Genomic DNA, 72,089 nt, shown 5'->3' on the forward strand with positions numbered 1-72,089 from the left:
CATGCGTTAGAAAGTTCCATCCTAACACCAATGAATCCACTACCCCTGGTAGTACCAACAGGTTCATGGTCAGTCGCTTGTTCCCGAATGCGATTTCCACTTCCAGCTGTTCATCGATTCCGCCGCACCTTCCGTCTGACAAACCAACTTGCCGCTGTGTCCTCGTAATCCTTGCTTATAAAGCTCGCTGTTGCCCCGGTGTCGATCGTGGCCTTGTACGTGCCTCCCCCAATCGTCACCGCTGAGGACAACTGCTACTCCTCCTCGATTAGCTCGCCCGTAGCATCTTGCGACCCCCGCTCGCATCTCTGCGGCTGAGATCGCTGGGCACTTCCCGCCTGCTGGCAGCACTCGACGCTCCTGGCACCTACTCTCCCGCACAACCAGCAGAACACCAGTCGTTGGAGTCGACATCCTCGTGCCCAGTGTCCGTGGCCGCCACACCTTCGGCAGGCCTCATGGGGGTCTGTTATGTGTGTCGTTCCCCGCGGCCTCTGTGTTGTGTTTAGCGGTCTCCACACAGTTTTCGCTTGTTGCATCTGTTGCTGCTGTGGTGGTGTCCATTGGCCTACTCGTGGTGCTCCTGGTGCCCGTCCAGGGTGACATTAAGCCTTTGTGCGACCTGGGCGACGTCCTCCTTCTTAAGGCGGTAGATCCACTTCCTTCTCATTCTGTTAATGTTGCTTTCACCGCTGGGATAATCACGTTAGGCGCCAGATTTAATGAACCGATTTTGTTTACTTTTGCTAGCTACGAGATTTGTGTGTCTAGCTCAGTAGATTGTGTGTGTTCGTCCCACCAAATTTACATAGACGTGACCGCCCAGTAGTTCAGTGAGAAAGCACAGAATTCACGGGTTCGTAGTGGGTTTATTGCGGGTATAATCGCGCGGACAGTCAAGGCGAAACGCCGCGCTCTTCGCTTCGCTTCTACGCCTTGTGTGAATGAACATTCCACCCTAGCCTCACCCTCTCGCTTACTGTCAGTGCCGTTCCTACGAGCTCGATCTTCCATGCGTAGCTGTTGCGGTGTGGTGTCCTGCTTGCTGATGGCGGTGTCCTGCGAACTGCTTCTGACTGGGTGGCTGTACGTAGCGTGACTTCTGTAGTTCGGTTCTCTGGCATACGCCGATCCGAAACTTCTTTCCCTTCTAGCTCGTTACTCTCGGGGTTCGGTCGCGCCGCTCCGGGACTTCACAAATCGGAAACTTGGGCTCTCCTGGAAAATTCCACTCGAGACCGTATTGATCAACCCTCTCCCTTGTGGTTGATCTCGCCAGGACCTGCTCAATTCCACTTGGCGCACGGGGCTCACGCCGGACACTCCAAAGTAGTGCTTGGGGCAAGGTACACTGGGCTTAAACAGGCTTACCCCCGAGCTCACGATTTCTTGTCGCCGGCCTTCAGTACTCAACTTCTGACAGACCCTCCAGGCATAACGCCAGGACTTCGTTGGCAGGAATAAGCAGATAGCCCTGACTTAGCCGTGTGATGCCCCTTGGACCTCAGCCACCTGTGTCTCAGTTCGGAGATTCCTTGTAATCCCAATCCCGAACGTCTCGACGTAGCGATGTTGATCCCTGTAGGCTCCCACGACCTCGTTGTGGCTCCCTTGTAGTTTACTTGGTTGTTTCTCTGTTCACTTGATATCTGATCGACTGCTTGTCTTAACTCTTAACGACTTGACTCCTCGTGATTGACTGATTGTGATCGACCGATTGTGATCGACTGATCCTGCTGCCAGCGGCCAGTAGGGCCTCCGGGAACCGTTATTTTCCTTTTGCGCATGGCCCGCCGAACTCTCCACACCGGGTCCAAAGTTCATGGCTCCTATTTGACCCTCTTGTTCTTCATTCGCTGCTTCTCACCGACGACCTGCCTGATGCTGCCGTCCAGCTAGCTTCCGTGCCGCTGGAGAGATGTGCACCTTCTCTCTTGGTCCAAAGTTCACGGCGTCCAGTTACTTCCTTTTGCACAGGGCACTCTCGCTCTGCCCGGCAAGTCTCTTTCTCCATCTGCTCTGTATATACGGAGTGACATGTCAGCTTGCACGAGTGAAGAAGTGATTCCCAGTATATAAAGTTGTATAGGGTATCCGCTTTTTCACTAGCGAAAATTCAAGGGAAACTTTATTTGGACTTCACTTCTTCCTTATACTCATTTGTTGTATGGCCTATCACCTGCAAGTGACACTTTCGAAGTAAAATCACTTCAGATATTCACTTTGGAAATAGACTTTTCACCTATTAAAATATTGAATTTAAAATTCACTTATATTTATTTACATTTTACTAGATTTTATTTGAATTGGATTATTGACGTTTTCTGTTATATAACCGTTTTTGTTAGTTAGCCTAGATTTTTGTTTTGTTAATGTTTTATAAGGCCGTCATCGCTTTCCCTAAACATTGTCCTGGGTGCTCCAACGATTCTAAAAAAAATGTGTTTAAATAAAACAAGTGTACAGTTCTTCTTAGAACAGACAAGGGCCAATAAAAGAAAACAAAAAAATTATATTGAAATAAAATATCAAAAATACCTCAAAGTAAATTTGGCACTGGGATCAAATTTAAAATCACAAAAAAAGAGCGCGAGATCGCGAAAATTTATCAAATGTAAGAGCGACTGAGCGTGGATTGTGTGACGCTAACAACATTTAGCACGAACAAATACAATGTAAATCAAGCAAGAGAAAGTGAGTTACAGAAATAACCCCGAACAAGTCTACCAGAAATTCAGCAGGTTCATAGAGAACAGGTTACAGTTATAAAATAGAGCGAGGAAGATTGATAGGGAGTATATTGATAAAATTTAATTCGAAATTCACAACAAATTTAAAAATGTTATATCCCAGCTTAGAATGTTATATGTTAAAAAACACCAAAGATATATTTTTTTTAAATTTTTTCACCGATAGTTTCTATGGGAGCTATAAGATATAACTGTACTGGCTGGTTCCGACTTGTATACTACCTGCAATAGAAAGAAGACTTTTGGGAAAGTTTCAGCCCGATAGCTTCAAAACTGAGAGACTAGTTTGCGTAGAAACGGACAGACAGACGGACATGGCTAGATCGACTCGTTTAGAGACGCTGGTCAAGAATATATATACTTTATGGGGTCGGAAATGTTTCCTTCACTGCGTTGCAAACTTCTGACTGAAATCATTATACCGTCTGCAAGGGTAAAAAAAGACAAAAACTCAGAGCACAAAAGTAGACACAGCTGTTCACAATCGACGCTAAATCGATATGTTGTATACTTGCATATTTACGTTTTCAAACAGTGCAAAGCCCTTTGTGGGATTTTTATTAGCAGAAAACATTTTATCATGCCATCTTCGGGTAACGGAACAAGAATTTGTTATGTTATGTTTTAAAACCAATAAATCATCTTTAAAAGGCATGTACTTTAAACTTAAGGTAGAACTTACCTGACTTGTCGAAATGTGTCGAAACACTAGAGAAAAGGATCTGCACAAAGATTACATGTATCACAAGGGACTTTTTTTTTTTTTTTTTTTTGTTAGTGGTGGTTTAAAGCATCGAAAGCCAACTCGGAGCTGTGCTAGCTTACCGAAGTCTGGGACTCTAACCCAGTAAAAACTCCACCCCCTCCCCGCTTCCCCGGCGGTACTGCCGTTAGGTATTACTTCGCCGGGGGGGGGAATGCCCTAAGGGCTCTCTAGGATACTATCCTATTGGAATTTCGCAGCCTTTCTGCGATGCGCAGTTTTTTAAGAATTATTGTGGCCATGTTACATACAGCGGACCAATTTACTTCTGATTCAAGCATAATTTCCACCAGGTTACAAACGGCTGGCGTCCTCCCAACCCTTATGCTCAGATCTCGACGTTCACTATTAAATCTCGGACAGACAAAAAATACGTGCTCTGCGTCTTCATTATCCGACTCGCAGAGTGGGCAGTGCGGATAACGTTCATGCTTAAACCTATTCAAGTAGTATTTAAAGCATCCATGTCCTGTCAGCAGTTGCGTTAAGTAAAAGTCCACATGTCCATGCTTCCTTCCCAGCCATCTCTGCAGTTCTGGGATAAGCTTATGCGTCCATCGTCCTTTGCTGCTATTGCCCACCTCTCCTGACACTTTGCAATGGTGAGTTGTCTGCACCTTTTTCGTAGGGATTCGACAGTTTCGACCCCTGTGCTACCTGCGCGGATACCCACTGACTCCACTGCTAGCAGGTCCATCGGAATTACTCCTGAAATAACTAGTGCCGCGTCATGGGATACCGTGCGGAACGCACAGCAGACTCTCAGGGCACACAGTCTCTGTACGGAATCACCCTCCTGCAGATAACTCCCATTTTTTGTGGCTCGGGCCCATATGGGAGCAGCGTACATCAGCGTCGATGTGACAACGATAACCAGTAATCTACGTCCTGGTTGCCTCGGCCCACGAGTGTTCGCCATAATTCGCGAAATTGCTGCCGCGGTTCTGCCTGCCTTGCCACTAGAGTACGCTAGATGCTCTTTGAAAGAAAGCCGGTGGTCGATCATGACCCCCAAGTATTTTAAGCTTGGGCGAGATTTATGGTGGCTTCTCCAATTTTAATAGTGGCCGTTTCCACTTTCTGCCTGCTACTTATCAGGACTGCTTCGGTTTTATGAGCTGCCAAGGCGAGACCCTTAGAGTCGAGCCATGCGCTTTCTCGTTTCCCAGCTTCATTGCAGATTCTTTCCGCGTCTGGGAGTTTCTTGGCCGTAACTACTATGTCTACGTCATCCGCGAAACCAATGAGTCGTGACCCTTCGGGCATCGTGAGCCTAAGGATCTCGTCGTACATGACATTCCACAACAAAGGGCCTAGGACTGATCCTTGGGGGACTCCCCCGGTGACCCTGTGAGTAGATTGCCCTGTTTCTGTTTCGTACAGGAGCAGGCGACCTTCGAAGTAGCTCGCTATTACTCGCTGTATGTACACTGGGACATTAAGTTTGCTTAGTGCATTTAGTGTGTGGTGCCAGCTAGCGGAGTTGAATGCGTTTTTAACATCCAATGTTGCCGCTATGCAATACTGCTTAGTGCCGTACAACCACCTCTTTCCCTCAATGGCTTTGTCTGCGATCTCACACAGTTTACCAATGGCGTCGATTGTGGATAGTCCCTTTCGAAAACCATACTGCATCTCAGAGAGGCCGTTGGTCCCGACAAGGGCACTTTCTAGCCGGGAGTGGATAATTCTTTCAAGAATTTTGCCCACCGTATCCACCATACAGAGTGGCCTATACGAGGAAGGCTCCTCCGCTGCCTTATCCCCCTTTGGTATGAGTACCAACCGCTGAGTTTTCCAGCGACTAGGGAACACACCTTCTGTTAGGCATGCATTGTACATGTCAACATACTGTTTGGTGTTTGCTTTTATGGCTATTTTTAATACTTTATTCGGGATTCCATCAGGTCCCGGTGTCTTATCATCCTTTATTGTCTTAAGAACCTCAAGGACTTCCTCAGGACTTGTGAGCTTGATGCTTCTCGTGTCTACGATCTGTGCTATACGCGCCATACCCTCTTGCTCAGGGAATAGTGTTTCTACTACCCTTTTTAGGAAGACTGGGCATGTCGGCGACGGTCTACTAAATGCCCGAAGCCGTTTTGTGACGAGTTTATATGCGAAGCCCCAAGGGTTGGAGTCTATTTCTTCGCATATATTATTAAAACACCTGCGTTTGCTTTCTTTTATTAGTTTTTCCAGGGCTCGTCTTTTTTCCCTGTAATATATCTGAAGTGCCCTAAATTCGAGTCTTCCTCTTGCTCGTTGGTATGCGCGTCTTGCTCTATGGCATTCTTTCCTGGCTTCCGCAATGGATTGGTTCCACCAGTATGCCGGTCTTTTCCTTGATGGGAGTTTCCCCTTCCTCTGCATAGATGCATCACAGGCTACCTTGGTGTAATCTGCGATGCGGTTTGCCCTTTCGTCTGCTGATCCGTTTGTAGAGAGGTCCTCGAACAACATCTGCACCATCTCCATCACAAGGGACTTAGTGTGGGCTAAGTGGGATAATTAATCTCCAACCATACCTACCCCTCCTAACGTAAAGAAAAAGAAGTATTTTTCAACATCATAAATCGGCAACAGTTTTGCGCAACTTGGTCACTATACCGGTCCGCCAGTGACTCTTCACATCTTTTCTTTAATACAAACTTTTTTTCTTGCAGACGATCTAGTTTCGGTATTAAACTACTTCTCTGGTCCAAAGTCAAAATGGAGTCACTGGTCAAAATGGAGGTCAGGCAGGACCCATATCGTATTGGGTGCGATTAGAAGACAAATCGCATTATTATTAACATCAAAGTATCCACGACCCACTTAGTCAAATATACTGTTTTTCCTTTTGATATAAACATTTCTACGCCTACTTTGCAATATTAGCCATTTTGTAAATTTTCAAAAATAGTTTAGTTGCTAGAAGTTAAGTTATTGAATTACATCAAAATAGAGCTTAATTAATCTACTAGTTAATGCAAATAAAGCAATTTGTTTTGGAACATGTTTGTAAGCATTCCTTTTCTGGCAAGCAACACGCAGCTGATATACTATACATTTTATCGCTGACTCTCGCTTTGCAACATATTAAGGCAACACTGGACTATAAAAAAGTTTTTGTGCGTTTTTCATCAGAACTATGAATGGTCGGGTTTAATTTGTATATATCGTTACAAGAATATTTCCGAATACCGTTTGCGATTAAAAGTATAAATAAATTAAGTCTTATTAAATAAAAGCTTTTTAAGATACATAATACAAAAATTTATCCTGCACAAATACTATGGAGTGGAAGAGTAGCTTATATAAATGTTCTACACGGTCATAATTTATCTACTAGAATTTCTACATTCGTTTTTATCATTTTCCATCGTCCAATAGTGATCAAGGATGTCTTCGCTTGTGAAACGAACGTTCGGATCCGACTGCAGCATATTGGCGATCAAATCACGTACGCCGTCACCTACATCGGTCCAGTATGGATCTGGAAACTCGTAAATGCCCGTTATAATAGCGTCAAATAGAGGTTCCTGTTGATTATCGGGCGCCACAAACGGCGGGAACCCACACAGTAGTATGTACAAAATGATGCCAGCGGCCCAAACGTCAATCTTTTGAATTCAAAAAAAAAAAAATCAACAAACTTTACGACGTTTAAGTTCAGTTTCTCACCTTTAAACCATATCCGACTTCTAACAATATCTCTGGCGCGACATAAGTGGGTGTTCCACAAACGGCAAAAAGAAGTTCATTTACCTCACATGCTAATCCAAAATCGGCTAGCTTTAGTTCACGGACGTTTCCATGTTCATCTAGCTCGACCTGTAAGTATTAATGGTTTCCATTATTATTTGTATGACATATGATTAGTTTAAATAACAAGGCTCCTACCAGTAGGTTTTCAGGCTTGATATCTCTGTGCACAATGCGCATAGAATGCAGATAAGACATGGCTGACGCCAAATGCCTTATCATAATCCGTGTTTGACTTTCGGAGAAACGAGTAACGTGAGTTATTGCATCGAACAAATCGCCACCTAAAATAATATGTTTACGACATATTTTAGCTGGTATAAACTGTACAGAAGTCAACGCTTACCACTTACATACTCCAGTACCAGATACATATTGGTATGTTTGTCCACATTCATTATAAGTGAAATTATATTCGGATGATCCAACTTTTTCATGACTCGAACTTCAGCATCTATGTAGTGCTCCTTACCCTTACATTTGTTTTTATCTATTATTTTCAAGGCATAGGTATGTCCCGTTTGACGGTGAATGATCTTCAACACAATGGCAAAGTTCCCGTCGCCGATAATTGGTCCCAAAATGTAACTGTCCCGAATATCTGCAGGCAAATCATCAAGCTCTAAGATGGGGCTTTTAAGTAACGCCGCCTCTCTATGGTCATTGTGTGCGGGAGCGGCATTTAATTCCTCCGAATCCACCAACGGAAGATAAGCCTTTTTGCTCTTGATAGGCATCTTAGGCTTGGGTCCTTTGCAGGTGGTCCCAGCCGTTTTCAGAGTCTTACGTATGACATTAATAGCACGTTGCTCATCCGCATCTAACTTAAAATCCTCCGCAGCGTTGATTCGCTCAGTACCATATGCGAAGAAAATATCTTCTGGTCCGAAAAAATCAGCAAGTTGAACTACCGATATACCTGAAAGGGTAAATATCTTTCTCACATATCCCGTATCTAGACGAACCACATGCGTAATGGCGGTTAGTACGTGTTCGAAGCTTGGACTGTTACGCTTGTTCAACAACAAACGCATAATGTGGCGGGGTTTAGTTCCATTACGTATCAGTGTCACTATACGAGGATGAACCACAGTATCACGTTCGACAAAACGGGACGTGTTCGACAAAATCCTGTTGTCCGCACATACTGTAATTGGTACATTGCTACTAGCTAGTGACCCGTTTTTTAAGGGTGAGGCAGGTCTATAACTTTTAGCCACTCGAGGATTATTCGACCGGCTGTTGTTTGCCAACGTCAAATTAACTAACGGCTGAGAGGTAGTGTTATATTCAACCTTTTTAAATTGCTCGTTATTGCAGGAACACACGTAGCTCTGACCGTCTGCCAACTCGTCGAGATTGTTAATCTGAAAAAGCGAAAATCATAAGACTATTTATGTGTAAAGGCAACACCAAGGAGAACCCACCTTTTTCCCGCTCATGTTGTATATCGTACGAACAGCCCCTGGTATTTTTACACTCTCCTCCAGCAACCGGGTTAAGTCTTCAAAAAGACTGTCGAAGGATCGGTACCGTTCATTGGAGACGGGAATTGTTATGCCGGGATAGAAACGATCCCCGTTACGGTAAAATTTAATACGGTGCGCTTTGCGTGTCGGAGTTCGGCCGTTCGAGATACGCTTCTTGACTTGGACGGCTGGAACAATTGTCAAGGATGCCATTGCACTAGCAGAGCTCATCATAACTCCACCCTCGATTGTTTTGTTTCCGGGCGTGGCTGATGTGCTTGAGGAGTCCCCATTTAACGACCCATTTGATTTTTCAACTCTTACATTTCCTATTAAAGATCCGTGCAAATTTTGCAGTTTTTCATTATACTCCTTTTCCAGCTCATAGGTAGAACTAGCGAGACTGTGGCAGTCTCTATTGTGGCTATCAAAGTCCTCTTGCGTGTTTTGGTCATTGTTAAGATGTTCAATGAGAGTAGCCTCTGAGACATCATTGTTGGAAATGTTCTTCTTCAATGTCACCTTTGGCGAGACGGGCGCAGAAGCAGACGCTTTGAGAGAGGAAAGCTCCGTGGCAGTGCAATGAAGGCTGTTCACCTTCACTGTTTGAACTTCCATACTGAAGGAAGGCTGAAAAAATTGTTTATAAATCATCAAAGAATTGTTTCGAATGTTTTTTACGAAACAATGGTAATTTTAGTTTACTTGCGAGTTTAAGAAATGGTTTTCCTGTAGTGGCTATTAAAAGTGTTTTGATAACCGTTGCTTAGCTAAGAAGGTGCGGAGTGGGTAAGTTTCTTAGATTGCACACTACGGCAAAACGCCGCTTAGCTTATTTTCCTTTATTTGTCGCTTAATTTGCAATAAAAGGTCCCAGGTGAACATGCAGATAGGGGGAGATCACGGTTATAATCTGCCTGCTATGCAAATTTCTGACTGAAAACAATACCCTCAGCAAGGGTATAAAAATGTTTTATCGAAAATGTACCAAAAAGGATACCTTTGAAAATATAAAAGTGTTCAAAATAAACATGTGTACTTGTGTTCTCTTTAAATATAACTATATTATAAATATAACATATGACCAGGTCTGAGCTAGTGAGACCTTTCGGAAACCAGACGCTAGTTGCGGATAGCAAACGACCCTCTTTTTGAGGCCTACTGTGAATAATCAGATGGTGGATATCAATCATGGACGGAAACCCCAGCTCCGCGGAATGGCGAGTTTCTCAGGGGCAGTCTGCCACCAGGACCTGCCCTTTTTCCAACTATCCTTGAGGGGGACATAAATCAAAGAATCTTATGTGTCAGAACACAGCCGAAATTATAATCAATGGACGAATGAATTGCATACAAAGACTTAAGGAAAATAAATTGGTTTTGGAGAAAAGGTGGTGAAAGTGTTAATGTGAAATTTGATCTGTTGGCGGCTCAACTGTCAAAATCCGATGCTCCGTTGAAAAAAAAACGCAAAACAGTATTTTCAGGCTCTTCTCAAAATGAAGAAAGAAGAACGCTATATCCGATTGCCTCGACTATCAGATGCACAGAAAAATGAAAATGGAGATAATAACCAGCAAAACTAACTATATCTGCGGGCCTTTTCAATAGATTTTATGTGGGCGGCAGACAGATATAAGCGTTCTGGCCCTTGGGCGTTCGGGTGGCACCTTTTTTTTATTGATGAGACAAATACATTTGATGTAAAATTTTGTTTCTATTTTTTGTTTCTATTTTTGCGTATTGTGGGCGTGTCACCTTTTTATTATTGATGAAAAAAACTTGTGGGCGTTAGAGTGTTAGAGTTTGCGTAGATACGGACGGACAGACGGACATGGCTAGATCGATTCGTCTAGTGACGCTGATCAAGAATTATGGGGTCGGAAACGTCTTCTTCACAGCGTTGCAAACTTTTGAGTAAAATCATTATTCCCTCTGCAAGGTATACAAATTATATTTTTTGTGGTGTTTAACATATAACCTCCTAAACTCGGAAGTAACATTTTTTAATTAGTTCTGAACTTTGAATTTAATTTAATGAAAAATCGGGAAATTGTGGGAAAATAATATGAAACAAATTATAGCTTAAGTCTTTTTTGACATATTATTTCATAATATTGGGAAAACCATTCTTATATTTTTAAGAATTTCGAATTAAATTCACTAAATTAATATCACTGAAGCTAGCAACACTCCTTACAAATTTCACATAATGTTACAACGTTGATTATGACTTATAACTGAATACAAAATTCGGCTTGCCGAAGATAACTACCATTATTGTTTTTATTAAGATTTTTTTATCCTTTTTAAAATAATAAAATAAAATTTTAGGGTATATAGGCCTTGAGGTTCTTATTTAAATATCCGTGTCAAAGTTTTTAATCAACAACAAGGATGAACACTATAGTCGAGTGCATCGACTTAGCTTGAGGGAGAAATTAAATTAATGAAACAAATACATTTTAGCAAAAAGAAAATTTTTAACATGACAACTGTGGGCAGCAATTTTGGGCGGATTGTGGGCGTTAGAATGGGAGTGGTTTTTTTTTTCGATCAATCGATAGGTATATATGAGACAAATACGTTTTAGCAAAAAAAAAATTTTTAGCATCACAATTGTGACCACCATATTTTTTTTGGGTCAATCGATTTACCTAAAATTTTTTTTCGCGGATTGTGGGCGTTAGAGTGCGCGCTGCGTAAGAAGCCCAGGAATGTGCATGCCAAGTCTGACTGTCCTAGCTCTTATATTTATATAGAGATCTCAGCGTTCATACGGACAGACATGGCTAGATCAACTCGGCTAGTGATCCTGATCAAGAATATATATACTTTATGTCAGAAACGCCTCCATCTGCCTGTTAAGTACTTTCTGACGAATCTAGTATGCTCTTTTACTCTACGGGTAATAGGTATTAAAATGGCCACTTTTACCATTTCAGATCATCTTATACTGCCTGAGCATTTACCTTTTTTGTGTTTATTCTTGACATACAACAAAAACTTCTGATATCAAACAAATACACCCCGTACTTAATTTTCACTGCTCGCAATATTCAAATTGTCGACCGATCAATTCGGATTCAAAAACGGACTGCCTGACTTTGGTTCAATAATCCATAATTAAACCTCGGCTTAAGAGATTTATCACAAAAATCTGATTAAGAGAATCATCCAAGAGAGTCGAAAAATAGGATGCCGAAAATCGATGTTTACGCTAGCGGACTTGGGGCTCCCTTTTTGGGTGTTTACAATATCGGCTTGGATGTTTACAGGAGCCGTTTGAAGCGGAGAGTGTGAAACTGATCTGGGTGGGTATCAAGTGGAGGCTTTGTTTAAAATATGGAAAAAAGCTCTTGGCTCAAAGATGTTTATAAATTGGGCAAGGGCCCATAAGTAATGTGTCCCCACATTCCAAATTGAATCGTCCCGATTCATTGGAACTGATGGGTATAATGAATGTAGCTGATTAGTCAATTCGACAATGATATTTTCCTCTACAGTATTTTCATTGTCGGGGATATTAGTTTCTGGTTGTATTTCAATGTGAATTTGCCGTGGTTTGAGTATTAAGAATTTTCTGTATTTAATTAAAAGCATGATAATTAAATATAAAAATGCGATTATGATCTAAATTAATGTGATTGGTATTTGAGTTTGTTTAATTTCAATAAAAGGATTTACGTTAATATTATCGAATGAGAGTTCCGAATCATTTGAAATAATATATTAGGAAATTAAGAATTCAGTATATTGTCGTGCAGTGATGTATTCCAATATCTTATTGTCTACATTAGTGTAGTGTTTATTATTAATTTTTGTGGGGCCGTTAAAGGTTATTAAATATGAACCCTCAAAATGAGTGTCATTAACTGTATTAACTCCGTTTATAAAAATGGCTTACATCTACGTTTTTATTTTTTTCTCTTATTTTATTACATAAAGATTTTTCTCCGTTCAGTAATCTGGTAAAACAAGAATCTTCTGGGTTTTTTAAATTATTTCGTCTTAAAATTAGACATTACATAAAACTTATTTTTACATTTTGCGACATGATTATTGATTAACAATTTTCCACCAGTGTGCGAAATGGATCTCGAGTTGTAAACTTCACAACGATTAATAATTATAGGGTATTTATTATATATAATAACAAGATCTTGGTGCAAAGCGATTTCGAATTCAGATATCCAATAGATCAGTAATAATAACAGGTTTTTGTTCATGTTCATAAATTTCCTGTATGTCATCATTGTTTATAATTTTTGCGTTGAAAACATCAATTTTTGCTAATGTATTTGTGTCCATTAAATGCATAAGATCGTAAGTCAGCAAACGATGGCGGTATATTCTGAGTGGAATTTCTTGACCTTTAAAGGCGGTTTTAAAGTTGTCAGAAAGAGTTTTTATTTCTTTAAATATTTTTGGAATTGATAACGAAATGATCGTTACTGTTTTTTTTTATCAAATCATCAATTTTGCATTGTACTGTTTCCATTTCCAGATTGTGACTAATTCATGAATGCCTCTTTTTGCCCAAGTGGGTATTATTTGAGATATAAGTATTTTAATAATTTTTAAATCGTGAAATATATCCCATTGTGAATTCTGAACGTTATGACTGTTTTAAATTCTGTTTTAAGAGTTATAATATCTTTATAAAAACTTAAATTAGTTATATGAAATAAATCCGCGTATGATTCATAAATGAGCACTTCTTTTGTATCTTTGTAAAGAAAGAAGTCATGGTTTGTGTAATCCATAATTTCGGATTATGTTGTAGCTACCAGACACACAAACATTATTGAATTCATTATCTGGAATTTAAAATACGTAAATTTGTTTATAATTAAATATTATTTTTTTGAAACGTACGGTTTTTGTTATTAATAATAACTTTATCAGGATGATTTTCCTCAACTACCTGATTTTTTATATCTAGAGTCAAGCTTAATTCTTTTCCCGTGTTTCTTTTCGTTAATTACTTCTCCTACGTGAAAGTCCTTTTCTTAACTGTCTTTATTATGAAAATGTAACATTTTATCCTGTGCTTGCTTTAACAATTGGTGAATTTTATCGTGTTTGATTTTATTAAATAATATATCATACGTTCGGTGCTTGGTTATAAAGGGGATTGATAAGTTGTATTTCTGTGCTGCTCTAATTACTATTTCGGAATAATCAACTAAGTTGAGTTCATCTTTAATGCGATGTGTGACCTTTCAATTTGTCCGTTGGAAGTACTATGTGAAGGATCTGCATAAAATAAAGATATCCCGTTTCTTTGTGCAAAAGATTTAAATTGGGGTGAAGAAAAACTTGGTTCGTTATTTATCATAAAGGTTTTGGCTAATGGGAATTGTTGCAGAATCTCTGAAACTTTGTTTTCTATATTTAATTTATTATGGATTTCTATTACGACTAAAAATTTTGAATATGAATCAATATAAGTGATGAATATAAGATTTTGGGCGTAATAAATGTCAATATGCAAACTTTCACCTTCTGTATCCGGAATAGGTGCTTGACTGATAGGAATTTGCACTGGATGTCTGTTATATTTGTTCTGATTACATATTGTGCAATTCTTAACAAACTCTTTTAGTTTTTGATATAAGTTAGGCCAATAATATAGCCGGGTAATTTGTTTATAATTTTCATCAAGCCCTCTGTGTGCTCGACAATGCGATTCTCTTATTATTAGCGATCTGTCTTCCGCGTTTTCTACGTCTTGGACAAATATTCTGGTAAATAAAAATGTATTTAAGAAGTTATCCTTAAGTTGTTTTTGAAGTCTTCTAAGCTGCACTGAATTCCAATTCTTATATTAGGTGGAATGTATTCCTTTAAGAGAGTTATGAAGTTTTCCGGAGTGTCATACTCTTTTATATGTCTAGTATTTCCGAACACGTTAATCGACTCATGTATTGTATACGTCCCCGTTGCTATAAGCAATTGTTGTTTTCGGGTTTCTTGTATAACATTCTCAAAACTACTTTCTGCTGAATTGCTAAGTGTTTTGATCTGAGACCGACTCAATACTATCTGTTAAGTTATTATTTTGTATCCTAGATAGTGCATCTGCAACAACATTTGTTGCTCCTAGTTTATAAATAATTTTTGGAGAATAACTTTCAATGAAAGAATACCATCTTCTCATTTCGATATTAGGGTTCTTTTGAGAAATTGAAAATGAAAGAGGTTGATGATCTGTTGTTAGCTCCATATAAATAATTTCGTAAATTTTTAAAAGCCCAAACTATAGCTAAAAGTTCCTTCTTATTAGTAGCATATAATTGTTCAGTTTTTGTGAGAGTTTTTGATATAAAAGTAATTGGTTTTTCTTCCTGAGAAAAAACCGCACCAATAGGTAAATCTGACGCATCGGTGGTTAAAGTACATTTTTTTTAGTATAATCGTGTTGAACTAACTCTACTTGTGCGATTAAATTATATTTGAGCTCGCTGAAAGCTTTACAGATAGCTCATCCAACTATATATATTCAGCTTTCGATATGATTGTCCCGTCATTTCTCTTTGCTTAGAAGTCTCGTAAGCCCCCTTTATTCTCTCTTAAACTCTCTTTCCTGAAAAATTAAATGTCCAGACTGTTTAAGGCATTTAAGGGAACCAGGCTGCTAGCTGACCATTTGAGGCGTAATTTTGAACCAATTTTCTGTAGTATTCTGTAAGGCCTAGAAAGCTTCTAAGCTATCGAATATTTTTGGGGATTAGATACTTTACGAGTGTGGAAATTTTTTCGGCATCGGTTTTGATCACATTGTGAGAAACAACGTAACCGAGAAAGTTTGTTTCCAATTTGAAGAACTTTGATTTTTCAATCGAAATTTTCATGTTTGCGTTAAGCAAAATTTTAATTATAACAATTACATCTTTATAATGCTGTTAAATTGTTTTTGAGAAAATAAGAAATGTCATCCATATAGACATGAAACGTTTTTCCAACTTGTTCTCTCAATATATCATCCATCGGGGCGTTGTTAACCCAAATTGCATTCTCAGGAATTCGTATTTTTCATTATTTATAGAGAATGAGGTTTTTGAGTGTGTTTCATTCATGAGAATTTGGTGGAATCCTGATTCCAAATCAATTGTGGAAAAGTATTTAGCCTTCCCGAGGTTTGAAAAAATTACGGAAGGATCCTGCATTGGATATCTATCCGGTATGGTGTTCTTGTTAAGATTCTTATAATCTATTACTAGTCTAAGTTTGGGAGTTCCATCTTTGGTGCGACTAAGCAGAGGAATTATAAGGGCTTCTGCTTTGCCTTATAATTTCTTCTTTAAGCATTTTGGCGATCTCAGAAATTAAATCTGAAGCTGATAGACCATAAGGGTATTGGTTACTATAAATAGTCCTTTCATTTTGTAAGTCCTAAAAGGAATCTGCATGTTTACTTTTGAATGTTCTTTATTATTTATTTATTAATATTTAATATTTTGTCCTCCAAATCTTTTCTCCCATATGAGGATGAATTCTGTATATTGTTAATTTTTTGGTTGTCGGATACTTCTACGACGGCGCGTTCAGGATTTTTATATCTTAAACTTTTATTTTTTTCGGATAATTCAACGACGGCGTGTTCAGGATTTATGTTTCCCAAACTAAATTCACTTTGATTTCCCTCTTCAGACTAGGATCTGATTTGAGGCTTTTGATCAAAGTATTTTTTTATTATGAATTCTTTTAACGGAAAAATGGTGTTTTCTTCTGTCAAAGAATGTTGGTTTAAAATATTACCGTTATCGTAATTTAATTTTTCCTCCTTTCCATTACACTTTATTACCTCTTTTGCTGTATCAATTACAGCTCCGATTTTTAATAGGTTGTAGCCAACAAGTAAAAATGAGTCTAGCCCATCTATTTCATAAAAAGTATACCGCGTATCAAAAATAGTTATAATATGATAAAACTTATTTATTGAATATCCATTCACTGTGGATACTCTTTTATATATTGGTAGTTCATTTTTGTTCTAACAAGGTATAACAAGAAGTTTCCCCTGTATCAATTAATATCTTTAATTTTTTATTTATTTTATTATTCTGTCTTATTATGTAGGGTAGGCCTACTCCTGACTTTGCCCTAAAAAATGGTCCTCTTCGATGTTGTTCAACCTCATAGTCTTGTTAGCCGGTTGGTTAACAGTTCCTGTTTGTACTCTTTTATTTTGAGGTTGCTCATTTTGTGTGTTTTGTGTTTCGATTCTTTTAGTTTGATTCCATTTATTTTGATAATTATTATATCCCTGATTATTACTGTTATGGGGTCTATTTGGCATATGGATTGATTTATCAACATCCATTGGCTCTGGCTTACTTTTGTCTAAAAGAGTTCCACTGATTTTGTTGGTCATTTTTAAATCTTCGCTGATTCCAGGTATTGTTTCTATTTTGATTAAAATTGTTATAATTATTTCTGTTATGATTATTTGCTTGATTAAACCTTAAGTTATTAGTATACTTTGATTATTATTGTTATTGTTATACTGTCTTGGTTTATAATTTGAGTTTTGTTGCCCATATAAGCTTGACTTATTAGTCTTGCGTTGTGATGATATAAAATTGTTCGCGAATTGGGCGCTCAAATTGTTGCTATCAAGTTCTTGTACTATTAACACTGCGTTCGGTAAATCGGTGAATCGTGGATTCATTGAAAATATTACATCTGAGATATGACCTTAAGGCCAGTTATGAACACTCGTAGTGCTGTCTTTCTATGTTTTTCATTAAGTTAAGATGTAATTGGCTTACTCCTCCCATGTGTCATAATGGTTTTGTTAATCAAGAGAGTTAATTTTCTATTTAACAAATCATAAAATTCCATAATCGATAATTTTTGCAGACTTAATACACTTAAGTCCTGTTCTAAGAAGATAAGATAGTGCCGAAAAGTATTTTTCACTTCTCCTTTTGTACTGTCCGATTGCTACTTCCGACGATTCTCTCCAGCTAACATAACTATCTTCTTCGACTTTATATTATCGAACCGACTTACGTTCGGATCAACATCTTGAATTCCTCAACCTTCTTTATGTTGTGATTTAATTGTGTCTTTAAAATGGCCTCAAAGGCCTCGCTTACATTAACCATCTGGCTTGTAGAAGCCACTGCAGGTAAGGTTGAAGTCATGGTACGAATTTATTCAAAATCGTTGATTACTCTACCACCTAGTTTGTTTTTATTAAAAAAATTTTTTGAACTAAATTCTTATATATAAAACTATATTAGCTCACTAATTGTTCTTAGTTTCCTTGTATATGGGATGTATTTATTTTGCCCGATGATCCTGTTTGGGGTCTTCTTATAGCAAGGGATGGGTCTCAGCCCTTCATTCAATTTATTTCGTGTAGCGAAAGATGGTCCTCTTCATTCAATTTATTTCGGTGTAGCGAGGGATGGCCCTCAGCTCTTCCTTCAATTTATTTCTCGGCTCTTCCTTGTTATGTTGAATTTGTATTTGATTTGTAATTAATTTTTTTAGTTATCCGTTTGATTTTTCAATATCTGTTTTTTTTTATTTTTGTTTAATATTTGTTTTTGAGAGTAATAGTTTTTAAAGCAGTGTTTTTTTTTTGTTACGGTCACTAATTAAAAGATTGTTGTAAACAAAGGATTGCATTTATTGTTTTCCTCCTTTAGCTGTTTTCACGATGTAAAGCGGTAATATTGAGCGGCGCGAATTCCCTTTTTCTTTTTTGAAAATTGTTTTGTTTTTAAACTTATTTCAGAAATTTTTTTAAATAGCACGTTGTGCGCCAACTAAATTATTTCTTAGTGAATTTAAAAAAAAAAATATTTTTTTTTTAATATTAATTCTTATTTACTAGTTTACACAATTGTTATTAGTACCGAACTTAATTTTCACTGCTCGCGATGTTCAAGTTGTCGACTTTGGTTCAATCAAACCTCGGCTTAAAAGATTTATCACAAAAAGGAGAATCATCCAAGAGAGTCGAAAAATAGGATGATGAAATTTGTTTGAATACGATTTAAATTTCGCGCGCACTGCATACCCCTTTTTGCTTTAATAGTAGTAATAATATTAATATATTCGGTCAAAGCTAGTGGGCAAGTAGTCTATCAAAATATTGGCATCTTAACTGCCTATTTCGCACAGCCGCGTGGTATATTCCCATTTTATAGCATTTTTCCCCGCAGCTGCTGAATGCCCATCAACCAAAATTAAGTTTAAGCAAGATATTCTGAATTAACAATCGAATAGAGAAAGACCTGTTGGTCTACATAAACAAAACGAGAGACAAAGTAAAGAATCATGGAGTGAGAAATCAAGGAATTATAACATAGGATGGCCGATCAAGGAATTATTACGTGGCGACCGTGACATGGTGTCACAAGGACTCAAAAAACTACAAATGGAATGGGAGCGCCTGAAGCATTGGCAACCGAAACACTGCTATTGGAAGCTTAAAAAAAATAAATCTGAGACTCACTCAGATTTATGGATGGTGGTGTTCTGGTAAATCAAAAGGGCGTAAAAAATGAAATTAAATAAAAAAACCGTCTTGATTTTCTCAATTCAAGTCTCAAAAAATAAAACCAATAATTCCAGCTCACTCAGTAATTGAGACGATTAAGCAAAAAAAGAAAATAACACCTCCACTTCCAAAGCAGCTACCAAAAAGAATCAAGAAGTGTCCAAAGGATTGCCCAGGACCACTGGAGAGCCCCCATGGCAAATCAACTTTCTAATATTATTTTTCAAGAAAAAATTTTCATATATAAGACAAAAATTGTAAAATTGAGCGGAACCCTTTTCTGCGCGATAGCAGTACAGCCCGTAAAGCTATAAGATAGGTATGATAATTTAAAAAATATTAAGCACCGAATTCTGAATAGAAACAAAAAAATTAAGATACACGAATGAAATATATTAATATTATGTTATTAATATTAGTTGTTATTTTGTGTCCTTGGTCTTAGGCCAAGCTAACGATCTAGACAATATCTAATTTAATAAACGCACAAATAATTGTAATAAATATATATATTCCAAACAATATAAAAAAAAACAAGAAAGGAAGTTGTATACCCTTGCAGTTATAAGAAATAATCAACGTTTGTAACACCGTGTAAAATTTTTTAGGGTTGTTTGTAACTCTATTAATATTTAAAAAAAATCTTTAATTATTTCTGTGACCATTTTCTTGACAGCTATAAGTTAAAGTAGTCCGATTTTTATTTAAGTGAATTTAAAATTGTTTAAAATGTGAAAAATTGTATTCCCAATATTATAAGATAATATGTGGAAAAACCACGAAGATTTTCCGATCGTTCCTATGGCAGCCATAAGATGTAGCTGTACGATTTTGATAAAATTTGAATCGAAATTCAGAACCAATTAAAAAATGTTATTTCCAAGCTTAGAAGGTTGTGAGGAGTTGAATAACTCCTCACAAATCCCAGCAGCAGATGGCCGGCCGCTCACCAGGTACGCGGCGAAGAGCGAGGACGTAGAACGAGAGAGTTTGGAGATCGAGGACGGAGAACGAGAGAGTTTGGAGATCGAGGACGGAGAACGAGAGAGTTTGGAGATCGAGGACGGAGAACGGGAGAGTTTAGAGAGGAAGAGAGTTTGGAGACAAGAGTTTGGAGACCGAGAGTTTGGAGCAGCGGTGCGGCACACAAACATGTCGCATGCGTCTCCGGGATCAGCGGGACGGCGGCATCAGGCTGGACGGAGGCGGGAGGCAGTGCGTCAAGGACAAGAGGGTCAAACAGAAACCATGGACTTTGGACCCGATGTGGAGAGTTTTGGCGGGCCGTGTGCAAAAGGGAAATAACGGTTCCCAGAGGCCCTATATAAATCCGCAGGGCGCTGGCAGCGAGAGCAGTCAGTCAAGATCAGTCATTGAGAAGAGTCAGTCAAGATCAGTCATTCAGCATCAGTCATCCAGTGGAGAGCATACAGTCAAGAGCGAGCAGTCAGTCGAGAGCAAGGAGTCGTCGGAAGCAGCGCCGTGGGAGCCTACGAGGAGCAAGATCGTCACGTCGAGACGTTCGGGATTGGGATTACTAGGAATCTCCGAACTGAGACACAGGTGGCTGAGGTCTAAGGAGGCGCCACACGGCCAAGTTCTGTTCTGTCCTGCCGACGAAGTCCTGGCGGTACACCTGGAGGGTCTACTAGACTGAGATTTGAAATCGAGAGTAGCAAGCCAGAAGGGAGAGAAGTCCCGGAGCGGCGTAACAGAACCCCTAGAGTAGCGAGCCAGAAGGGAGAGAAGTCCCGGAGCGGCGCAACGGAACCCCTAGAGTAGCGGGCCAGAAGGGAGAGAGGTCCCGGAACGGCGCAACAGAACCCCTAGAGTAGCGAGCCAGAAGGGAGAGAAGTACCGGATCGGCGTATACCCTCGAACCCAGCACAGAAGTCAAGACCTACAGCCACCTGTCAGGAGTAGTTCGCAGGACACCACACCGCAACGGCCACGCAAGGAGGATCGAGCCCGCAGGAACGGCACGGACAGTACGCGGAAGGGTGAGGCTAGGGTGGAACGTTCGTTTACAGGAGGCACAGAAGTGAAAAGCGAGGCAGCTTCCTGGCGTTCTGCCTTGACTGTCCGCACGATCTGAGCGGGGACCATCCGGGACAGAGCAAGGGACAGGCGGTCGGGTATCGAGAGGAGTGATCCTGGAGAGCTCGTCAGTCTGTTCACCCTAGTCTGAGAACGGTGACGCTTCCCTAAGCCCGCACGGCCCCATAGCGAGTCTGCATCGTGGCCGAGCAGTCACCGAGCCAGCCACGTCAGGAGCAATCAGCGGCCAAGGATCTTCGAGGAGCGACAAGACGACCCACACCGTCGGAGACAGCGAGACGAGCAAGTTATAAAGCCGACTGCAGTTATACCCGCAATAAACCCACTCCGAACCCGAGAATTCTGTGCTTTTTCACTGAACTACTGGGCGGTCACGTTTATATAAATTTGGTGGGACGAACACACACAATCTACTGAGCTAGCCGCACAAATACCGTAGCGAGCAGAAACCGAAGAAATCAGTTCGTTACAAGGTTATATGCTAAGAAACACCGAAGATTTAACTATTTTTTTTCTCCGGTAGTTCCTATTGGAGCTATAAGATATATCTATAAGATATAGTTGATCGAAATTCAGAACCAATTAAAAAATGTTATTTCCAAGCTTAGAAGGTTATATGCATAGAAACACCGAAGATTTAACTTTTTTTTACATTTTTTCTCCGATAGTTCCTATTGGAGCTATAAGATATAGTTGTCCGTATAAGATATAGTCCGATCCGGCTGGTTCCGAAATTTTTACTACCTGCAATAGAAAGAAGACTTTTGGGAAAGTTTCAGCCCGATAGCTTTAAAACTGAGAGACTAGTTTGCGTAGAACCGGACGGACGGACATCGCTAGATCGACTCGTCTAGTGACGCTGATCAAGAATATATATATTTTATAGGGTCCTTCACTGCGTTGCAAACTTCTGACTGAAAACATTATACCATTTGCAAAGGTATAAAAACACCAAAGATCTAATTTTTTCATATTATTTTCCCACCAATTTTGATACAATTTAATTCGAAATTAAAAACTAATTAAAAAATGTTATTTCCAAGCGAATATATATATATATATATATATAGAATATATATATAAGTACAACAGGCATACATAAATGAGAAAATTGAATTGACTATCAGAAATCTTGAAAATGAAATAAATTAAATTTAAACTAAAGAAAAAATTGTAAGGTATTAAAAAAATTTTATTAAATAAAACTTATAAACGTGAACACTGAAGAGTGTAAAAGAATTACATTAGATAGGGAACCAGATTTTGAGAATAGGGTATTGTCGAGTCAGAAATAAAGAAAAACCTTTTTTTAATTTCGGAATTCGAATATGAATAGATGGATAAGTGCAATATAACTTTTTCGCCATAAGCTATAGAGGTAATTTAATCAAAAATAATTGGTTCAACCCTCTATAAGGTACAAAATGAACGAACAATTGATGCCATCATTAATAAACTATAAATCACAATGGTAAACGAAACCTCAGAGGTAATCAAATCAAAAATGGTAATTATTTACCAAAAAGGGAAAACCGCAACTCAGATCACAAACGAACTTGACAACTTGCGTTAATTGCTAGAGGCTTGACATATCGACAACGTACTAAATGCTGTACATGCTGACAAATTCATCACAAAAGAAGCTATATCCACTTTGATAAAGAATTGCGAAAGCGGAAAAACTAAAACAATTTTGGAAGCTAGCTCATATGAATGACGCCATAACAAAATACATACACTGCAGTAATTAACAAACGACCAACCACTGTGTAACGTATACAAATAACAGAGGTAATTATTATAGAGGCAATGGCAGAGGAAACTATCGAGGTAATTTCACACGAGAAACAAATATCAGGGAAATTATCGCGGCAGGCGTCAATATTACCAACATAATATTTATTAATGAAATTATGGCCAATGCCAAAACTAAAATTATTACAGAACACAAGTTATGACAGAAGTCAATACAACAATAGAGGAAACTCAAATAGTCAAAGGGGCACCTCTTGAAATAATAACAATAGAGGAATGCCGAATGCTTATGTCAGAGCTATTGGAACTGAACAGAAAAACTAAAAAATTTCCTTAATAAGAAATAGTCACACATAACAACTATGTATATACTTGTATAAAATAAATCTTAGTCTCAACATTTACGTTTAAATAATTTAAATTAAGAAATTCTGGCGCTGAATTAAGACTTTTAAAAATAAGTTCTGATAACTATGATTACATAGATACGTCAAAAATAATAACAATGTCTGGAATAGAAGGTACTCTTAAATCAAAAGGTTTAGCATTTATAGAAATACAAACAAGAATATTCATAATCACTTTCAACTATCAAATAGTTAGTGAAAACTTTCCGATACCCTGTGATGGTATAGTAGGAATGGACTTCCCAAAAACATTTAATTGCCAAATTGACTTTCAGACAGATCACGATTGGTTAGTAGCTAGACCCGAAAACTTCGATCAGGTCCGAAGTTGTAAGACAAATTTATGTAAACACGTCTCAAAAAGAAAATTGTATTAAAAATAAATATATATTTATATCAATATATCAATTATAGCAAACACTATAGTATAATTTTATCCGCACTTTAGCACAACCTATACCAATAAAATTATAAGCATTTCCAACCACAATGTAGAGATTGTAATATAAGACACAGTAAGGCCCTCTCCACATTATTAAACAATTTTCCTGAAATGTTTAAAAGTACTCTCACTAAACTATGCACCGAATTTACTGATATATTCGGATTAGAAACAGAACTAATATCCTCAAATTATTTTTATAAGCAACCATAAATGAAGTTAACTTCGGCAAGCCGAAGTTTGTATACCCTTGCAGTTCTAAGACATAATCAACGTTGTAACAGCATATGAAATTTTTAAGGATTGTTGCTCACTTCAGTGATATTAAAAAAATGATTTTATTTTTTTTATTTATTATTTAATTTTTTATTTTTCTTTGACAAAGTCGTCCGATTTTTATTAATTTTAAAGCCAAATTCTTAAAAATATCAGAAATTATATTCGCAATATTATAAAACAATATGTAAAAAACATCGAAGCTATAATTTGTTACATATATTTTCCCACCCATTTTCGGATCTTTCCTATGACAGCTAGATGATATAGTCGTCCGATTTTGATAAAATTAAATTTTAATTTTATAATTAATTAAACAAAAATGGAAGTTAACTTCGGCAAACCGAAGTTTGTATACCCTTGCAGTTTTAAAAAATAATCAATAATTTTATTAAATTGAGTTCGAAATTCTTAAAAATATAAAAATGTATATTCCCAATATTATAAGATAGTATATCATAGAAGGTACTCCTAAATCAAAAGGTTTAGCATTTATCAAAACGCCCCAAAGCTATAATTTGTTTCACATTATTTCCCACCAATGCGATCGTTCCCATGACAGCTATATGATAAAGTCGTCCGATTTTAATAAAATTTAATTCGAAAATAAAAAATGTTATTTTCAAGCTTATAAGGTTATATATTAAAAAACACAAAAGATATAATTTATATTGCATGTTTTCCTACTAATTTTCCGATCGTTCCTACGGCAGCTATATGATATAGTCGTCCGATTTTGATAAAATTAAATTCGAAATTCAAAACCAAATAAAAAATGTTATTTCCAAGCGTAGGAGGTTATAAGTTAAAAAACACCGAAGATATAATTTTTATACCCTTGCAGAGGGTATAATAATTTCAGTCAGAGTTTGCAACGCAGTAAAGGAGACGTTTCCGACCCCATAAAGTATATATATACTTGATCAGCGTCACAAGACGAGTCGATCTAGCCATGTTCGTCTGTCCGTCCGTTTCTACGCAAACTAGTCTCTCAGTTTTAAAGCTATCGGGCTGAAACTGTCCCAAAAGTTATCATTGGTGGTAAAATAATATGAAACAAATTATAGCTTCGGTGTTTTTTGACATATAATTCTAAAATATTGGGAATATCATTTTTTATATTTTTAAGAATTTTGAATTAAATTTAATAAAAATTGGACGACTCTAACATATAGCTGTAAAAAAAAAATGGTCAAAGAAATAATTAAATATGTTTTTTTTTTAATATCACATGGTGTTACTAACGTTGAGTATTTCTTATAAATGCAAGGGCAAGCCTAAGTTAACTTCCTTCGGCAAGACTTTCTTACTTTCTTTACTTTCCAGTTCAATACATATTATCAATAAAGAGCACTGGAAGATAAACTTACCAGTCAGGACAAGCGGTATTCCTATGCTTATTCGGCTTCAGATTTCGTAAACTCTGAAGTTAATCGTATGATGAAAGAAGAATTCAAAGACCAAGTAAAAGCCCCTATAATTCTCTTTTTTTAGAGGTACCTGAAAAGGGTTTTAATGATGTAACTAAGATTAGTTACAGGCTATAAGAAACCCAATGAAAACACGAGTCCGGACAGATATCCAATTCATCCTTCTGTGATTTTTCAAGCCTTGGAAAAGCTATAACCTTTTCCACAATCGACTTGGAATCTGGGTTTCACCAGATTCTCATGAAAGAAACTGAATATGGAATATTTTCAGACAACAAGAAGGTAAAACATGTTATGTATAGTAGGTAAAACATGGTATGTACATTATTATTTTTTCAATTGAACAACACTACTTTATAGTTATAATTCAAAAATTGTTAAACGCAAACATGAAAATTTAAATGAATAAATCCAAGTTCTTCAAATTAGAATCCAAGTTTCCAAGCTTTTATGCTTTTTTGCTGCTGTCGACGTCAGCAGAGAATTCGGAGCAGCGTAGAAGAGTGCTAGCGAAAACGGGCCGGCAAAAAGAGAGGCAGATCTTCGGAAATTACCCTCTCTTTCCTTGTCTTACAATCTGCCTGCCCTTGCAAAGGGTCTAATGATTAATCATTCAGATGTTTGCAACGCAGCGAAGAAGACGTTTCAGACCCCATAAAGTATATATATTCTTGATCAGCATCACTAGACGAGTCGATCTAGAATTGTCCGTCTGGCCGTCCGTCTGTCTTTCCGTTTCAACGCAAACTAGTCTCTCAGTTTTAAAGCTATCGAGCCGAAACTTTCCCAAAAGTCTTTACTCTATTGCAGGAAGTATATAGGTCGGAACCAGCCGGACCGGACAACTATATCTTTTAGCTCTCATAGGAACTATCGGGGAAAAAATTATACCTTTGCGGTTTTTTTTTAACATATACCTTTCTGAGCTTGGACATATCATTTTTAATTTTTAATTAAATTTTATCAAAATCGGACGACTATATCATATAACTGCAATAGGAACGATCGAAAATTAGTGGTAAAATAATATAAAAAAAAACTCTTAGAAATAACATTTTTTAATTCGTTCTGAATTTCGAATTAAATTTTATCGAAATCGGACAGCTGTATCATATAGCTGTCATAGGAACGATCGGAAAATTGGTGGGAAAATAATATGAAACAAATTATAGCTTTGGGGCTTTTTGACATATTATCTTATAATGTTCGAAATATAATTTTTTATAATTTTAAAATTTTTGAGTTCAATTTAATAAAAATCGGACTATAACATATAAATGTCAAAAAAAATTGTCTACAAAAAAGAATGAATATATATTTTTTTAATATCACTGAAGTCAGCAAGAATCCTTAAAAATTGCACATGCAGTTATAAGAAACACCATGTCAAATTTATAAGGATTGTTGCTGACTTCAGTAACATCTATATCTTAGAGTAGTCTGATTTTTATTAAATTGAATTCAAAATTCCTAAAAATTAAAAAAAAAATGTTATTTCCAAGCTTAGAAGGTTATATGTGAAAAAACACGAAAGATATAATTTTTTCATATTTTCTGACTAATTTTCCGATTGCTTCTATGACAGCTGTATGATATAGTCGTTCGATTTTGATAAAACTTAATTAGAAATTCAGAACTTTTTAAAAAATGTTATCTCCAACGTTATATGTTAAAACACTAAAGATGTATTTTATTTTAATTTTTTCCCCGATAGTTTCTATGGGAGCTATAAGATATAGTTGTCCGATCCGTCTGGTTCCGCTTTATATACTACCTGCAATAGAAGAGAGACTTTTGGGAAAGTCCCGATAAGTTTAAAACTGAGAGACTAGTTTGCGTTGAAACGGAAAGACAGACGGACGGGCGGCCAGACGGACAAATCTAGATCGACTCGTCTAGTAATGCTGATCAAGAATATATATAATTTATGCGGTCGGAAACGTATCCTTCACTACGTTGCAAACTTCTAACTGAAATCATTATACCCTCTACAAGGGTATAAAAATAACATCAAATTTTAAACATAGTTTGTGTTAAATTACAAAATATGATTTCAATAATATTTGTATTATTGATAGTAGCTGCCACCAATTCCGAAATAAATGATTTTACCAACAATGATTTTTTCCTATACGAGAAGATAAAAGATATTTTTATTTATGATTCGTACGCTGACTATTTTATATAACTAATTTAAATTAGTATAAAGATATATTCCAACTCGAATCAACACATAAACAAAAGTAATCAGAATTTACATTGGTAAATTTCCTATGATTTAGATATTATTAAAACGCTTTTCATACTAATTTTACCAAACAGGGTATAGGCACCCTTTGGAAATGTATAGAAGGGTCACCCACCATGATCATTTCATAACGGTCCAAAATAAAATTCATGACCTAAACCAAAATAATAACAATCAATTTGTTATTAATTTTAAAACTATTTAATTTATTTAAAGAATTAAAATCCCTGTCTGAGAATCTTCAAACAGTCATTTCAAACCAAGAATTTCGATTAAGAAAACTTAGTCTTCTTTTGCTGATCTAATGAATAAAATGACATTAGCCAAAATAGATGTTTTCAACACTAAAATTCTAAACGCTTACTGACATATAAGATATACCCAAATCAAAAATTGCCATACATCAAAAGGTAATTATAATATATACAAAACACCCCATTTTAAAAACCGTTGCTAAGGGTATAACTCAAGATACGTTTCCAATCATGCCGCTAATGTAACAATAAGTACTATGTAATTTCTAATCTTTAGGTCCGAAATAGTTATGGCATTTTGGGTCCAGAAAGTAAACAAGTACAAGTACTAGACTAATAAAATCAGAGAATATAATAAAAAAAAATTTGTAATTCAAAAGGGCAATTTTTTTAAACGATCATACAACTATAAATGATACTCATCTAAATTGATAATTATATCCGTTACTCATTGAGTAAAAGGGTATACTAGATTCGTTGGAAATATATATGTTCTTGATCAGGATGACTAGCCGAGTCGATCTAGCCATAGATTCGTCATAAAGTATGTAACAGGCAGAAGTTTCCGACCCCATAAAGTATATATATTCTTGATCAGGATCACTAGCCGATTCGATCTAGCCATGTCCGTCCGTCCGTATGATAAAACTGAAACTACAAGAGCTAGAACAGTCAGACTTGGCATGCAGATTCCTGGGCTTTCTACGCTGTGCAAGTTTGTTTCAGCGCAGTTCCACGGCCACTCTAACGCCCACAATCCTCGAAAATTTGTAGCGCCTACAGTTTTAATGATTGAAAACAAATGTTTAATGATATGCATTCGTCTCATCATACCTATCGATTCACCCAAAAAAAATGTGCCACTCCCACTCCAACGCCTACTAATTTGCCCAAAACTGTGTTGAAAATTGTCATGCTAAAAATAAAAAATTTTTGTTTGCTAAAACGTATTTGCCTTACTTATAGGTATCGATTGACCCAACAAAAATTTGCCACGCCCACAAGCCGCCCAAAACTTTGTTGACCACAGCTGTCATGCTAAAACATTTTTTTTGTTAAATTGTTTTTGTCTCATTAAAAGCTTTTGATTGACCTAAAAAAAATATTTGACATTTTTTTTTGTATATCAGAAGTTTGGTTTACTATTGCATAATAATAACTTCATTGAGAAGTTTGCCACGCAAAGAAGAAGACATTTCCGTCCGTTTCTATGAAAACTAATAGAAGCTTTCTGGATGAAACACATAAAGTACAAGTAAAAAAGTACACATAAAGTCGGAACGAGCCGGATTTGACAATGTATTACACAGTTACACAGCTTGAGGGAGGAAAATAAAAATTGAGATACACTTGCCAGAAAAACTATGAGTATTACATGTTCGCTCACTTTGGCTTCAAAAAAAAGGTTAATAATATTCACAGAAAATTCTTTTTTTTTTTATAAAAAGTAGTACATTTTAGTAGCTAATATGCTATGTAGCTTCTTGGTTCCTAGATTTTCAACTTTAGATACTATTGAAAAAATTAACAAAATAGTCTGCTTTTCATTCAGAAAAAAGATGCGTACATAAGCAAAAAAGTCAATTTAACAGTAACTAATGCTTTACAAATGTCGTTTTTGCATTAATAACTGTAAACTAAAGCTTAGTTACTCTCTTCTTATTACTTTTTCTAAATATGTCTTTTGCTAACACGTGCATTTTTCTGATGGAAAAGAAAACAAAGAAAATTGATCTGGATTTCAGGAAACTCATTGTAAATCTTCGCGATGAGGGAAAAACTGAGGGAAATCGGGGCTATCATTGGAAGAACACACCCCTCTGTACAAAGAGTTCTAGAAAATGCGCAAAAATCAGATTCCTTTGAGTCCAGGCCCCGATCTGGTAGGCTACCAAAGCTCACTACCCGGGAGAAGAGGAGCATTTTGAAAGCAATTAAGGTCAATCCAAGGATAACTGCCTCTCAAATTGCTAAGGACATTAAGGAACAGTTCAACAAGGATCTTCATGAGGACACGGTACGTAAAATTATTAAGAAGGCTATAATAGCCGTACATTAATATCTGCTGTCAATAAAATCAAGCGAATGGAATTTGCGAGAAAATCTAAAAATAAGCCCGAGTTCTGGAAAAAAGTTACTTTCGGTGATGAAAGCAAATTTTGTATCTTTGGAATAAAAGGACGTAAGCTGATATGGCGAAAAAAGGGTAGCCCTAGATATCCAAAACCTTGCCCCAACCGTGAAACATGGTAGTGGATATGCACAAGAAGCATATCGACATTTTAAAACAAAATTTATTCCAAAGCGCTGCCAAATTAGGACTGGCAAGGGATTTTTGGTTTCAACAGGACAATGACCCAAAACATTGTGCCCACAATACCATGCTGTGGTTGCTATACAATGTGAATTCGCCACCGCAATCCCTTGATCACAATCCTATTGGAGCGCAGAATTCGCAAACACACTAAGAATGGAGACCAATAACGGGAAAGGATACGGCGAAATTGGTCCACTCAATGCCAAATCGGTTGGCTGAAATAATTAAACGAAAAGGATATCCAGCTTCGTACTACTATATATAAAAAAAACGTTTTCTTTTTAGATTTTATGTTTGGTACGCATACTTTTTTTTTAATGAAAATTAGACTATTTTGTTAATTTTTTCAATGTTATCTCAAGTTTAAGAGCTAGGAACTAAGAAGTTACATACCATAAAAGCTAAGTGCTACTTTTTATAAAAAAATGATTTTTCTGTGTATATTATTAACTCTTTTTTTTTGAAGCCAAAGTGATCGAACATGTTTGTACGCATAGTTTTTCTGGCAAGTGAATGTATATAAGCAGCAAAGAAATATTGTAAAGTGCCACCTACCGGCTATTGCGGTTTAGCGTTTTAGCCGTTTGGGGACTTAGTAGTAGTAGGCGTAGAAAATTTTAGAAATTGTATTTATTTAGTCGAGTAAGCAAGCATCATTCGCCACAAAAGTCGATATCAGAACTTTACCACGTTCAGATGTTTTTTTGTTTGATTTCTTATTACTGCAAGGGTATACAAACTTCGGGTTGTTAATTAACTTTCTTGTTATTTCTGCTGCAAAACAAATGATGTATGCTTAATTTATTTCGTTTAACTATCGGTGGTTTAAAACCTAAAACAGAGTGCGAATAATGAACAAAGATACAGATTGTCATTAAACTTTAATTTGCTCACACTTACTTGTTTTTGCTCATATATATAAAAACTACCTTTTAATAATAATTGATGATGGTTGCACGGTCCCCAATTACGAAGCTTTTAAAATATATGTGTTACAAAGAGAAAGGAATCTTAAACCACTCTTGACACATAAATGTTTTTTTATAGTCGTGAACTCAAATTAACATTACTCGAAATCACCATGATGTCAGAAATCTTAGTGATAGACAAACATCGATGATTATAACGTTTTTAGAAACACCGATGTTTTTTGGCGACTTTCGATGTTTTTGAGACATCACTAATAGACAATTCACACAGCCGGGTTTCCGCTTCAGCGACACCTTTCTCCATAGGTCCGACCCCTCTGTTAGATACATTTAGCATGAATTCCGCCGTGTCGTATAAACATGGGCAAATTCTATATTTTAAGAAATGTAAAGCATAAGCCATGGGTTTCAACATTCCTTAAGAGCGTTAAACAAAAGCTTTCGAGCTTTTTATTTCATGCACTTAATCAATCTCAGCTGATAGAGATGACGGTCGGGTGGATTAGGGTTTAACCGACTAAGAAACCGATTATTTTCTTCCAGCCAAATTTCCAAGCAAATCTCGGTGTCACAGACGGTTTCTAAATCTCCCGATTTTGACAGACGTTTTCATAAAATAAACCAACTTACAAATGTTTGCCATTAATAAAACTTTATTTGAGACAACACTAATGAAATATAAGAACTATCATCAGCTACAATTTTAAATATACTTCGGGTCTTGAAAATAATAGCTAAAAAAACGTCTGCAAACCGTCCAGCTTGACGTTGATACCAATTCGCTCGAACTTTAATATACAAAATTTCGAAGAAGTTATCGATATGTTGTGATAACGAACTATTTTCAGTACGATACATAGTACTGTAGTAAAATATACAACATGTTTTGGTAGAACTTTATGCTTAAAGAAGTTGTAATTACTGAGAAACTCTATATGAACATGCCACCTTTGCAAAAAGTTGGCAACACTGCGTAAAAAATGTCTTATTTTTTGGCGGATAAGAAGCCGGCTATGATGAAAAACAAAACACGAAAAGTAAAAGTAAACAATTTTTAGTTATTAAAAATTTTAACTAATGCAAGTTGTCAGGTTAAACATAGGTCAGCAGCACAAGATACAGTATTCTTTCAAATCAGTCGCGAAAATCTCGACATTGCGAAAGGACTTACTCGGGGCGAACGCGTTCTTGTGACCACTGCCTCATTGGTTTGGTTGAATTTCGGGGAAGAATAATTTTCATAAAGAGAAGAACATACCACAAAATTTTGTGGTTCTAGAAAGGGCGAGGTGCGAGTCCTTACCATTACTGTTTAAAAGAACCCAACTGCTAGGAGAACCGCAGAACCGTGTCCAGCTGGAACAAGGACGGGATTGACGATTTTGGGATATGCTCCTCAATCAGATGAAACACTATCATAAATGTTTTTTAAGATTTATTTGGATATTTTTTTAGCGGCAAATAAAATTTTAAATGACCTTACGTTCCATCTTTTTGCGAAAGAAAATCGGTGGAGCTTCTAAGGATTCTGCGCTGCATCCCAGCCTCTTGAAGTTTTTATCTTCGCATGTGCTCTAGAGCAAGAATTCATGCAGATGGCATTTCGATCTGCTTATAATATTCTTAACAATTTACAAATATAAATAAACCATTTAGCAGCCGCAAATAGCTGCTTAGGCATGCAGTATGTAACCTGGCGGGTAATGTAAATTTTTAAAGGTTTTTTTTTATACAATATGTTTAAAAGTTCTTTTTTTGTGATTTCGTAAAGAGGGCATACATTAAAAGTTTTGGAAAATATATATAATAAGTAAAAAAAATTCTTTAACTTTTCCAATATTTGATATTTTCTTTATATGTATATCCAGCCCTTGCTATTTTTAGGTAATTTTTCCAAAAATAGGTATCCTCTTGAAATTCTGTAACACATACGGTTTAGATGGGGTGATTTCCAAACCAACCGTTCCCAAATCCGTCGCCGGTTTCTGTAAACATGTTTGTGTAAAAAAACAAGGAAGAACGCTTTAGTCGAGCGCCTCGACTATCAGATACCCTTTAGCCAGTTTGAGGGAGCAAAAGTGAAATGGAGATATATAAGCGAAAAGCGGTATTGTAAATATGAAAAAAAAAAAAATACTAATTGAAATGTATTGTTCTCAATGTGGGGGCCACTATAACGCCCAAAAATCGCCGACAAACTACAAAAAATTATACATTTTTGTACTGAGATTTCGAAAACTATCAAAGATGGGGAATTGACGCAAGTTTGTCATGAGTGCATACCAGACCGAGTGATCGGACAACAAAATTTAGCAATAAAAATGTAGCTTCGGTGTTTTTTGACATATTATCTTATTATATTGGGAATAGCACTTTTTATATTTTTAAGTATATTCTTGATCAGCGTGACTATACGAGTCGATCTAGCAATGTCCGTTTGTCTGTCCGGCCGTTTCTACGCAAACTATTCTATATAATATATGTATATAATTTTTTCTTATTAAATTCCTACTAATTTTCCGATCGTTCCTATGGCAGCTATATGATTTTGATAAAATTTAATTCGAAATTCAAAACTTATTAGAAAATGGTATTTTTAGGCTTAGAAGGTTATATGTTAAAATACACCGAAGATATAATTTTTTAAAATTTTTTTCCCCGATAGTTCCTATGGAAGCTATAAGATATAGTTGTCCGATCCGGCTGGTTCCGACTTATATACTTCCTGCAATAGAAAGAAGACTTTTGGGAATGTTTCAGTCCGATAGCTTTAAAACTGAGAGACTAGTTTGCGTAGAAACGGACAGACAGACGGGCATTGCTGATCAAGACTATATATACTTTAGGCGGTCAGAAACGTCGCAACAAAAGAAGCAGATCTTCGGAGGTTTCCCTCTCTTTCTGTGACTTATAATTTGCCTACCCTCGGCGGTCGAAGAGACAACTAACAGACTATCCTATTTTTTTGCGTCTCTCTTATGATTAGCAAGAAACCAAAAAAAGACGAAGACCTGGTGCATTCCGTTTGAGGTATGAAAAGAGAAGCAGGAGACTGTTTTAATTGTGTTCTGCATAAAATTTTGATTTATTAAATTTATTTATTTATTAAAGTGATATTAAAAAAGAAATAAAGTCAGGTAAGTGCTACGCATTTTGAGATCTTGTTGTAGGTTTTGCAACATAACCTAGAATATTATGGTTTCATTACCCGAAGTTGGCGTATTGAAAAAAAATCAAGCAAAGGGTTTTACACTGTTCGAAAAGGTAAATATACAAGTATACAAGTAAAACACATGCGCTTATTTTTTTAAGGGGCGTTGGACAGGGATTCGATGGCGATGACGAACAAAAAACAAATTTTTAGATTTAGAAAACATAAATATTTGACTGTAAATAAAGCAAGGTAAAATGCGAATAAATATGTATGTATTTTAATATCAATATTTTAATAGGTAAACTTTATTGGAAAAGTTCATATTTTCCGAAGTGATTTCAATTGGGACGTGTCATGTCGGCAAAATCAATTTATTTTATTCAAAATAGTCTCCTTCTGCCTTAATACAGCGTTTGCACGGTCCAAAAGCAAGTCGAACGAATGTTTTAGCTCGTTGCCCGGTATGGCCGTCTGTATGTCGGGGCAAACCTTTTGAATGGTCTCTACGTCTGCACAACGCTTTCCCTTCATCGGCAAATGCATTTTTCCGAAAAGGTAGGAGTCGCACGGGTCCAGGTGAATACGAGGAGTGGTTGATTGTTAAAATGTGATTTTTGGTCAAATAGTCAGACACAAGCGTGCAGCGTTGCGGTTTAGCGTTTTAGCCGTTTGGGGACTTAGTAGTAGTAGGCGTAGAAAATTTTAGAAATTGTATTTATTTAGTCGAGTAAGCAAGCATCATTCGCCACAAAAGTCGATATCAGAACTTTACCACGTTCAGATGTTTTTTTGTTTGATTTCTTATTACTGCAAGGGTATACAAACTTCGGGTTGTTAATTAACTTTCTTGTTATTTCTGCTGCAAAACAAATGATGTATGCTTAATTTATTTCGTTTAACTATCGGTGGTTTAAAACCTAAAACAGAGTGCGAATAATGAACAAAGATACAGATTGTCATTAAACTTTAATTTGCTCACACTTACTTGTTTTTGCTCATATATATAAAAACTACCTTTTAATAATAATTGATGATGGTTGCACGGTCCCCAATTACGAAGCTTTTAAAATATATGTGTTACAAAGAGAAAGGAATCTTAAACCACTCTTGACACATAAATGTTTTTTTATAGTCGTGAACTCAAATTAACATTACTCGAAATCACCATGATGTCAGAAATCTTAGTGATAGACAAACATCGATGATTATAACGTTTTTAGAAACACCGATGTTTTTTGGCGACTTTCGATGTTTTTGAGACATCACTAATAGACAATTCACACAGCCGGGTTTCCGCTTCAGCGACACCTTTCTCCATAGGTCCGACCCCTCTGTTAGATACATTTAGCATGAATTCCGCCGTGTCGTATAAACATGGGCAAATTCTATATTTTAAGAAATGTAAAGCATAAGCCATGGGTTTCAACATTCCTTAAGAGCGTTAAACAAAAGCTTTCGAGCTTTTTATTTCATGCACTTAATCAATCTCAGCTGATAGAGATGACGGTCGGGTGGATTAGGGTTTAACCGACTAAGAAACCGATTATTTTCTTCCAGCCAAATTTCCAAGCAAATCTCGGTGTCACAGACGGTTTCTAAATCTCCCGATTTTGACAGACGTTTTCATAAAATAAACCAACTTACAAATGTTTGCCATTAATAAAACTTTATTTGAGACAACACTAATGAAATATAAGAACTATCATCAGCTACAATTTTAAATATACTTCGGGTCTTGAAAATAATAGCTAAAAAAACGTCTGCAAACCGTCCAGCTTGACGTTGATACCAATTCGCTCGAACTTTAATATACAAAATTTCGAAGAAGTTATCGATATGTTGTGATAACGAACTATTTTCAGTACGATACATAGTACTGTAGTAAAATATACAACATGTTTTGGTAGAACTTTATGCTTAAAGAAGTTGTAATTACTGAGAAACTCTATATGAACATGCCACCTTTGCAAAAAGTTGGCAACACTGCGTAAAAAATGTCTTATTTTTTGGCGGATAAGAAGCCGGCTATGATGAAAAACAAAACACGAAAAGTAAAAGTAAACAATTTTTAGTTATTAAAAATTTTAACTAATGCAAGTTGTCAGGTTAAACATAGGTCAGCAGCACAAGATACAGTATTCTTTCAAATCAGTCGCGAAAATCTCGACATTGCGAAAGGACTTACTCGGGGCGAACGCGTTCTTGTGACCACTGCCTCATTGGTTTGGTTGAATTTCGGGGAAGAATAATTTTCATAAAGAGAAGAACATACCACAAAATTTTGTGGTTCTAGAAAGGGCGAGGTGCGAGTCCTTACCATTACTGTTTAAAAGAACCCAACTGCTAGGAGAACCGCAGAACCGTGTCCAGCTGGAACAAGGACGGGATTGACGATTTTGGGATATGCTCCTCAATCAGATGAAACACTATCATAAATGTTTTTTAAGATTTATTTGGATATTTTTTTAGCGGCAAATAAAATTTTAAATGACCTTACGTTCCATCTTTTTGCGAAAGAAAATCGGTGGAGCTTCTAAGGATTCTGCGCTGCATCCCAGCCTCTTGAAGTTTTTATCTTCGCATGTGCTCTAGAGCAAGAATTCATGCAGATGGCATTTCGATCTGCTTATAATATTCTTAACAATTTACAAATATAAATAAACCATTTAGCAGCCGCAAATAGCTGCTTAGGCATGCAGTATGTAACCTGGCGGGTAATGTAAATTTTTAAAGGTTTTTTTTTATACAATATGTTTAAAAGTTCTTTTTTTGTGATTTCGTAAAGAGGGCATACATTAAAAGTTTTGGAAAATATATATAATAAGTAAAAAAAATTCTTTAACTTTTCCAATATTTGATATTTTCTTTATATGTATATCCAGCCCTTGCTATTTTTAGGTAATTTTTCCAAAAATAGGTATCCTCTTGAAATTCTGTAACACATACGGTTTAGATGGGGTGATTTCCAAACCAACCGTTCCCAAATCCGTCGCCGGTTTCTGTAAACATGTTTGTGTAAAAAAACAAGGAAGAACGCTTTAGTCGAGCGCCTCGACTATCAGATACCCTTTAGCCAGTTTGAGGGAGCAAAAGTGAAATGGAGATATATAAGCGAAAAGCGGTATTGTAAATATGAAAAAAAAAAAAATACTAATTGAAATGTATTGTTCTCAATGTGGGGGCCACTATAACGCCCAAAAATCGCCGACAAACTACAAAAAATTATACATTTTTGTACTGAGATTTCGAAAACTATCAAAGATGGGGAATTGACGCAAGTTTGTCATGAGTGCATACCAGACCGAGTGATCGGACAACAAAATTTAGCAATAAAAATGTAGCTTCGGTGTTTTTTGACATATTATCTTATTATATTGGGAATAGCACTTTTTATATTTTTAAGTATATTCTTGATCAGCGTGACTATACGAGTCGATCTAGCAATGTCCGTTTGTCTGTCCGGCCGTTTCTACGCAAACTATTCTATATAATATATGTATATAATTTTTTCTTATTAAATTCCTACTAATTTTCCGATCGTTCCTATGGCAGCTATATGATTTTGATAAAATTTAATTCGAAATTCAAAACTTATTAGAAAATGGTATTTTTAGGCTTAGAAGGTTATATGTTAAAATACACCGAAGATATAATTTTTTAAAATTTTTTTCCCCGATAGTTCCTATGGAAGCTATAAGATATAGTTGTCCGATCCGGCTGGTTCCGACTTATATACTTCCTGCAATAGAAAGAAGACTTTTGGGAATGTTTCAGTCCGATAGCTTTAAAACTGAGAGACTAGTTTGCGTAGAAACGGACAGACAGACGGGCATTGCTGATCAAGACTATATATACTTTAGGCGGTCAGAAACGTCGCAACAAAAGAAGCAGATCTTCGGAGGTTTCCCTCTCTTTCTGTGACTTATAATTTGCCTACCCTCGGCGGTCGAAGAGACAACTAACAGACTATCCTATTTTTTTGCGTCTCTCTTATGATTAGCAAGAAACCAAAAAAAGACGAAGACCTGGTGCATTCCGTTTGAGGTATGAAAAGAGAAGCAGGAGACTGTTTTAATTGTGTTCTGCATAAAATTTTGATTTATTAAATTTATTTATTTATTAAAGTGATATTAAAAAAGAAATAAAGTCAGGTAAGTGCTACGCATTTTGAGATCTTGTTGTAGGTTTTGCAACATAACCTAGAATATTATGGTTTCATTACCCGAAGTTGGCGTATTGAAAAAAAATCAAGCAAAGGGTTTTACACTGTTCGAAAAGGTAAATATACAAGTATACAAGTAAAACACATGCGCTTATTTTTTTAAGGGGCGTTGGACAGGGATTCGATGGCGATGACGAACAAAAAACAAATTTTTAGATTTAGAAAACATAAATATTTGACTGTAAATAAAGCAAGGTAAAATGCGAATAAATATGTATGTATTTTAATATCAATATTTTAATAGGTAAACTTTATTGGAAAAGTTCATATTTTCCGAAGTGATTTCAATTGGGACGTGTCATGTCGGCAAAATCAATTTATTTTATTCAAAATAGTCTCCTTCTGCCTTAATACAGCGTTTGCACGGTCCAAAAGCAAGTCGAACGAATGTTTTAGCTCGTTGCCCGGTATGGCCGTCTGTATGTCGGGGCAAACCTTTTGAATGGTCTCTACGTCTGCACAACGCTTTCCCTTCATCGGCAAATGCATTTTTCCGAAAAGGTAGGAGTCGCACGGGTCCAGGTGAATACGAGGAGTGGTTGATTGTTAAAATGTGATTTTTGGTCAAATAGTCAGACACAAGCGTGCAACAAACGCCAACTTCCATCTTCGCGATATTCCGGCCGAACACGTCGAATACGGCGCACCAAACGCTTCAAAATCCCAAGGCAGAATACCGCATTAACGTTTTGGCCGGGCGGAAGAAATTCTTTATGGCCAATACCCTTTGAATCATAAAAACAAATCAGCATTGTCTTCACTTTTGACTTCTCCAGGCGCGATATTTTGGCCCACATGTTCATCGTCATTAATGTCCTCACGGGATAGGAAATCATCGCCATAAACTTGTTTCATCAATTGAAACGTTTCGGGAAAAGTTTTACCTATTTTAAAACAAAATTTAATGTTGGCTCTTTGTTTGAAGCTCATTTTCGCACCGATGACAAAAACATACTGACTCTTAAAACGCAATAACCTCACTCTCAATAGATGAAATGTCATGAAATTTTTACTGGAAGTCGATAAACGATAGCAGATTCTAACGCACCAGTTGACATATAGATGGCGCCACTAGAGGGCGATAAATTAAAAAAGTTCCTGTTTACTTTGGAACTCACTTTGTATATGAAGCGCCACTTGTTCTTCACTCGTGCAAGCTGACACGCCACTCCGTATACACAACGTGATTCACAAGTGGAACTTTTTTTCGAAACTATAAGGTAGTTTAAAAACAAAGAAAACAATAAAAATATAGCGTATTGGGATGCCGAAACTCTGATACCCTTTACTCAGCTAAACGGAGGTCGAGGAATTATTCAGAATTCAGCAAATAAGTCTGCGATCTTGCGTCCGCAGATGCCTCAAAAGATTTTAAATGTACCGATGACAATGCTGAAGACTTTCGCTAGCATTATTAAGTTGTAAAACTGCCTCATTGCCGAAATAGCAACTGTCATTAACCTGTTGGAGGCCAGTATCATCCATGTCGTTGTATGTACAATTGTAAGAGCTCTCTGAGCGACGAGCAACGTCAGCGTTTTTGCTGATGTGTGCACCTTACCGGTGGTAAGTTATTTTTTTCATATTATTTCCTTACCCGTTTTCGGATCTTTCCTATAACAGCTAGATGATATAGTCAAAATTCCAAACCGATAAAAAAATGTTTTTTTCAAGCTTAGAAGGTTATATGTTAAAAAACACCATAGATATAATTCTTTTCATATTATTTTACCACCAATTTTCCGATCGTTCCTATGGCAACGATAAAATATATATATATAGAATAGAGTTTGGAGACAAGAGAATTTGGAGAGCGAGAGAGTTAGGAGAGCAAGAGGGTTTGGAGACCTAGAGAGTTTGGAGACCAAGAGAGTTTGGAGACCAAGAGAGTTTGGAGACCAAGAGAGTTTGGAGACCAAGAGAGTTTGGAGACCAACAATGGAGAAGGAGTGAGCGGAGACGTGGCGGGCGGAGCGAGAGTGGCGAGTGCAAAAAGGAGTAAGAGAGTTTGGAGACAAGAGAATTTGGAGAGCGAGAGAGTTTGGAGAGCAAGAGGGTTCGGAGACCAAGAGAGTTTGGAGACCAACAATGGAGAAGGAGAGAGCGGAGACTTGGCGGGCGGAGCGAGAGTGCCGTGTGCAAAAAGGAGTATCGGGACGCCGCCGGACTTTGGACGCGGCCGTGAACTTTGGACCGAGAAAGAAGGTGCAACATCTCTGCAGCGGTGCGGCAGACAAACATGCCACATGCGTCTCCGGGATCAGCGGGACGGCAGCATCAGGGTGGAAGGCGGCGGGAAGCAGTGCGTCAAGGACAAGAGGGTCAAACAGGAACCATGGACTTTGGATCCGGTCTGGAGAGTTTTGGCGGGCCGTGTGCAAAAGGGAAATAACGGTTCCCAGAGGCCCTATATAAACCCGTAGGGCGCAGGCAGCGGGAGGATTCAGTCGAGATCAGTCAGTCAAGAGCGAGCAGTCAGTTGAGAGCATCAGTCGAGTACGATAATCAAGGGTTAAGACAAGCAGTCGAACGAAATCCAACCAAGCAAGCTACTAGGGAGCCACACCAGGGCGAGTCGTCGGAAGTAGCGCCGTGGGAGCCTACGAGGAGCAAGATTGTCAGTCGAGACGTTCGGGATTGGGATTACTAGGAATCTCCGAACTGAAACACAGGTGGCTGAGGTCTAAGGAGGCACCACATGGCTAAGTTCTGTTCTGTCCTACCGACGATTTCCTGGCGTTACCTCTGGAGGGTCACTAGACTTAGATTTGAAATCGTGAGCTCGGGGGTAAGCTTGTCGAGCCCAGTGTACCTCGCCCAAGCACTACGCGGACGTATCCCGGCGTGAGCCCAGTGCGCCAAGTGGAGTTGAGCAGGTCCTGGCGCGATCAGCCAGAAGGAAGAGAAGTCCCGGAGCGGCGCAACAGAACCCCGAGAGTAGCGAGCCAGAAGGGAGAGAAGTCCCGGAGCGGCGCAACAGAGCCCCTAGAGTAGCGAGCCAGAAGGGAGAGAAGTCCCGGAGCGGCGCAACAGAACCCCGAGAGTAGCGAGCCAGAAGGGAGAGAAGTCCCGGAGCGGCGCAACAGAACTCCTAGAGTAGCGAGCCAGAAGGGAGAGAAGTCCCGAAGCGGCGCAACAGAATCCCGAGAGTAGCGAGCCAGAAGGGAGAGAAGTCCCGGAGCGGCGCAACAGAACCCCGAGAGTCACGAGCCAGAAGGGAGAGAAGTCCCGGATCGGCGTATGCCCACGAACTCAGCACAGAAGTCAAGACGTACAGCCACCCTGTCAGGAGCAGTTCGCAGGACATCGCCACCAGCAAGCAGGAAACCACACCGCAACGGCCACGCAAGGAGTATCGAGCCCGTAGGAACGGCACGGACAGTACACGAAAGGGTGAGGCTAGGGTGGACGTTCGTTTACACGAGGCATAGAAGCGAAGTGAAGAGCGATGCAGCTTCCTGGCGTTCTGCCTTGACTGTCCGCACGATCTGAGCGGAAGCCCGTGGGACCATCCGGGACAGAGCAAGGGGCAGGCGGTCGGGTATCGAGAGGAGTGATCCTGGAGAGCTCGTCAGTCTGTTCACCCTAGTCTGACAACGGTGACGCATCCCTAAGCCCGCAAGGCTGACCCCATAGCGAGTCTGAATCGTGGCCGAGCAGTCACCGAGCCAGCCACGTCAGGAGCAATCAGCGGCCAAGAATCTTCAAGGAGCGACAAGACAACACACCGTCGGAGACAGCGAGACATGCAAACTATAAAGCCGACTTCAGTTATACCCGCAATAAACCCACTCCGAACCCGAGAATTCTGTGCTTTTTCACTGAACTACTGGGCGGGTCACGTTTATATAAATTTGGTGGGACGAACACACACAATCTACTGAGCTAGCCGCACAAATACCGTAGCGAGCAGAAACCAAAGAAATCAGTTCGTTACATCTGGCGCCCAAAACGTGATTGTCCCAGCGGTGAAAGCAAAATAAACAGAATGGGAAAGAAGTGGATTTACCGCCTTAAGAAGGAGGACTTCGCCCATGTCGCACAAAGGCTTAATGTCGCCCTGGACGGCAGATTAGAGGACATGAGGAGGACATTGTCAGAGTATTACTCCGAAACAGAGAACGACCCACAACTTGCCGACATCTGGGCTGAGTTGGAAGCCATGTATTACGACAGAACCGGCCCGAGTATCACGCTAACTAACGCTGAAGGGGATAACCTGCAAAGGGAGGCTCAAAGGAGAGAGTCAAGCCAGGACAGGAAGACAACGATGCTGACCTCTAGACACAGCCAGGAGGATTATGCAAGGGTCGTTAAACAAGTCCGCGAGTGGTCATTCATGTTCGACGGGGCGGAGAAACCGTTCGAGTTCCTGGAACAAGTTGAATGATCCGCCAACACCAACGGCTTAGACCTAGACATGATCCCCCGAGCAATTCCGGAGTTGCTGAAAGGAATGGCGTTGAAGTGGTTTATTGCCAACAATAAACAATGGAAATCCTGGGCGGAGTTCATTGAGAGCTTCCATCTTTACTTTCTGCCGAGAGATTTCTTTACAAGGCTGTCGGATCAGGTCAGGCAACGATAGCAGGGTTTCAGTGAGTCATTTAAAGACTACATGATCGACATGCCACTAAACTATTCTGCGAAACACACCTTAAAGATTATAAAGGAAAACTGCACCCCAAGCCTAAGGATCTTCCTAAGGGCTTACAAAGTGCCGGACCTGGACGCGTTGATGCTATTAGCCGATGAATACGAAGAACTGGAAAAGGAGCGGGAAGCGTTCTCCCAAGAAAACAAGTTATCAAAGGCAAAGTCGCCACCACCAACGCTGGTCACGTGCAGAAAATGCGAGGAGACAGATAGCCAGGAGACACGGAGAGATGACCAATTTTCACCGCCGCAACGAGTCCCACGACAGGAGCACCACGGGGAGGCCAATGGACGCCACCACAGCAGCAACAGATACAACCAGTGAACACGGTGTGGAGACCGCCAAACACAACACAGAGGCCGCGGAGAACGACACACATTGCAGATCCCCATGAGGCCTGCCGAAGGTGCGGCGGCCCAGTGTCCGTGGGCACGAGGATGTCGACTCCAACGCCTGTTGTTCTGCTGGGTGTGCGGGAGAGTAGGTGTCAGGAGCGTCGAGTGCTGCCAGCAGGCGGGAAATGCCCAGCGACCTCAGCCGCAGAGAGGCGAGCGGGGGTCGCAAGATGCTTCCTCTCCAAACTAACGGGCAAGCTAATCGAGGAGGAGCAGCAGTTGTCCGCAGCGCACAGTGGATCCAATAAGATATCTAGCGGAATAAAAGTAGATTTTTGACTTTTGAAAAATACGTTGAGTTTTGATTTTATTTGATTAATAATACTCTGCAAAGCTCAAAAAAGCTTTTTAATGAGCTTTTCAGTGCATCTCTTATCGGCTGCGATCTTTGAAACTTAACCTATTTGCGGAACGTGTCTACACAAATATTTGAGGTTATTTGTGATTCGTTTTAAATTATCAAAACAAGTGATATATTTGAGTATTTTGATATAAATAACTTTTGTTTCCCTTAAAATAAGGTATGTACTAAATATAAATTGTATGTTCGTGACCTGTCTTTCCATGTACATCTAAAAAATGTGTAATTTGTAAGTTGCTTTTGCAAGATTTTGCTTTGAGCAGTTTACTAACTTCATTGGACTATAACTAACGTTATTCAATCATATTCAAGCTTATTTTAGTATTTATGTAAAGTATGGGTTCCTGTGATGTGAACATGTCCAAAATGATAACCAACTACGTCTAACTCTTAAGATTATTGCACTTTTTAGGTGAAATTTCAGTCCCAAAGCGTGTTCAGTTTTGCAGGTGGCTTGGCGAAAATGTCGCATCAAGAAGATTGTTGGTGCTAAATGAATATGTATTTGGCACAATTTTGAAGAATATAAACATATCTGACAACGATATTAAAGAAATTAATAAAAAATTGACCAATTTTGTATGCAGGCTTGCAGTGAAATGGAAGGATTGCCATTTGAGAAGAAAAATCAGAAATGGCTTGATATGCCGCTCATTTTATACAATTTCACGTCGACATCAGATATTGGTAGGCCTAAAAAGGATTTTGGTGATTTGTGCCCTAAGGCGCAGATCAAACAAGTGTCTACTCTTATGGAACAAGCAAATTGTGAACAATTGATGGTGGCTACAAGCTCCAGTTTGTATTAATCTGGAAAGCGAACGGCTTCAAAAATTGTTGCCACACTTAATGCAGATGAGAGTGCTGGACAACAAATAAAGAAGCCATTGGACACACCAGTGAAATTACCTGTTCCCTTCTCACCTGATGAAGCGCTTGCACTGTATTAGATGTTGGGCACACAAAACATACATACCAGCTAACGCGAATAAGTGCCAAGGAGAGGAATGCAGATGTATACCCCAACTACCATAGGCTGCAAAAAGCAAAGATTATGTGTTACCCAGACGGACTAAAAGTAACCGATTATTCTGGTGAAATAACTCTACAGAATTTAGTAGACCATACGGTAAGCCGTATCATAAATGCGCACTCGCAGATTGTTGAAAATCATGTTGCAGAGGAAAATAATAACAGAAGTTTGACTGCAATTTACAAATGGGGCTGCGATGGAAGCAGTGGCCACGCGACCTATCGCCAAAAGTTTCAAGATGGTGAAACAAGTATGGTCGATCAGCATTTATTTACTGTTTGCCTTGTACCATTACAAGTTCAGCTTGGTTCGACAATATAGTGGAAGAACACGCGACCTTCATCAACCCGCTATTGTCGTCCCATAAAACTCATTTGTCAGAAAGAGACAAGTGAATTAGTAACTGGAGACTGACAATGTTAGAAGCCAAGTAACGTCGATCAAGCCAACACTGACAAGCTCATATACCATACTCCATGAATTTCATCTGACGATGGTGGATGGTAAAACATTTGGTGTTCTGGCAGAAGCATCCACACAGACATGTGGAATTTGTAGAGCAGTACCAAAAGACATGAACAATTTGGATCTGGTGAAGCGTTACCCGATTGACTCAGATCTATTAAAATATGGCTTATCTAGTCTTCATGCCTGGATTAGATTCTTTGAATGTGTTTTACATTTATCATACAGACTTTCCATTAAAAAATGTCAACTTCGCTGCACAGATAAGCCAGAGGTGGAAGCTAGAAAATTAAAATTACAGTCCGAACTATGGAAAGAAATGGGCATTTTAGTGGTCATACCAATGGCTGGTAGTGGCAATGCCAACAATGGTAATACAGCTAGACGATTTTTCAGTCAACCTGATTTGGTATCACGCATCACAGGAGTTAGCGAGGCACTCATTTATAATTTTAGTGTTATTCTACGTGCATTAACTTGTGGCTACGAAATCAATATGGATGCATTTAGTTCATATGCCATGAAATCAGATGAAATGTTTGTCGAATTGTATCCATGGTTTTATATGCCATCATCTGTCCATAAGATTTTAATTCATGGTGCAGACATCATAAAGAATGTAGGTCTTCCTATTGGCATGATGTCTGAAGAAGCCCTTGAAGCCAGGAATAAGGATTCCGGAATATACGGGAGAATCATTCTCGAAAGAATAATAGATCTAATACAATGGAAAATGTTATGCACGCATTACTCGTGTCTGATCCACTAATAATATCATTGTCTAAAAAGTCAACAAATTCGGTTAAATCTATTAAATTTGATAAAGTTGTTACTGGTCTTCTAATAAATTTCCCACATTTAAATAATGATTTTGAATCTTCAGATTCCAAATAATAGTAGCGAATAATATATAGAAAATAAACTCATTAGTTAAAATGTAAATTAAAAAATAAAATACTTAAAAATTAAAAAAAAAAAAATGTGAACATTTATATTGTTGAATATGGTTTTTTTTTACATTTGTATGGGAGCTATGATAAATACCTAACGTAGGACATTGAAATTTGGAGAATATACGTAAAATGAATTAAAAGAGAGAGAGGATATCAGTAGCAGTGTACAAGAGGAAGCAGATTATGACGACACAGCGAAGTTCCTGGAGGCAGAGCTAGCCAGTTTTAAAACCATGGCAGAGCATCAAATAACGATGAAGGACGACAAGCCAATAAAAGAGCGATACTACCCGAAGAATCCGAAAGCTCAAGGGGAGATCAATGCGAAGGTGAACGAGCTACTCCAAATGGAATGCATAGAGCACTCAACCAGCACATCCAGCTCTCCCATCGTGATGGTTAGGAAGAAGACGGGCAAGTGGAGACTGTGCGTCGACTTCAGGCAGATCAACGCCAAATCGATAAAGGATGCCTACCCGATGCCTCGAATAAATTATATCAGCAGCTTGGACCTGAAGGATGGCTACTGGCAAATCCCGCTGAAGGAAAGCAGCAGGCAGTACACAGCATTTACAGTGCCGGGAAAGGGCTTATTCCAGTGGAGAGTAATACCGTTTGGACTTCACTCGGGATCTGCGACCTTCCAGCGTGTGTTGGATCGGGCAATTGGTCCCGAGATGTCGCCGCACGCATTTGCGTACCAGGAAGATATCATTGTGATCGGACGCACACTAGAAGAGCACAAGGCAAACTTGAAAGAGGTATTCCGGCGAATGAAAGACGCTAATCTAAGATTAAACCCGGAAAAATGCCAATTTTTCAAGAAGGAGCCGTTGTATTTGGGTCATAGAGTGACTAGCGATGGGATAGGCACGGATCCGGAAAAGGTAGCAGCCATTGCCGAATTAGAGCCGCCGTCAACAGTTAGAGAGCTCCGACAGTACCTGGGAGTAGCTTCATGGTATCGACGATTTGTACCTGACTTCGCAAAAATAGTCAAACCGCTCAACTATCTGCTGCGCAAGGGCAACAAGTGGGTGTGGAGACAGGAACATCTGGTGGCAGACCCCGTACTGGCGTGCCTGGATTTTGAAAAACCATTTGTCCTGCAAACGGACGCAAGTGATTACGGTATTGGGGCCATTTTGAGCCAACACTGACAAGCTCATATACCATACTCCATGAATTTCATCTGACGATGGTGGATGGTAAAACATTTGGTGTTCTGGCAGAAGCATCCACACAGACATGTGGAATTTGTAGAGCAGTACCAAAAGACATGAACAATTTGGATCTGGTGAAGCGTTACCCGATTGACTCAGATCTATTAAAATATGGCTTATCTAGTCTTCATGCCTGGATTAGATTCTTTGAATGTGTTTTACATTTATCATACAGACTTTCCATTAAAAAATGTCAACTTCGCTGCACAGATAAGCCAGAGGTGGAAGCTAGAAAATTAAAATTACAGTCCGAACTATGGAAAGAAATGGGCATTTTAGTGGTCATACCAATGGCTGGTAGTGGCAATGCCAACAATGGTAATACAGCTAGACGATTTTTCAGTCAACCTGATTTGGTATCACGCATCACAGGAGTTAGCGAGGCACTCATTTATAATTTTAGTGTTATTCTACGTGCATTAACTTGTGGCTATGAAATCAATATGGATGCATTTAGTTCATATGCCATGAAATCAGATGAAATGTTTGTCGAATTGTATCCATGGTTTTATATGCCATCATCTGTCCATAAGATTTTAATTCATGGTGCAGACATCATAAAGAATGTAGGTCTTCCTATTGGCATGATGTCTGAAGAAGCCCTTGAAGCCAGGAATAAGGATTTCCGGAATATACGGGAGAATCATTCTCGAAAGAATAATAGATCTAATACAATGGAAAATGTTATACACGCATTACTCGTGTCTGATCCACTAATAATATCATTGTCTAAAAAGTCAAAAAATTCGGTTAAATCTATTAAATTTGATAAAGTTGTTACTGGTCTTCTAATAAATTTCCCACATTTAAATAATGATTCTGAATCTTCAGATTCCGAATAATAGTAGCGAATAATATATAGAAAATAAACTCATTAGTTAAAATGTAAATTAAAAAATAAAATACTTAAAAATTAAAAAAAAAAAAAATGTGAACATTTATATTGTTGAATATGGTTTTTTTTTTACATTTGTATGGGAGCTATGATAAATACCTAACGTAGGACATTGAAATTTGGAGAATATACGTAAAATGAATTAAAAGAGAGAGAGGATATCAGTAGCAGTGTACAAGAGGAAGCAGATTATGACGACACAGCGAAGTTCCTGGAGGCAGAGCTAGCCAGTTTTAAAACCATGGCAGAGCATCAAATAACGATGAAGGACGACAAGCCAATAAAAAAGCGATACTACCCGAAGAATCCGAAAGCTCAAGGGGAGATCAATGCGAAGGTGAACGAGCTACTCCAAATGGAATGCATAGAGCACTCAACCAGCACATCCAGCTCTCCCATCGTGATGGTTAGGAAGAAGACGGGCAAGTGGAGACTGTGCGTCGACTTCAGGCAGATCAACGCCAAATCGATAAAGGATGCCTACCCGATGCCTCGAATAAATTATATCAGCAGCTTGGACCTGAAGGATGGCTACTGGCAAATCCCGCTGAAGGAAAGCAGCAGGCAGTACACAGCATTTACAGTGCCGGGAAAGGGCTTATTCCAGTGGAGAGTAATACCGTTTGGACTTCACTCGGGATCTGCGACCTTCCAGCGTGTGTTGGATCGGGCAATTGGTCCCGAGATGTCGCCGCACGCATTTGCGTACCAGGACGATATCATTGTGATCGGACGCACACTAGAAGAGCACAAGGCAAACTTGAAAGAGGTATTCCGGCGAATGAAAGACGCTAATCTAAGATTAAACCCGGAAAAATGCCAATTTTTCAAGAAGGAGCCGTTGTATTTGGGTCATAGAGTGACTAGCGATGGGATAGGCACGGATCCGGAAAAGGTAGCAGCCATTGCCGAATTAGAGCCGCCGTCAACAGTTAGAGAGCTCCGACAGTACCTGGGAGTAGCTTCATGGTATCGACGATTTGTACCTGACTTCGCAAAAATAGTCAAACCGCTCAACTATCTGCTGCGCAAGGGCAACAAGTGGGTGTGGAGACAGGAACATCTGGTGGCAGACCCCGTACTGGCGTGCCTGGATTTTGAAAAACCATTTGTCCTGCAAACGGACGCAAGTGATTACGGTATTGGGGCCATTTTGAGCCAACACTGACAAGCTCATATACCATACTCCATGAATTTCATCTGACGATGGTGGATGGTAAAACATTTGGTGTTCTGGCAGAAGCATCCACACAGACATGTGGAATTTGTAGAGCAGTACCAAAAGACATGAACAATTTGGATCTGGTGAAGCGTTACCCGATTGACTCAGATCTATTAAAATATGGCTTATCTAGTCTTCATGCCTGGATTAGATTCTTTGAATGTGTTTTACATTTATCATACAGACTTTCCATTAAAAAATGTCAACTTCGCTGCACAGATAAGCCAGAGGTGGAAGCTAGAAAATTAAAATTACAGTCCGAACTATGGAAAGAAATGGGCATTTTAGTGGTCATACCAATGGCTGGTAGTGGCAATGCCAACAATGGTAATACAGCTAGACGATTTTTCAGTCAACCTGATTTGGTATCACGCATCACAGGAGTTAGCGAGGCACTCATTTATAATTTTAGTGTTATTCTACGTGCATTAACTTGTGGCTACGAAATCAATATGGATGCATTATGCATGAAATCAGATGAAATGTTTGTCGAATTGTATCCATGGTTTTATATGCCATCATCTGTCCATAAGATTTTAATTCATGGTGCAGACATCATAAAGAATGTAGGTCTTCCTATTGGCATGATGTCTGAAGAAGCCCTTGAAGTCAGGAATAAGGATTCCGGAATATACGGGAGAATCATTCTCGAAAGAATAATAGATCTAATACAATGGAAAATGTTATGCACGCATTACTCGTGTCTGATCCACTAATAATATCATTGTCTAAAAAGTCAACAAATTCGGTTAAATCTATTAAATTTGATAAAGTTGTTACTGGTCTTCTAATAAATTTCCCACATTTAAATAATGATTCTGAATCTTCAGATTCCGAATAATAGTAGCGAATAATATATAGAAAATAAACTCATTAGTTAAAATGTAAATTAAAAAATAAAATACTTAAAAATTAAAAAAAAAAAATGTGAACATTTATATTGTTGAATATGGTTTTTTTTTACATTTGTATGGGAGCTATGATAAATACCTAACGTAGGACATTGAATTTTGGAGAATATACGTAAAATGAATTAAAAGAGAGAGAGGATATCAGTAGCAGTGTACAAGAGGAAGCAGATTATGACGACACAGCGAAGTTCCTGGAGGCAGAGCTAGCCAGTTTTAAAACCATGGCAGAGCATCAAATAACGATGAAGGACGACAAGCCAATAAAAGAGCGATACTACCCGAAGAATCCGAAAGCTCAAGGGGAGATCAATGCGAAGGTGAACGAGCTACTCCAAATGGAATGCATAGAGCACTCAACCAGCACATCCAGCTCTCCCATCGTGATGGTTAGGAAGAAGACGGGCAAGTGGAGACTGTGCGTCGACTTCAGGCAGATCAACGCCAAATCGATAAAGGATGCCTACCCGATGCCTCGAATAAATTATATCAGCAGCTTGGACCTGAAGGATGGCTACTGGCAAATCCCGCTGAAGGAAAGCAGCAGGCAGTACACAGCATTTACAGTGCCGGGAAAGGGCTTATTCCAGTGGAGAGTAATACCGTTTGGACTTCACTCGGGATCTGCGACCTTCCAGCGTGTGTTGGATCGGGCAATTGGTCCCGAGATGTCGCCGCACGCATTTGCGTACCAGGACGATATCATTGTGATCGGACGCACACTAGAAGAGCACAAGGCAAACTTGAAAGAGGTATTCCGGCGAATGAAAGACGCTAATCTAAGATTAAACCCGGAAAAATGCCAATTTTTCAAGAAGGAGCCGTTGTATTTGGGTCATAGAGTGACTAGCGATGGGATAGGCACGGATCCGGAAAAGGTAGCAGCCATTGCCGAATTAGAGCCGCCGTCAACAGTTAGAGAGCTCCGACAGTACCTGGGAGTAGCTTCATGGTATCGACGATTTGTACCTGACTTCGCAAAAATAGTCAAACCGCTCAACGATCTGCTGCGCAAGGGCAACAAGTGGGTGTGGAGACAGGAACATCTGGTGGCAGACCCCGTACTGGCGTGCCTGGATTTTGAAAAACCATTTGTCCTGCAAACGGACGCAAGTGATTACGGTATTGGGGCCATTTTGAGCCAACACTGACAAGCTCATATACCATACTCCATGAATTTCATCTGACGATGGTGGATGGTAAAACATTTGGTGTTCTGGCAGAAGCATCCACACAGACATGTGGAATTTGTAGAGCAGTACCAAAAGACATGAACAATTTGGATCTGGTGAAGCGTTACCCGATTGACTCAGATCTATTAAAATATGGCTTATCTAGTCTTCATGCCTGGATTAGATTCTTTGAATGTGTTTTACATTTATCATACAGACTTTCCATTAAAAAATGTCAACTTCGCTGCACAGATAAGCCAGAGGTGGAAGCTAGAAAATTAAAATTACAGTCCGAACTATGGAAAGAAATGGGCATTTTAGTGGTCATACCAATGGCTGGTAGTGGCAATGCCAACAATGGTAATACAGCTAGACGATTTTTCAGTCAACCTGATTTGGTATCACGCATCACAGGAGTTAGCGAGGCACTCATTTATAATTTTAGTGTTATTCTACGTGCATTAACTTGTGGCTACGAAATCAATATGGATGCATTATGCATGAAATCAGATGAAATGTTTGTCGAATTGTATCCATGGTTTTATATGCCATCATCTGTCCATAAGATTTTAATTCATGGTGCAGACATCATAAAGAATGTAGGTCTTCCTATTGGCATGATGTCTGAAGAAGCCCTTGAAGCCAGGAATAAGGATTCCGGAATATACGGGAGAATCATTCTCGAAAGAATAATAGATCTAATACAATGGAAAATGTTATGCACGCATTACTCGTGTCTGATCCACTAATAATATCATTGTCTAAAAAGTCAACAAATTCGGTTAAATCTATTAAATTTGATAAAGTTGTTACTGGTCTTCTAATAAATTTCCCACATTTAAATAATGATTCTGAATCTTCAGATTCCGAATAATAGTAGCGAATAATATATAGAAAATAAACTCATTAGTTAAAATGTAAATTAAAAAATAAAATACTTAAAAATTAAAAAAAAAAAATGTGAACATTTATATTGTTGAATATGGTTTTTTTTTACATTTGTATGGGAGCTATGATAAATACCTAACGTAGGACATTGAATTTTGGAGAATATACGTAAAATGAATTAAAAGAGAGAGAGGATATCAGTAGCAGTGTACAAGAGGAAGCAGATTATGACGACACAGCGAAGTTCCTGGAGGCAGAGCTAGCCAGTTTTAAAACCATGGCAGAGCATCAAATAACGATGAAGGACGACAAGCCAATAAAAGAGCGATACTACCCGAAGAATCCGAAAGCTCAAGGGGAGATCAATGCGAAGGTGAACGAGCTACTCCAAATGGAATGCATAGAGCACTCAACCAGCACATCCAGCTCTCCCATCGTGATGGTTAGGAAGAAGACGGGCAAGTGGAGACTGTGCGTCGACTTCAGGCAGATCAACGCCAAATCGATAAAGGATGCCTACCCGATGCCTCGAATAAATTATATCAGCAGCTTGGACTTAAAGGATGGCTACTGGCAAATCCCGCTGAAGGAAAGCAGCAGGCAGTACACAGCATTTACAGTGCCGGGAAAGGGCTTATTCCAGTGGAGAGTAATACCGTTTGGACTTCACTCGGGATCTGCGACCTTCCAGCGTGTGTTGGATCGGGCAATTGGTCCCGAGATGTCGCCGCACGCATTTGCGTACCAGGACGATATCATTGTGATCGGACGCACACTAGAAGAGCACAAGGCAAACTTGAAAGAGGTATTCCGGCGAATGAAAGACGCTAATCTAAGATTAAACCCGGAAAAATGCCAATTTTTCAAGAAGGAGCCGTTGTATTTGGGTCATAGAGTGACTAGCGATGGGATAGGCACGGATCCGGAAAAGGTAGCAGCCATTGCCGAATTAGAGCCGCCGTCAACAGTTAGAGAGCTCCGACAGTACCTGGGAGTAGCTTCATGGTATCGACGATTTGTACCTGACTTCGCAAAAATAGTCAAACCGCTCAACGATCTGCTGCGCAAGGGCAACAAGTGGGTGTGGAGACAGGAACATCTGGTGGCAGACCCCGTACTGGCGTGCCTGGATTTTGAAAAACCATTTGTCCTGCAAACGGACGCAAGTGATTACGGTATTGGGGCCATTTTGAGCCAACACTGACAAGCTCATATACCATACTCCATGAATTTCATCTGACGATGGTGGATGGTAAAACATTTGGTGTTCTGGCAGAAGCATCCACACAGACATGTGGAATTTGTAGAGCAGTACCAAAAGACATGAACAATTTGGATCTGGTGAAGCGTTACCCGATTGACTCAGATCTATTAAAATATGGCTTATCTAGTCTTCATGCCTGGATTAGATTCTTTGAATGTGTTTTACATTTATCATACAGACTTTCCATTAAAAAATGTCAACTTCGCTGCACAGATAAGCCAGAGGTGGAAGCTAGAAAATTAAAATTACAGTCCGAACTATGGAAAGAAATGGGCATTTTAGTGGTCATACCAATGGCTGGTAGTGGCAATGCCAACAATGGTAATACAGCTAGACGATTTTTCAGTCAACCTGATTTGGTATCACGCATCACAGGAGTTAGCGAGGCACTCATTTATAATTTTAGTGTTATTCTACGTGCATTAACTTGTGGCTACGAAATCAATATGGATGCATTTAGTTCATATGCCATGAAATCAGATGAAATGTTTGTCGAATTGTATCCATGGTTTTATATGCCATCATCTGTCCATAAGATTTTAATTCATGGTGCAGACATCATAAAGAATGTAGGTCTTCCTATTGGCATGATGTCTGAAGAAGCCCTTGAAGCCAGGAATAAGGATTTCGGAATATACGGGAGAATCATTCTCGAAAGAATAATAGATCTAATACAATGGAAAATGTTATGCACGCATTACTCGTGTCTGATCCACTAATAATATCATTGTCTAAAAAGTCAACAAATTCGGTTAAATCTATTAAATTTGATAAAGTTGTTACTGGTCTTCTAATAAATTTCCCACATTTAAATAATGATTCTGAATCTTCAGATTCCGAATAATAGTAGCGAATAATATATAGAAAATAAACTCATTAGTTAAAATGTAAATTAAAAAATAAAATACTTAAAAATTAAAAAAAAAAAATGTGAACATTTATATTGTTGAATATGGTTTTTTTTTACATTTGTATGGGAGCTATGATAAATACCTAACGTAGGACATTGAATTTTGGAGAATATACGTAAAATGAATTAAAAGAAAGAGAGGATATCAGTAGCAGTGTACAAGAGGAAGCAGATTATGACGACACAGCGAAGTTCCTGGAGGCAGAGCTAGCCAGTTTTAAAACCATGGCAGAGCATCAAATAACGATGAAGGACGACAAGCCAATAAAAGAGCGATACTACCCGAAGAATCCGAAAGCTCAAGGGGAGATCAATGCGAAGGTGAACGAGCTACTCCAAATGGAATGCATAGAGCACTCAACCAGCACATCCAGCTCTCCCATCGTGATGGTTAGGAAGAAGACGGGCAAGTGGAGACTGTGCGTCGACTTCAGGCAGATCAACGCCAAATCGATAAAGGATGCCTACCCGATGCCTCGAATAAATTATATCAGCAGCTTGGACCTGAAGGATGGCTACTGGCAAATCCCGCTGAAGGAAAGCAGCAGGCAGTACACAGCATTTACAGTGCCGGGAAAGGGCTTATTCCAGTGGAGAGTAATACCGTTTGGACTTCACTCGGGATCTGCGACCTTCCAGCGTGTGTTGGATCGGGCAATTGGTCCCGAGATGTCGCCGCACGCATTTGCGTACCAGGACGATATCATTGTGATCGGACGCACACTAGAAGAGCACAAGGCAAACTTGAAAGAGGTATTCCGGCGAATGAAAGACGCTAATCTAAGATTAAACCCGGAAAAATGCCAATTTTTCAAGAAGGAGCCGTTGTATTTGGGTCATAGAGTGACTAGCGATGGGATAGGCACGGATCCGGAAAAGGTAGCAGCCATTGCCGAATTAGAGCCGCCGTCAACAGTTAGAGAGCTCCGACAGTACCTGGGAGTAGCTTCATGGTATCGACGATTTGTACCTGACTTCGCAAAAATAGTCAAACCGCTCAACGATCTGCTGCGCAAGGGCAACAAGTGGGTGTGGAGACAGGAACATCTGGTGGCAGACCCCGTACTGGCGTGCCTGGATTTTGAAAAACCATTTGTCCTGCAAACGGACGCAAGTGATTACGGTATTGGGGCCATTTTGAGCCAACACTGACAAGCTCATATACCATACTCCATGAATTTCATCTGACGATGGTGGATGGTAAAACATTTGGTGTTCTGGCAGAAGCATCCACACAGACATGTGGAATTTGTAGAGCAGTACCAAAAGACATGAACAATTTGGATCTGGTGAAGCGTTACCCGATTGACTCAGATCTATTAAAATATGGCTTATCTAGTCTTCATGCCTGGATTAGATTCTTTGAATGTGTTTTACATTTATCATACAGACTTTCCATTAAAAAATGTCAACTTCGCTGCACAGATAAGCCAGAGGTGGAAGCTAGAAAATTAAAATTACAGTCCGAACTATGGAAAGAAATGGGCATTTTAGTGGTCATACCAATGGCTGGTAGTGGCAATGCCAACAATGGTAATACAGCTAGACGATTTTTCAGTCAACCTGATTTGGTATCACGCATCACAGGAGTTAGCGAGGCACTCATTTATAATTTTAGTGTTATTCTACGTGCATTAACTTGTGGCTATGAAATCAATATGGATGCATTTAGTTCATATGCCATGAAATCAGATGAAATGTTTGTCGAATTGTATCCATGGTTTTATATGCCATCATCTGTCCATAAGATTTTAATTCATGGTGCAGACATCATAAAGAATGTAGGTCTTCCTATTGGCATGATGTCTGAAGAAGCCCTTGAAGCCAGGAATAAGGATTCCGGAATATACGGGAGAATCATTCTCGAAAGAATAATAGATCTAATACAATGGAAAATGTTATGCACGCATTACTCGTGTCTGATCCACTAATAATATCATTGTCTAAAAAGTCAACAAATTCGGTTAAATCTATTAAATTTGATAAAGTTGTTACTGGTCTTCTAATAAATTTCCCACATTTAAATAATGATTCTGAATCTTCAGATTCCGAATAATAGTAGCGAATAATATATAGAAAATAAACTCATTAGTTAAAATGTAAATTAAAAAATAAAATACTTAAAAATTAAAAAAAAAAAAATGTGAACATTTATATTGTTGAATATGGTTTTTTTTTTACATTTGTATGGGAGCTATGATAAATACCTAACGTAGAATATTGAAATTTGGAGAATATACGTAAAATGAATTAAAAGAGAGAGAGGATATCAGTAGCAGTGTACAAGAGGAAGCAGATTATGACGACACAGCGAAGTTCCTGGAGGCAGAGCTAGCCAGTTTTAAAACCATGGCAGAGCATCAAATAACGATGAAGGACGACAAGCCAATAAAAAAGCGATACTACCCGAAGAATCCGAAAGCTCAAGGGGAGATCAATGCGAAGGTGAACGAGCTACTCCAAATGGAATGCATAGAGCACTCAACCAGCACATCCAGCTCTCCCATCGTGATGGTTAGGAAGAAGACGGGCAAGTGGAGACTGTGCGTCGACTTCAGGCAGATCAACGCCAAATCGATAAAGGATGCCTACCCGATGCCTCGAATAAATTATATCAGCAGCTTGGACCTGAAGGATGGCTACTGGCAAATCCCGCTGAAGGAAAGCAGCAGGCAGTACACAGCATTTACAGTGCCGGGAAAGGGCTTATTCCAGTGGAGAGTAATACCGTTTGGACTTCACTCGGGATCTGCGACCTTCCAGCGTGTGTTGGATCGGGCAATTGGTCCCGAGATGTCGCCGCACGCATTTGCGTACCAGGACGATATCATTGTGATCGGACGCACACTAGAAGAGCACAAGGCAAACTTGAAAGAGGTATTCCGGCGAATGAAAGACGCTAATCTAAGATTAAACCCGGAAAAATGCCAATTTTTCAAGAAGGAGCCGTTGTATTTGGGTCATAGAGTGACTAGCGATGGGATAGGCACGGATCCGGAAAAGGTAGCAGCCATTGCCGAATTAGAGCCGCCGTCAACAGTTAGAGAGCTCCGACAGTACCTGGGAGTAGCTTCATGGTATCGACGATTTGTACCTGACTTCGCAAAAATAGTCAAACCGCTCAACTATCTGCTGCGCAAGGGCAACAAGTGGGTGTGGAGACAGGAACATCTGGTGGCAGACCCCGTACTGGCGTGCCTGGATTTTGAAAAACCATTTGTCCTGCAAACGGACGCAAGTGATTACGGTATTGGGGCCATTTTGAGCCAACACTGACAAGCTCATATACCATACTCCATGAATTTCATCTGACGATGGTGGATGGTAAAACATTTGGTGTTCTGGCAGAAGCATCCACACAGACATGTGGAATTTGTAGAGCAGTACCAAAAGACATGAACAATTTGGATCTGGTGAAGCGTTACCCGATTGACTCAGATCTATTAAAATATGGCTTATCTAGTCTTCATGCCTGGATTAGATTCTTTGAATGTGTTTTACATTTATCATACAGACTTTCCATTAAAAAATGTCAACTTCGCTGCACAGATAAGCCAGAGGTGGAAGCTAGAAAATTAAAATTACAGTCCGAACTATGGAAAGAAATGGGCATTTTAGTGGTCATACCAATGGCTGGTAGTGGCAATGCCAACAATGGTAATACAGCTAGACGATTTTTCAGTCAACCTGATTTGGTATCACGCATCACAGGAGTTAGCGAGGCACTTATTTATAATTTTAGTGTTATTCTACGTGCATTAACTTGTGGCTACGAAATCAATATGGATGCATTTAGTTCATATGCCATGAAATCAGATGAAATGTTTGTCGAATTGTATCCATGGTTTTATATGCCATCATCTGTCCATAAGATTTTAATTCATGGTGCAGACATCATAAAGAATGTAGGTCTTCCTATTGGCATGATGTCTGAAGAAGCCCTTGAAGCCAGGAATAAGGATTTCCGGAATATACGGGAGAATCATTCTCGAAAGAATAATAGATCTAATACAATGGAAAATGTTATGCACGCATTACTCGTGTCTGATCCACTAATAATATCATTGTCTAAAAAGTCAACAAATTCGGTTAAATCTATTAAATTTGATAAAGTTGTTACTGGTCTTATAATAAATTTCCCACATTTAAATAATGATTCTGAATCTTCAGATTCCGAATAATAGTAGCGAATAATATATAGAAAATAAACTCATTAGTTAAAATGTAAATTAAAAAATAAAATACTTAAAAATTAAAAAAAAAAAAAATGTGAACATTTATATTGTTGAATATGGTTTTTTTTACATTTGTATGAGAGCTATGATAAATACCTAACGTAGGACATTGAAATTTGGAGAATATACGTAAAATGAATTAAAAGAGAGAGAGGCTATCAGTAGCAGTGTACAAGAGGAAGCAGATTATGACGACACAGCGAAGTTCCTGGAGGCAGAGCTAGCCAGTTTTAAAACCATGGCAGAGCATCAAATAACGATGAAGGACGACAAGCCAATAAAAGAGCGATACTACCCGAAGAATCCGAAAGCTCAAGGGGAGATCAATGCGAAGGTGAACGAGCTACTCCAAATGGAATGCATAGAGCACTCAACCAGCACATCCAGCTCTCCCATCGTGATGGTTAGGAAGAAGACGGGCAAGTGGAGACTGTGCGTCGACTTCAGGCAGATCAACGCCAAATCGATAAAGGATGCCTACCCGATGCCTCGAATAAATTATATCCTCGACCAGCTGGGAGAGGCACGGTACATAAGCAGCTTGGACCTGAAGGATGGCTACTGGCAAATCCCGCTGAAAGAAAGCAGCAGGCAGTACACTGCATTTACAGTGCCGGGAAAGGGCTTATTTCAGTGGAGAGTAATGCCGTTTGGACTCCATTCGGGATCTGCGACCTTCCAGCGTGTGTTGGATCGGGCAATTGGTCCCGAGATGTCGCCGCACGCATTTGCGTACCAGGACGATATCATTGTGATCGGACGCACACTAGAAGAGCACAAGGCAAACTTGAAAGAGGTATTCCGGCGAATGAAAGACGCTAATCTAAGATTAAACCCGGAAAAATGCCAATTTTTCAAGAAGGAGCCGTTGTATTTGGGTCATAGAGTGACTAGCGATGGGATAGGCACGGATCCGGAAAAGGTAGCAGCCATTGCCGAATTAGAGCCGCCGTCAACAGTTAGAGAGCTCCGACAGTACCTGGGAGTAGCTTCATGGTATCGACGATTTGTACCTGACTTCGCAAAAATAGTCAAACCGCTCAACTATCTGCTGCGCAAGGGCAACAAGTGGGTGTGGAGACAGGAACATCTGGTGGCAGACCCCGTACTGGCGTGCCTGGATTTTGAAAAACCATTTGTCCTGCAAACGGACGCAAGTGATTACGGTATTGGGGCCATTTTGAGCCAACACTGACAAGCTCATATACCATACTCCATGAATTTCATCTGACGATGGTGGATGGTAAAACATTTGGTGTTCTGGCAGAAGCATCCACACAGACATGTGGAATTTGTAGAGCAGTACCAAAAGACATGAACAATTTGGATCTGGTGAAGCGTTACCCGATTGACTCAGATCTATTAAAATATGGCTTATCTAGTCTTCATGCCTGGATTAGATTCTTTGAATGTGTTTTACATTTATCATACAGACTTTCCATTAAAAAATGTCAACTTCGCTGCACAGATAAGCCAGAGGTGGAAGCTAGAAAATTAAAATTACAGTCCGAACTATGGAAAGAAATGGGCATTTTAGTGGTCATACCAATGGCTGGTAGTGGCAATGCCAACAATGGTAATACAGCTAGACGATTTTTCAGTCAACCTGATTTGGTATCATGCATCACAGGAGTTAGCGAGGCACTTATTTATAATTTTAGTGTTATTCTACGTGCATTAACTTGTGGCTACGAAATCAATATGGATGCATTTAGTTCATATGCCATGAAATCAGATGAAATGTTTGTCGAATTGTATCCATGGTTTTATATGCCATCATCTGTCCATAAGATTTTAATTCATGGTGCAGACATCATAAAGAATGTAGGTCTTCCTATTGGCATGATGTCTGAAGAAGCCCTTGAAGCCAGGAATAAGGATTTCCGGAATATACGGGAGAATCATTCTCGAAAGAATAATAGATCTAATACAATGGAAAATGTTATGCACGCATTACTCGTGTCTGATCCACTAATAATATCATTGTCTAAAAAGTCAACAAATTCGGTTAAATCTATTAAATTTGATAAAGTTGTTACTGGTCTTATAATAAATTTCCCACATTTAAATAATGATTCTGAATCTTCAGATTCCGAATAATAGTAGCGAATAATATATAGAAAATAAACTCATTAGTTAAAATGTAAATTAAAAAATAAAATACTTAAAAATTAAAAAAAAAAAAAATGTGAACATTTATATTGTTGAATATGGTTTTTTTTACATTTGTATGAGAGCTATGATAAATACCTAACGTAGGACATTGAAATTTGGAGAATATACGTAAAATGAATTAAAAGAGAGAGAGGCTATCAGTAGCAGTGTACAAGAGGAAGCAGATTATGACGACACAGCGAAGTTCCTGGAGGCAGAGCTAGCCAGTTTTAAAACCATGGCAGAGCATCAAATAACGATGAAGGACGACAAGCCAATAAAAGAGCGATACTACCCGAAGAATCCGAAAGCTCAAGGGGAGATCAATGCGAAGGTGAACGAGCTACTCCAAATGGAATGCATAGAGCACTCAACCAGCACATCCAGCTCTCCCATCGTGATGGTTAGGAAGAAGACGGGCAAGTGGAGACTGTGCGTCGACTTCAGGCAGATCAACGCCAAATCGATAAAGGATGCCTACCCGATGCCTCGAATAAATTATATCCTCGACCAGCTGGGAGAGGCACGGTACATAAGCAGCTTGGACCTGAAGGATGGCTACTGGCAAATCCCGCTGAAAGAAAGCAGCAGGCAGTACACTGCATTTACAGTGCCGGGAAAGGGCTTATTTCAGTGGAGAGTAATGCCGTTTGGACTCCATTCGGGATCTGCGACCTTCCAGCGTGTGTTGGATCGGGCAATTGGTCCCGAGATGTCGCCGCACGCATTTGCGTACCAGGACGATATCATTGTGATCGGACGCACACTAGAAGAGCACAAGGCAAACTTGAAAGAGGTATTCCGGCGAATGTAAGACGCTAATCTAAGATTAAACCCGGAAAAATGCCAATTTTTCAAGAAGGAGCCGTTGTATTTGGGTCATAGAGTGACTAGCGATGGGATAGGCACGGATCCGGAAAAGGTAGCAGCCATTGCCGAATTAGAGCCGCCGTCAACAGTTAGAGAGCTCCGACAGTACCTGGGAGTAGCTTCATGGTATCGACGATTTGTACCTGACTTCGCAAAAATAGTCAAACCGCTCAACGATCTGCTGCGCAAGGGCAACAAGTGGGTGTGGAGACAGGAACATCAGTCGGCATTCGAAGAGGTAAAGGCAGGGCTGGTGGCAGACCCCGTACTGGCGTGCCTGGATTTTGAAAAACCATTTGTCCTGCAAACGGACGCAAGTGATTACGGTATAGGGGCCATTTTGAGCCAACACTGACAAGCTCATATACCATACTCCATGAATTTCATCTGACGATGGTGGATGGTAAAACATTTGGTGTTCTGGCAGAAGCATCCACACAGACATGTGGAATTTGTAGAGCAGTACCAAAAGACATGAACAATTTGGATCTGGTGAAGCGTTACCCGATTGACTCAGATCTATTAAAATATGGCTTATCTAGTCTTCATGCCTGGATTAGATTCTTTGAATGTGTTTTACATTTATCATACAGACTTTCCATTAAAAAATGTCAACTTCGCTGCACAGATAAGCCAGAGGTGGAAGCTAGAAAATTAAAATTACAGTCCGAACTATGGAAAGAAATGGGCATTTTAGTGGTCATACCAATGGCTGGTAGTGGCAATGCCAACAATGGTAATACAGCTAGACGATTTTTCAGTCAACCTGATTTGGTATCAAGCATCACAGGAGTTAGCGAGGCACTCATTTATAATTTAAGTGTTATTCTACGTGCATTAACTTGTGGCTACGAAATCAATATGGATGCATTTAGTTCATATGCCATGAAATCAGATGAAATGTTTGTCGAATTGTATCCATGGTTTTATATGCCATCATCTGTCCATAAGATTTTAATTCATGGTGCAGACATCATAAAGAATGTAGGTCTTCCTATTGGCATGATGTCTGAAGAAGCCCTTGAAGCCAGGAATAAGGATTCCGGAATATACGGGAGAATCATTCTCGAAAGAATAATAGATCTAATACAATGGAAAATGTTATGCACGCATTACTCGTGTCTGATCCACTAATAATATCATTGTCTAAAAAGTCAACAAATTCGGTTAAATCTATTAAATTTGATAAAGTTGTTACTGGTCTTCTAATAAATTTCCCACATTTAAATAATGATTCTGAATCTTCAGATTCCGAATAATAGTAGCGAATAATATATAGAAAATAAACTCATTAGTTAAAATGTAAATTAAAAAATAAAATACTTAAAAATTAAAAAAAAAAAATGTGAACATTTATATTGTTGAATATGGTTTTTTTTTACATTTGTATGGGAGCTATGATAAATACCTAACGTAGGACATTGAATTTTGGAGAATATACGTAAAATGAATTAAAAGAGAGAGAGGCTATCAGTAGCAGTGTACAAGAGGAAGCAGATTATGACGACACAGCGAAGTTCCTGGAGGCAGAGCTAGCCAGTTTTAAAACCATGGCAGAGCATCAAATAACGATGAAGGACGACAAGCCAATAAAAGAGCGATACTACCCGAAGAATCCGAAAGCTCAAGGGGAGATCAATGCGAAGGTGAACGAGCTACTCCAAATGGAATGCATAGAGCACTCAACCAGCACATCCAGCTCTCCCATCGTGATGGTTAGGAAGAAGACGGGCAAGTGGAGACTGTGCGTCGACTTCAGTCAGATCAACGCCAAATCGATAAAGGATGCCTACCCGATGCCTCGAATAAATTATATCAGCAGCTTGGACCTGAAGGATGGCTACTGGCAAATCCCGCTGAAGGAAAGCAGCAGGCAGTACACAGCATTTACAGTGCCGGGAAAGCGCTTATTCCAGTGGAGAGTAATACCGTTTGGACTTCACTCGGGATCTGCGACCTTCCAGCGTGTGTTGGATCGGGCAATTGGTCCCGAGATGTCGCCGCACGCATTTGCGTACCAGGACGATATCATTGTGATCGGACGCACACTAGAAGAGCACAAGGCAAACTTGAAAGAGGTATTCCGGCGAATGAAAGACGCTAATCTAAGATTAAACCCGGAAAAATGCCAATTTTTCAAGAAGGAGCCGTTGTATTTGGGTCATAGAGTGACTAGCGATGGGATAGGCACGGATCCGGAAAAGGTAGCAGCCATTGCCGAATTAGAGCCGCCGTCAACAGTTAGAGAGCTCCGACAGTACCTGGGAGTAGCTTCATGGTATCGACGATTTCTACCTGACTTCGCAAAAATAGTCAAACCGCTCAACTATCTGCTGCGCAAGGGCAACAAGTGGGTGTGGAGACAGGAACATCTGGTGGCAGACCCCGTACTGGCGTGCCTGGATTTTGAAAAACCATTTGTCCTGCAAATGGACGCAAGTGATTACGGCATTGGGGCCATTTTGAGCCAACACTGACAAGCTCATATACCATACTCCATGAATTTCATCTGACGATGGTGGATGGTAATACATTTGGTGTTCTGGCAGAAGCATCCACACAGACATGTGGAATTTGTAGAGCAGTACCAAAAGACATGAACAATTTGGATCTGGTGAAGCGTTACCCGATTGACTCAGATCTATTAAAATATGGCTTATCTAGTCTTCATGCCTGGATTAGATTCTTTGAATGTGTTTTACATTTATCATACAGACTTTCCATTAAAAAATGTCAACTTCGCTGCACAGATAAGCCAGAGGTGGAAGCTAGAAAATTAAAATTACAGTCCGAACTATGGAAAGAAAAGGGCATTTTAGTGGTCATACCAATGGCTGGTAGTGGCAATGCCAACAATGGTAATACAGCTAGACGATTTTTCAGTCAACCTGATTTGGTATCACGCATCACAGGAGTTAGCGAGGCACTCATTTATAATTTTAGTGTTATTCTACGTGCATTAACTTGTGGCTACGAAATCAATATGGATGCATTTAGTTCATATGCCATGAAATCAGATGAAATGTTTGTCGAATTGTATCCATGGTTTTATATGCCATCATCTGTCCATAAGATTTTAATTCATGGTGCAGACATCATAAAGAATGTAGGTCTTCCTATTGGCATGATGTCTGAAGAAGCCCTTGAAGCCAGGAATAAGGATTTCCGGAATATACGGGAGAATCATTCTCGAAAGAATAATAGATCTAATACAATGGAAAATGTTATGCACGCATTACTCGTGTCTTCTGATCCACTAATAATATCATTGTCTAAAAAGTCAACAAATTCGGTTAAATCTATTAAATTTGATAAAGTTGTTACTGGTCTTCTAATAAATTTCCCACATTTAAATAATGATTCTAAATCTTCAGATTCCGAATAATAGTAGCGAATAATACATAGAAAATAAACTCATTAGTTAAAATGTAAATTAAAAAATAAAACACTTTAAAATTAAAAAAAAAAATATGTGAACATTTATATTGTTGAATATGGTTTTTTTTTACATTTGTATGGGAGCTATGATAAATACCTAACGTAGGACATTGAAATTTGGAGAATATACGTAAAATGAATTAAAAGAGAGAGAGGCTATCAGTAGCAGTGTACAAGAGGAAGCAGATTATGACGACACAGCGAAGTTCCTGGAGGCAGAGCTAGCCAGTTTTAAAACCATGGCAGAGCATCAAATAACGATGAAGGACGACAAGCCAATAAAAGAGCGATACTACCCGAAGAATCCGAAAGCTCAAGGGGAGATCAATGCGAAGGTGAACGAGCTACTCCAAATGGAATGCATAGAGCACTCAACCAGCACATCCAGCTCTCCCATCGTGATGGTTAGGAAGAAGACGGGCAAGTGGAGACTGTGCGTCGACTTCAGGCAGATCAACGCCAAATCGATAAAGGATGCCTACCCGATGCCTCGAATAAATTATATCCTCGACCAGCTGGGAGAGGCACGGTACATAAGCAGCTTGGACCTGAAGGATGGCTACTGGCAAATCCCGCTGAAAGAAAGCAGCAGGCAGTACACTGCATTTACAGTGCCGGGAAAGGGCTTATTTCAGTGGAGAGTAATGCCGTTTGGACTCCATTCGGGATCTGCGACCTTCCAGCGTGTGTTGGATCGGGCAATTGGTCCCGAGATGTCGCCGCACGCATTTGCGTACCAGGACGATATCATTGTGATCGGACGCACACTAGAAGAGCACAAGGCAAACTTGAAAGAGGTATTCCGGCGAATGAAAGACGCTAATCTAAGATTAAACCCGGAAAAATGCCAATTTTTCAAGAAGGAGCCGTTGTATTTGGGTCATAGAGTGACTAGCGATGGGATAGGCACGGATCCGGAAAAGGTAGCAGCCATTGCCGAATTAGAGCCGCCGTCAACAGTTAGAGAGCTCCGACAGTACCTGGGAGTAGCTTCATGGTATCAACGATTTGTACCTGACTTCGCAAAAATAGTCAAACCGCTCAACTATCTGCTGCGCAAGGGCAACAAGTGGGTGTGGAGACAGAAACATCTGGTGGCAGACCCCGTACTGGCGTGCCTGGATTTTGAAAAACCATTTGTCCTGCAAATGGACGCAAGTGATTACGGCATTGGGGCCATTTTGAGCCAACACTGACAAGCTCATATACCATACTCCATGAATTTCATCTGACGATGGTGGATGGTAATACATTTGGTGTTTTGGCAGAAGCATCCACACAGACATGTGGAATTTGTAGAGCAGTACCAAAAGACATGAACAATTTGGATCTGGTGAAGCGTTACCCGATTGACTCAGATCTATTAAAATATGGCTTATCTAGTCTTCATGCCTGGATTAGATTCTTTGAATGTGTTTTACATTTATCATACAGACTTTCCATTAAAAAATGTCAACTTCGCTGCACAGATAAGCCAGAGGTGGAAGCTAGAAAATTAAAATTACAGTCCGAACTATGGAAAGAAATGGGCATTTTAGTGGTCATACCAATGGCTGGTAGTGGCAATGCCAACAATGGTAATACAGCTAGACGATTTTTCAGTCAACCTGATTTGGTATCACGCATCACAGGAGTTAGCGAGGCACTCATTTATAATTTTAGTGTTATTCTACGTGCATTAACTTGTGGCTACGAAATCAATATGGATGCATTTAGTTCATATGCCATGAAATCAGATGAAATGTTTGTCGAATTGTATCCATGGTTTTATATGCCATCATCTGTCCATAAGATTTTAATTCATGGTGCAGACATCATAAAGAATGTAGGTCTTCCTATTGGCATGATGTCTGAAGAAGCCCTTGAAGCCAGGAATAAGGATTTCCGGAATATACGGGAGAATCATTCTCGAAAGAATAATAGATCTAATACAATGGAAAATGTTATGCACGCATTACTCGTGTCTTCTGATCCACTAATAATATCATTGTCTAAAAAGTCAACAAATTCGGTTAAATCTATTAAATTTGATAAAGTTGTTACTGGTCTTCTAATAAATTTCCCACATTTAAATAATGATTCTAAATCTTCAGATTCCGAATAATAGTAGCGAATAATACATAGAAAATAAACTCATTAGTTAAAATGTAAATTAAAAAATAAAACACTTTAAAATTAAAAAAAAAAATATGTGAACATTTATATTGTTGAATATGGTTTTTTTTTACATTTGTATGGGAGCTATGATAAATACCTAACGTAGGACATTGAAATTTGGAGAATATACGTAAAATGAATTAAAAGAGAGAGAGGCTATCAGTAGCAGTGTACAAGAGGAAGCAGATTATGACGACACAGCGAAGTTCCTGGAGGCAGAGCTAGCCAGTTTTAAAACCATGGCAGAGCATCAAATAACGATGAAGGACGACAAGCCAATAAAAGAGCGATACTACCCGAAGAATCCGAAAGCTCAAGGGGAGATCAATGCGAAGGTGAACGAGCTACTCCAAATGGAATGCATAGAGCACTCAACCAGCACATCCAGCTCTCCCATCGTGATGGTTAGGAAGAAGACGGGCAAGTGGAGACTGTGCGTCGACTTCAGGCAGATCAACGCCAAATCGATAAAGGATGCCTACCCGATGCCTCGAATAAATTATATCCTCGACCAGCTGGGAGAGGCACGGTACATAAGCAGCTTGGACCTGAAGGATGGCTACTGGCAAATCCCGCTGAAAGAAAGCAGCAGGCAGTACACTGCATTTACAGTGCCGGGAAAGGGCTTATTTCAGTGGAGAGTAATGCCGTTTGGACTCCATTCGGGATCTGCGACCTTCCAGCGTGTGTTGGATCGGGCAATTGGTCCCGAGATGTCGCCGCACGCATTTGCGTACCAGGACGATATCATTGTGATCGGACGCACACTAGAAGAGCACAAGGCAAACTTGAAAGAGGTATTCCGGCGAATGTAAGACGCTAATCTAAGATTAAACCCGGAAAAATGCCAATTTTTCAAGAAGGAGCCGTTGTATTTGGGTCATAGAGTGACTAGCGATGGGATAGGCACGGATCCGGAAAAGGTAGCAGCCATTGCCGAATTAGAGCCGCCGTCAACAGTTAGAGAGCTCCGACAGTACCTGGGAGTAGCTTCATGGTATCGACGATTTCTACCTGACTTCGCAAAAATAGTCAAACCGCTCAACGATCTGCTGCGCAAGGGCAACAAGTGGGTGTGGAGACAGGAACATCTGGTGGCAGACCCCGTACTGGCGTGCCTGGATTTTGAAAAACCATTTGTCCTGCAAACGGACGCAAGTGATTACGGTATAGGGGCCATTTTGACCCAGGAAACCGAACGTGGCGAAAAGGTGATCTCTTACTCAAGCCGAACGCTTAACGGGGCTGAAAAAAACTACTCCACGACCGAGAAGGAGTGTTTGGCAATAGTCTGGGCGATCCGGAAACTGAAGCCATATTTGGAAGGGTACCACTTTAAGGTGGTAACCGCTGAAGTGGCTCAACAGCATCGAGAATGATCGCCAGATGGGCCCTGGAGTTGCAGCAGTATGACTTCGAAATATCGTACAGGAAGGGACAACTCAATGTGGTGGCAGACGCATTATCAAGGCAGCCACTAGCAGTAACACTGCGAGGGATCAAGGAGACATCGGCGGCGGAAGCCTCCGCAGCATGCAGCTGGATTCAGGACATGCGCGAAAAGATTAGGACCCAGCCACAAAAGTACCCGGACTACGTAATGGAGGGAGACACTTTGTACAGGAACATTCCACACAGAGCAGGCAGTGAGGATGTCGCGACGTGGAAGATGTGCGTCCCGAAAGCTCTGCGAGAAGCGGTGCTGAAAGAGAACCACGACTCACCGGCAGCTGGCCATGTAGGAAGCAGAAGGACAATAGCACGTGTGGCAGCCTGGTACTACTGGCCAGGCATGCACCGAGACGCTCGAGCCCACGTAAGAGGGTGCGAGACATGTATCAGATTCAAGCCGAATCAGATGCAGGCAGCTGGGAAAATGCTAACGCAGGTGCCAGAGGAACCGTGGGCTACAGTGTGCGCAGACTTCGTCGGACCCCTGCCGCGTTCAAAACACGGCAACCAAATGCTACTGGTGCTGTTGGACAAGTTCTCCAAGTGGACTGAATTGGTGCCGCTGCGGAGCGCGACGGCCGAGTCCCTAAAGAAAGCGTTCAGGGAGCGCATCATCGCAAGGTTTGGGATCCCGAAGGTAGTCATAACGGACAACGGAGTACAGTTCAACAGCAAAATCTTCAAGAGTTTCCTGGCCGAGATGGGAGCCAAGCAACAGTTCACGGCTCCATATACCCCGCAAGAGAACCCGACAGAAAGAGCAAACAGGACCGTGAAGACGATGATAGCGCAGTTCACAGGGCAGGATCAGAGAAACTGGGACGAGAAATGGCCTGAGATCATGCTGGCAGTAAATACGAGTGTTTCGGAATCCACAGGATACACGCCGGCGTTTATTACTTAAGGCAGAGAACCGAGACCACCGTGCGCCCTATACGACAGAGAGACCTTGGGAACAGGACGACCCACTGAGACCCCCGGGGAGAAGGCAAACAAACTGGAGGAAAACTTCGAGATTGTAAGGCGGAATCTGGAGTGAACCTCCCAGGATCAGGCTAGGCATTACAACCTAAGGAGGAGACAATGGACACCAGCGGTGGAGGACGTCGTGTGGGCCAAGGAACATCATTTTTCAAAGGCGGCCGAGGGGTTCGCAGCAAAGTTGGCCCCAAGATACGACGGACCTTACCAGGTCCCGGATTTTGCGTCAACAGTAATCTGCAAAATACGGCACGTAAACACAAAAAAAGAGGGGACCATCCACGTGAGCGAGCTGAAACAACAACAAACACAGAACACAAGCGAGCAGCTACAAGCAGAAACGGTAGAAAAAAGACAACAGTAAAGTTTCAAAGAGTCTCGAAAGACACGAGGAAGGGGTCCAAGGATAGCTCCAAGGATACCCGAAGAACACGAGGAAAGTGGTCCAAGGATAGCCCCAAGGATACCCGAAGGACACGAGGAAAGGGATCCAAGGATAGCTCCAAGGATACCCAAAGGATGCGAGGAGAAGGGTCCAAGGATAGCTTCAAGGATGCCCAAAGGATACAAAGAAAAGAGCCCGAGGATAATTCCAAGGATGCTCAGGAATAAGGAAAGACTCCGAGGATCACTCTTAGGATTCTTAAAGGCTACACAGATAAAACTCGAAGGATTCTCTACAAGGCACTACGATACAATTATATACAGTACAAGGAACACGTCAAGGATAACGAATGGGGAAAGGTACGAACCAAGGTCTACCAGGATCTGGGTACGAAAAAACTAAACTCCGGCCGACGATGCACGGGCATAAACAATTTGCAGAATCACCATACAACAGGGAAGGGGGCACCTCGATAGGCGGTCGATTGGCACTGGACAAAAGTGCGAAAAGGCACAAGAAAAATGGAAATATCGGTGATGGTGAACCTTGCGGCTAGCAAGTGGCAACGCCGCACCTGCGATATCGCTATCGTGAGCAGGCCCTCTGTGTATCGATAGCTGATTAATATCGGTGCCCAGTGGGAACAGACTGAGGATCGGCGCGGGAGATTTGGAATCGCTATGCGGAGGACGACCGGCGCTGTGAAAACGAAACAAGGTTGAAAGCGTCGAGGGAACGTCGAGGGAGCAACGAGGGAGCACCGAGGGAACCGGAACGAGAAGCGCCATGACTCAAGGGCTAGGATATACAAGGGAACGCCGGAGAGTGGGAACGCTGAGTTTTCTTAATCTTTCCCGAAGTAAGGGGGGAGTGTGAGGAGTTGAATGGATGGCCGGCCGCTCACCAGGTACGCGGCGAATTTGCGTAGGGGCGGCGCGGCGAAGAGCGATGGGAGAACGAGAGAGTTTGGAGATCGAGGACGGAGAACGAGAGAGTTTGTAGATCGAGGACGGAGAACGTGAGAGTTTGGAGAGGAAGAGAGTTTGGAGACAAGAGAATTTGGAGAGCGAGAGAGTTTGGAGAGCAAGAGGGTTCGGAGACCAAGAGAGTTTGGAGACTGAGCGGAGACTTGGCGGGCGGAGCGAGAGTGACGTGTGCAAAAAGGAGTAACGGGACGCCGCCGGACTTTGGACGCGGCCGTGAACTTTGGACCGAGAAAGAAGGTGCAACATCTCTGCAGCGGTGCGGCAGACAAACATGCCACATGCGTCTCCGGGATCAGCGGGACGGCAGCATCAGGGTGGAAGGCGGCGGGAAACAGTGCGTCA

At 39.7% G+C, this 72,089-nt stretch overlaps 2 protein-coding genes across 8 annotated transcripts; one reads left to right on the forward strand and one right to left on the reverse strand.

The window, feature by feature from the left end:
- Positions 1-6,621: 6,621 nt before the first annotated feature.
- Positions 6,622-35,814, reverse strand: LOC108026994 (serine/threonine-protein kinase GG21441). Of its 7 annotated transcripts, none has more exons than XM_050889941.1 (6): positions 35,536-35,717; positions 8,688-9,359; positions 7,607-8,627; positions 7,399-7,544; positions 7,180-7,329; positions 6,622-7,118 (listed from the first exon to the last, which is right to left on the reverse strand). In XM_050889941.1, the coding sequence occupies exons 2-6, from the start codon at positions 9,345-9,347 to the stop codon at positions 6,837-6,839; spliced, it is 2,259 nt and encodes a 752-aa protein (XP_050745898.1). In that variant the 5' UTR covers positions 9,348-9,359; positions 35,536-35,717; the 3' UTR covers positions 6,622-6,836. The 7 variants fall into 7 exon arrangements, 5 of the variants coding, with proteins under 5 accessions (XP_050745898.1, XP_050745899.1, XP_016953680.1 ...); XM_050889942.1 differs by having other exon boundaries at positions 35,507-35,717; XM_017098191.3 differs by lacking the exon at positions 35,536-35,717 and adding an exon at positions 31,368-31,547.
- LOC127011806 (uncharacterized) lies at positions 19,933-21,256 on the forward strand. Its single transcript, XM_050889944.1, has 2 exons — positions 19,933-20,074; positions 20,141-21,256. The coding sequence occupies exon 2, from the start codon at positions 20,411-20,413 to the stop codon at positions 20,906-20,908; it is 498 nt and encodes a 165-aa protein (XP_050745901.1). The 5' UTR covers positions 19,933-20,074; positions 20,141-20,410; the 3' UTR covers positions 20,909-21,256.
- Positions 35,815-72,089: the final 36,275 nt, after the last annotated feature.

The sequence above is a fragment of the Drosophila biarmipes genome, unplaced genomic scaffold (genome assembly GCF_025231255.1).
Source record: "Drosophila biarmipes strain raj3 unplaced genomic scaffold, RU_DBia_V1.1 ptg000009l, whole genome shotgun sequence".
Lineage (NCBI taxonomy): Eukaryota > Metazoa > Arthropoda > Insecta > Diptera > Drosophilidae > Drosophila > Drosophila biarmipes.

Bases quoted from the DNA above. Each gene is read 5' to 3' on its own strand.
- LOC127011806 (XM_050889944.1), top strand. From the start codon at position 20,411: ATGCGTCTCCGGGATCAGCGGGACGGCGGCATCAGGCTGGACGGAGGC.
- LOC108026994 (XM_050889941.1), bottom strand. From the start codon at position 9,347: ATGGAAGTTCAAACAGTGAAGGTGAACAGCCTTCATTGCACTGCCACG. The intron at 7,545-7,606 runs GTAAGCGTTGAC...ATATTATTTTAG, and splicing joins GGTACTGGAGTATGTAAGTG to GTGGCGATTTGTTCGATGCA. The intron at 7,119-7,179 runs GTGAGAAACTGA...TGAATTCAAAAG, and splicing joins AAGTCGGATATGGTTTAAAG to ATTGACGTTTGGGCCGCTGG.